The sequence below is a fragment of the Rhipicephalus microplus genome, chromosome 5 (assembly GCF_043290135.1).
Source record: "Rhipicephalus microplus isolate Deutch F79 chromosome 5, USDA_Rmic, whole genome shotgun sequence".
Taxonomy (NCBI): Eukaryota; Metazoa; Arthropoda; class Arachnida; order Ixodida; family Ixodidae; genus Rhipicephalus; species Rhipicephalus microplus.
The window spans coordinates 92,508,053-92,580,141 of NC_134704.1; the positions used below are offsets into that span (position 1 = coordinate 92,508,053).

The 72,089-nt window shown below is 45.4% G+C and overlaps 1 long non-coding RNA gene across 3 annotated transcripts; it reads left to right on the forward strand.

Annotated features, from left to right (window-relative positions):
* Positions 1–1,217: 1,217 nt before the first annotated feature.
* LOC142817318 (uncharacterized) lies at positions 1,218–58,264 on the forward strand. 3 transcript variants are annotated; one of them, XR_012895171.1, is made up of 5 exons: positions 22,324–22,527; positions 32,574–32,642; positions 48,055–48,121; positions 57,389–57,491; positions 57,966–58,264. It is a non-coding gene; the product is annotated as an uncharacterized LOC142817318 (long non-coding RNA). The 3 variants fall into 3 exon arrangements; XR_012895170.1 differs by lacking the exons at positions 57,389–57,491; positions 57,966–58,264 and having other exon boundaries at positions 48,055–49,251; XR_012895169.1 differs by lacking the exons at positions 22,324–22,527; positions 32,574–32,642; positions 57,389–57,491; positions 57,966–58,264 and adding an exon at positions 1,218–1,427 and having other exon boundaries at positions 48,055–49,251.
* Positions 58,265–72,089: the final 13,825 nt, after the last annotated feature.

Consider the following 72,089-nt stretch of genomic DNA (forward strand, 5'->3'; position numbering starts at 1 on the left):
AAAAAATGCTAAAAATGCGAGGCCATACCGTTATTCTAACCAAATAGTTGAAACGTGAATAATGAATGATAACTTTAGTTTTATTTGGAGCTTGCTGTGATTTCGCAGAAGTCGCTTAAGTTTGTTCATTGACAAAGGGCGGATTGTTCAGATTCATACGCCTACGAACCACGCTAGTTATTCCTGGTCATCGTCCAAAGCCGTTTTCGACGCTGTTTTAGATTTGCAGATGAGTTACTGTCCAAGCTGTTTCATTGTCAACAAAATATATGCCGTGACACTCAACGCGGAAACTGCGGGTTGTGTGTTTAGAAAAAGTTAACGATTTAGAGTTGTACGGATCAGTGATTGGTCTTTCCTTCAGCTGTGCTGGCGTTTCAAAGGGGCAGTTAGGGCGACCTCCATGTTGGGAAAGCGTACAATTGTGACACAGTAATACTTTTTTGCAACCTCATTTCTCTCTTTCTTATCCTCACTTTCGGGCCTTACCCTCCAACTCCTACTATCCCTTTTTCTGACAATTACTTCCTTTTATTGCCTCCTTGCCGTACAATACTATACATGGCCATGCTATGGATATACCATGTCCTCTTTTCTTTCCTCCTCCTTTTTCTGTCTTCTTTTACCCACCACATCGGTGAACTATATCATGCACGGCTGCCCTTATCCTCGTTTCCCTCGTCATCTTCCTGATACTACAGTTCCCCGCTTCTCTTTTCTACCTTTTTCTATGGTATACAACACATAACTAGGTTAGGCATTATCCACTTCCCTCCTCTTTGCCCTCCTCTATTACTTCATGCTCTACACTAAAGATGAATAACTATTGTTTTAAATAAACAAATTAAACAATCGTTGACACAAAGGGCAACGGTTACTTCGACCTGATTCTGTTTTGAAGTAAAGTCATAAGCTTCTGCACTCTGTTTCACCGGAAACAAAGGAAGCCGAATTCACACAGGGCACGCAGATATATTTTTTTTTCCTTTCCTAGAGAAGGCCTTGAGCTTAAATAATGGGACAATAGGAAGAAAACACAAAGCATCACTGTGTTATACGTTCGGATGCCGCGATCCGCTGAACTGCACAAAAACCAAATGTTTCGTTCTTACAGTTTTCCCCTACAGATGGCAGTGAAAGTTCACTAGAGAGTAAGAGATAAAGGACCACGTGTTTTGTCGGAGGTAAAGAAGAACATCCGTGCCTCCTTTCTACTTTCATGGTGTTGTGTGACTGTTATTTCTCTCTGATTGCTTTGCAGTTTTTGTTTTTTCGTTTATGGTGAATGTGGAATTATTTTAAGTCATTGCCCGAAATTTCAAGCAAACACACGCGCCAGTAAAATATTCTCATTTCTTCTCATCGTCATTCTTGCGAGGCACCTGTAGTTCCTGCCCGCCATAAGGGGCCACGCTTGGAAAACACTGGTTAGTACCGCTTCGCGCCACCACTGGCGCTACTTGCACTGTTCGCATCTGCAGGGCCCGGCACTGCTTGATATTTCACTTGAAGTCTTTGTGGCAATTCAGTATTAGTCAATGCATGCGCAACAGCCTCAATTCTAGAAAAAAAGTCCTCGTAACGCAAGGACCACTGGGCGAATATCAGAGAATAAGCAAAAGTGAAATGCCCATATTACTTGTGAAAAATTCTGGTACCGATTTTCATTCTGCTCACACCTACGCGTATACATGGGGTATATGTAAATATATATGTAAATCACTGCAAATCTGAACTTCAGAACTTAGATATGACGCGTCCTTTAACCAATGAGGCTCTCCGTAACTAAGAAAGTGTTCCTTTGTACCATCACAGTGTTTGGGCTATCTCATTGCAACGTTTTCTGTACTTTACCGTTGTAGCACTGTGTCGTCCACTTGTCGTTCCTTTCAATTGTAAAATAGTAAAAGAGCTCAATTTTTTCATTACGCAAATCCATAGAAAATACCTTGTGTGATCATTCTCGTACCACATGCATAATCTTTAATAACGCAGATTTTTCTACGAATGCTGAATGAACTAATTACTCAGTTTATTGCTGTAGTTTTTACTTTTAGGTGATGTGGTGCATGCCGTTGTTCTTTACGCAGGTCATATAAGGGATGTGAAGCGATTGTTTGCTTTTCGCACGGCCTCCTTCCCTTAAAAATGCCTCATTTCGAGCCTGTAAGGAATTGCTGAATAATAATGAAATAACTTAGGTATACTTATCTTCCGGTCATATGCTACCCATCTCATGCACTGTATTTCGTTGTCCTTTTGTTTCCACTGTCTAGGCACGTAAGGTTGGTACAAAAAATAACTGTTGGGATGTTTGATGTATTTTGTTAAAATTTACAGGAAAACATCCTAAATACAGCTTTTAAGCATAGAATCAACACTGCGTGTTGCGACAGAGTAAAAAATTCCCGCATATCCATGAAGTGAATGATGATGAAGAAGCTTGCTCAAGATGTTAAATGCGATAAGCCGTGAACCACTCTGTACATATGCTACATCATCATCATATAAATACGTGACACGAGAGTTGTTGTGGTGTATTGTATATGCACGTTTTATACACAATTTTTATTATTTACACATCAATGTACTATATACAAATAATTACATGCTGATGCGGTATACACATTTCATTCAAAAGCCTATTTACGCATCGCATAAGCTCGAAGGGACGTTGTCTTCTCAGTATAATGGCTTTGTGATCCGTAAAATATGAAGTCATAGGATATTAAATTATTGGATGTAGTGGAAAGTGCGAAAATGCTCCTAGCAGTGAGCCCATGCTGCAGCTGCATTGCGAGCCCTCCGCACTGCTACCTTGGCTTCTGTGGTGTTCATAGTGATTAGCGGTATTGACGAGCACTGAGTGATGTCCGGCGAAAGAGAAAAGAAGCGCGCCGAGAGTGAGCGCTATATATATGGACGCGGCCACCTAGCGATCTCCTACCAAACTATAAAGCACGCGCCGAGCGTGGAGCGAGCGTCGCCTGCGTGGCGGTGGCCGGAGCACAACTGCGCCTCTAGCGAAAGCAATGAGCACTAGCGTACACACCGGCCCAACGACGAAAGCCCATCTCCCAGAAAAAGAAACAAGCCCCTAAATGTAGACGTAATTAACGTTAACTATTGGCTCTGGTAATCAACAGGAACATAGGTACCATCTAGAAACCATTGAGGCTGTAAGCGTGGTTAGGAGTGATTGCTGGTTGTAGAAACTGGATTCTTAGCTCCAAATAAAAATATTCCAAACAGTGATTCCGCAGTACACGTTTCAGAAATAACGTAGAGAGACAACGAGAGAAAGTAAAAAAGCAACGTCGACAACTTTTTGTCTTAAAGGTTCAGTGCTTCGGCAATGGAGAGCGTTCTTAACATCCTGGTAATGTCGATGAAAACCTTTGACTTGAATCACTCGTGGTTAAAGCCATCTTGGTATGTCACGATCCGGACAGCGGTTACTGCTAGACTCTACGTCACTCTGTTGCATCCACTCTGGTGACCGAATCTCCCGCTTTGTGAATTTTTTTTTTGCTTCCTAGTGCTTAACTGTCACCAAAAAGATGCATCCAGAAGAGATAGTACCAATGCAGTTATATGCGCCTAACATGCGAGTGATCCCACATGAAGGTTTCAAAACATTTACTTGATTTTCAGCGAGACTAGATGCTACGCACGTATGTCATTGAGTTAGCGAATGTGACGAGACATAATAGTGTCAGCTGTTTGTAAGTATAGTAAACGTTTTGAGCATGGCAGCAGTGTAACTTTATTCGTGAATATTGTAAAACTATCTCAGTCTAGACATGACCACAGTGCGACTGGTTGTAAAATGAACAAAAAAGTTATGAAGGCTATCGGTTTGCATGAACTGAGTAACAAATTCACGATAACTGTTCTTGCCCTTGTATTTGATCTAGCGTAGTCTTCGCCTTCTAAGTGGTACGGAAATTAATTTTATTGTAGAATTTCGCAGCCTCGTTAAAGAAACATTTCTTAAAAGGATTGTTGAACCACTCTATTTGTGCTTACTTTTCCTTAAAACATCCTGAAACGTAAGATCTTCATTTACCACCTGAAGAATATTTTCGCGGTCATACTTTCAGAAGGGACCTAATACGTTCAGGAAGGTTTACGACATAATTTTTTTCAGTCCTTATTGCTTTTATTGACAAAATGATTCACTTCATCTACAGCAACGCGAAAAGTTCCTACTTGCATAGTGAACATTCTTTTTCTTTTACTTGATACACTGCTGAGAAAACTTAAAAAGCTGGCGTAGAATAAGAGTCGTGACACAAAAACCCTCATATAAGGATTGAAGGGCGCCAAGAAATGCTAGTTTTCTATGCGCTTAGAAAAGTCTGAGGCTCGTGCTAGCATGTGTGAGGCTACTGGAATCTGCGGGCACCTTATGTAGTACCAATGTTGACACGGTGTGGGACCCCTTTCCCCCCCCCCAAAAAACAAAAAAATAAAACAGACTTTTGAAAGCCAGAGGACACGACAGCAGGAGCAAAACAACTATTGTTCGAAGTTGTGTAGGATCAGTGGTGGGCGCAGCTAAGTATTACTTGGCTTGCGATTTCGCAGCAGCATTGTGTAGAAATTAAGAATGACCTCCTACCTTGTGAAAAGCAGTACTTCTTTTAAAGAGCAGAAAAGCCTGTGGAGACAGTAGGCTCCCGAAAACAGGGCAGAATGCTTGAGCTTGGTAGCTATATCCGAAAGCATCTAAACTTGCTTGTGAGTGATAACCTCTAACAAAGTAAACTTCAAAGCTAGTCAGTGTATTTTCGGACGAGCGACAGATGCTGCCGGGAAGGGCAGGTAAAATCGGACATTCAATGTCATTTGCTAGTTCTTGTTATTCTGAGTCACCTTTCTTTTTTACCTTCGAGTCACGCAAATGTCTTCCTGTGTTATGCAGAAGACGTAACACCATTGTAACACGCTGGTTTTCCAGTCAGTGAGAGGCAAAGACGAATGAAAGGAGTACTGACACGAATTTGTAAAATTTCCAGGTTGTTACTGTAAATAAAAATACTTGTTTCTAGAAACCTAAAATGAGTATTGTGATGCCTTGGAATTAATTGAACATATTTTATTTCCAGTACCTCAAAGGGACTCTTCAACCCTTTTTGAAGTGGCCATAGAATGATCTTACTGAAGAAGCTTACTGCCTCACTAACTCACCCCCACAAAAATTTTCAGAATCCGTTCAGTACGAGTGGATCAGCAAAGAGATATCACACGCTGCAATTGCATTCTCTTTTTTTCTCGTCCCGAAGAACGCACTGGAACCTAAGCACTCAGCCTCAGCCTTGTAGTGTTGCCAGGTTCAATTTTAAATAGCCAAATTGGGCTACAGAAAAAAGTTTTCGGCATCTTCTTGAGCGAGTTGGCTATGTGGCTATATTCGGGCTACTAAAAATTGGCCACCTGACTTTGTTTGAGCTATAAGTCAAGCCATAATAATTAACGCTCCAGGGACGACTCTCATCGAGCAGAAAGAAGTCTTCGGATGCATTCACAATTGGCCTTGAGGAGGACCGAAGATGGTGAAATTTTCTAGAAATTCACGCCCTTCCCATGAGCGGAAAACCAAGCACCAGTGGTATACATATAACCATCTCTGCCATGGCAACAATGGGATATTTTTCCATCTCTCCGGAAGCAGTGCTTTGTAGTTGGAGGGTAAGTCACGGCATAGAGGGAATCAAACTTCTGTACTGTGCCCAGCCGGTCACTTCCACAGCTGTTTTCTTCAAAAATATGCAAGGAGCAACACTGTAGTGATGCCTAACATAGTTATACCGCCTGTTAGGTCGTTGTGCTGTGAGTGAAGCAAGAATTGAAGCTGGTAGGTAACGTGGAGTATAGCAGCCGCAGATAACAGCGCCTCATTGCTCTTTAAGAAGTGAGATTCAACCTGTAGTATAGCGTATGTACTGCGTAACTTCAAACCACAATTGTTAGAGTGAAAACATAGTTGTTGGATGTGTATTCTTATAGGTACAAAGGCGTCTTCCTTGCCCCGCCACGGTGGTCTAGTGGCTAAGGCACTCGCTGCTGACCCGCAGGTCGCGGGTTCAAATCCCGGCTGCGGCAGCTGCATTACCGATGGAGGTGGAAATGTTGTAGGCCCGTGTGCTCAGATTTGGGTGCACGTTAAAGAACCCCAGGCTGTCGAAATTTCCGGAGCCCTCCACTGTGGCGTCTCTTATAATCATATGGTGGTTTTGAGACGTTAAACACCATATATTATTCAATCAATCAAGGCGTCTTCGTTTACACATTTTGACATTTCGCCTATTATCTTCTTGTGGTGGATCCTCTTTTTAAGCATATTGCAGGAACATACTTGTAGTGGTGTCTGCTTTAACACCTACACAAGTTAGAGAGCATACGCTGTAAAAAAAAATGAAGAGTCATGCACTTGATCGTGGTCATTCATGTATAAGGAGATTACGCTTTGCATGGAAGACTTGTTGTCTGAAGTAAGCGTACACAAAATAATTTAGTACTTTGCCAGTCACATTACCCACCGCGTTGGAATACTGTTTAGGGTTCTGAACTGCTTACTGAAGGTCTCTGGTTTGAATACTGGAGGTGGGGGTGGCAATGGGTGGCACATTTGGCCCGTATCCCCCCCCCCCTCAATATTTCTTGTGATGACATAGCGAGGGAAACTTGACATTTAAGTAAAGTGCCCCCCCCCCCTCCGAAAAAGTTTTCTGGCTACGCCACTGTCACCGAGTGCCCACCAATAGGTACTTTACACATTATACGCTTGCGTCTATAAGTGGGCATTTCTTTTTATTTGGTGGTGCTGAACTGCATGGAGGGTAGCAAAGGTGGATGGCCATGTTCAAAAAATATGTCTAGCAGGGTACAGAAATAATATTTGACCTCGTTCTGCTTCATGAGTAATATAATAGTGCAGAGTTGATGATAGTAGGAGCACCTCCCATCAGAACGCAACTTTCAAAAAGCAACGTACTGGTTGGGCCACTCAGCTAACAGAATCTTGCTTTTTCGTTTTTTTTTTTTCCTAAATGAAAGTGCGTTGCGCGATTTCATAAGAAAAGTCTTCGTATCAATATCCGCACGTTTGAACGGATGCAGTTTGATACAAATAACTGATTAAGAATGGCTATTTTTGGCTACATGTATTTTTGCTCTTTGTTGTCTTTGACTGCATTTGAGTTACAGCTTCTCTGACTTTTGGCTACGCCACCTCGCCCGACCTGGCAACACTGCCAAGCAGGGAACAATGGCGCGCGGGAAGCAAGTGCGTCAGCTAGGGGTCCAGCACAACATTACTTGAGGAACATCTCACAGGCCACCGGTTTGCCCTCCTGAGACCCCGGGCGAATTTAGGATCACGGATTTCTGTCAAACTTCCAGAACTGTTTTTTTTTCTAAGCTTAAAGGTGGCAAGTTTCCCGTGGTTTTTTGATATATGTTGTTATTTTGCCGCAGCACAGTGCCCTATATATTGGGCGTTGGGACCCTATAGGGGGAGTTTCATCGGACACAGCAAGTACATAGGACGTACTTGAGCCAATGACCGAAAAAAGACATATCTCAACACAAATGTACTTTTATTTGCTGCTTCCAAATCGAGAATACAATTATTAGTGGTATTATTTTCTCAACCAGGAAATCACTCACATGGGGCCTATTAATACAAGGTTGCCAAATTTGGCTACTTTACGGCAAGTTGGCTACTTTTAAAACGCCGCTGCGACAAAAAATATTGACGTTGGCTACTTCGCTAGTTTTCGGCTATTTTTCTGGAGCAGGCATCAACAGCTAATATACGCTATAACCAAGCGAAACTATAAAAAAAATTTGAAGTGTTCATTCACATTGCCAGCTGTGGCTCCCTCGGTGTAATCACAGTTTCTCACTCAGTAAATCAGAGGCAACTGTGTGCGCCCAAAACGCATCCTGGCAGCCATAGTTTTCACATTATTAATGGAACTCATATAAGTTAGCCAGCACTGTAACGTAGATATATAGTCGAGGACTTGTTCAGGCTTTCTATCCCTATCCGCCTCATGCAATATTCTTCTGGGCTGTATAGGTGGGGTGCCACCTTAGACGAATGTTGGCAAAAAGTGGATGCGAGGGGCACATGGAAGCCTTTGCCCAAAGGGCACGCATCTCGCCGTTTTTGCAGTCATTTTTCATTTGGGTTTAATATCTTCTCCGCTGCCACTGTTACACTTCTCAGCCATGACGCTTTGTTGAGTCGAGTGTTCAATTTTACTTTTTCAAAAATTACAGGCCCATTTTTTTTTCCATTGCGCGCACTATGCATTACACCCGTTTCTTACGTGAATGCGTCTAAGCTGTTTGCTGATGTGTTCAGTTGAGTTTAATAAACATTTTTGGCCCAACGGTTGTGCCCGGGACTAGGCTGCCAGAGATTCACAGTTCGAGAAGTATCTTTCGAGGTCCTCGGTGACGGCCCTGGCCCGCTGAGCGGCCCACTCCTGGTTTTAGGAATTGCCGCTGAGAAGGGCGGCTTCGCATCGCTCAGCAAGGCGCACCGCTTGAGAGTGTTCTTCAGTAGACGTCGTCCTTTCTCGTGGCCTCTTGATCTTTGCGCATTCCCAAAGCCCATGCGACATGTCAACCCATTCGTGCTCGCACCACGTGAACTCAGGCGATGAGTGCAGCGCGGGCCACAGGTAGTAGGGATTTGTGAAAGTGCCCGTCTGCAGCCGCCTCAGGTCTACCACTTGCCACCTGTTCATACGCACGTGAGGTTTCGGATATTTTTTTCTGCTTTTTTTATTGCATCGCACCTCATGGCACGTGCCCGGTACCTCTTCGGTACAGCAGTCAGCGCCCCTCTGTTGCCTTGATACAACACTCCCAACTTCGGTTACCGCAATAATGGAGGCGGATGTGTTCGCACAAGCAGCCGTGCCGGAGCCAGTGACTACTGGCGTTCATCCGCTGGAGTTCAGCCGAACAACGCTGGCGGCTGTTTTTGCGTGGTGGTGGGTAAGTTGTCTCACGACGAGGTGGGCGCACTCGTTGTGGTAACGCACATACGCAATAAAAAACATTTGCATCCGAAGAGCCCAGAAACTCTTGTTTATCCAGTGACTCTAGCTACAGAATGCACATCGCATAGTCTGTTATGGGTAAGAATACGATGAACGCTTTGAAAACCTTGCCACAATAATTATTTGGTTGCCCCTAGCACATATTCAGGAGCAAGTACAGCACCTCTGTCAAGTTGAGGATGTGAGCACTGCTTGGTCATCAATGAGATTCTGGGTCGAAATGAAACCTACCGGGATGCATCCAGTGCCAATCCATGCAATACGTTGCAAACAGGGCAATAAAATGTTTCTTTTCTCTAAATCTAATGCAGAAGCAGAACGAGTGTTTTTTTGTTGTGACTCTTACAAAAAGCGATTGAAGGAATCGAATGTCGCACGAACTTTTCGCGATCATCACGATCAAACTTGGACTACGCCTAAAAGGCGTTAGAAGCTCTATGCTAATCTGATAACAAGAAACTGCGCTACAGTTACTGTGAAATGCGACGCATTTTGCTGACTTTATAATAGCAGTGGCGCGGGGCACGCAGGATAAAGTGAACTCGATTATGTACACTTAACTATCATTGCAGTATAAACTGCCATTTCTCCAGTCTCAATGCTTCCTACAGAAAGTCACCTGATCTTTTTAAGATCGTGCTTCATAGAGCCCCCCTCACCTGATCTTTATTGCACTCGAATTTTATCTTATGTATATTTTTGTATTTTTAAGCGTCAGGTTGTGGGGATAACTTAACTTAATTGTAATCATATTTGGCTAATTTTCCCTTCTCTAAAATAAAATAATGGTGACCAGTTGGCTACTGTTATGGCTACTTTGGTTAATTGTTAGGCTCTTTTTTTCTTCATGGATCTGGCGACTCTGCCTATGACCTACAAAGAAAAAAATGGGGGATCATCTTTAAGCTTCGCCTTTAAGAGTTCAATGCGATTGCGATATCCACAGCATCGGGCATACTTCGACCACATAGCACATACTTCTCTTATTTTATGGTGTTACTCGAGAAGTTTAAATTGTGAATTACTACAGTGTAATCAAGAAATCTGAAAAAGACTCAGATTCATCAACCTTTCACATACGATTGCAGTCTGCGTAAAGGATAGCAAGCTTTAAACCGCAGGAACTTACACCCGTGAAACCACTTCGAACTTGCTATGTACCCACTACGGGTCATAAGGGAATACGAGCAGTAACGTGTGTGCCTTTTGTAATGAGTGGCTGGCTTTGAACCGCAAATTCATCGTGCTAATCACATAATCTGACACCAGATGACAATGCCCGCTTGTACCATGCAATATTATTATGATATTACATGTTGTAATGTGAAGAATATATACAGGATGCATGTGTTACTAAAGCATGAAAGTTTCATTCAGTGTATTTCCAAGCATGTGCGGTAATATTCGCTGTGTGTCCAAGCCTCGAAATGATTGTGTGTTAAAGCATCTGCTTGCGACCCCAACGTCCTGAATTTGATTCTCACTCGAGCCCTGAAATTTTTATTATTTATTTTATTCACATAATAATCAAGTTTTCGGTCATGCACAATATAATATGCTGCTTTTTCGCTCACAACCAACGACGCCGGCTCTGACACCGACACCAACAATGAAATTTCTGTGAAACGAGCTACTTAACACTATGAAATGTGAAATATATATATATATATATATATATATATCACCGAAAAAAACGTGACTCTCTGTGGAACGCTACTCCACTACGAAAGCGCTTGAGCATTCTACCCTGTTTTTGTCGCTATAGAGACACAAAGTCCATTACATTGCACATGATTCAAATACGCAACGCGTGCAAAAAGCAACTATTACATTGTTTGCTGAAATATGAATTTGACGGGGGTCTGTGCTTCTACCTCTTACGAACTGAAATCAATGCTTCAATACGCTTTAAAGCATATCATAATAAAAATAAATCCACTTACTTCGAAGGCGGCAGCTGTGAAAGTCCTTCGTGCTCAATCTCGCCATTTTGAGTGCTCCTGAGAGGCAGCAAACACACCGACTTTGACAATATCCACCAAATAGCAGCACGAAGTTGCACAAGCAGCCGAGAAAGGCTTTTTGGGTGGATGCAAGTACTTTGATTGATATGTGAGGTTTAACGTGCCAAAACAACCATATGATTACGAGAGACGCCGTAGTGGAGGGCTCCCGAAATTTTGAACACCTTGGGGTCTTAACGTACACCCTAATCTGAGCACACGGGCCTACACCATTTCAGCCTCCATCGGAAATGCAGCCGCCGCAGCCGGGATTCGATCCCATGACCTGCGGGTCAGCAGCCGAAGGCTGCAAGCACTTTCAAAGCCCTGGTGCGCGGTGTTACAATGTCCAATATATTTGACAAATTTCCCATTGCTGGGTCTCATGAAAATGCAGAGCTGCGTCGCATCACGTGCCACTTTCTAGGAGCACGCCTGCACTCTGCTTTAAGGACATTAGCTCAATACATCAGAAAAGAGGAAACTGGGCAGAGCAATCACCTGCGAATTTTGCAAGGCTAGATCCACCGGTACCCTACAATATCATAAATCTTAAACAATCAGGACCTTCAGCCCTTTTTATCTTAGTTTTTTCTTCGAATACATGGCTTGTGACCATGTGCGCACGCGTCAAAAAGTCGCCGTCTCACGCAGCAAGCCCCTGAAACGACCCAGTGTGCCATGCTCAAATCAGTCATTGGCTCATGAAACGCATGGGACGAGCAATTTTGAAGCTTTTTTGGTCATTGGTCGTGAGCAGGGAAAGCAGCTTTTCGCTTATTTTGAGATATAACTGATAAAACAGGCCAAGTGCAGCGCTGTATTTGGCTCGCGTGTTCTCGGGAGCCTGTATTACCGATCGGCAGCGTTTGCTGACCGTGTTTAAAAAGTGTTGCAGGGCCTTTTTTATGATTTATTTCATGTCATGATTTATTTCTTGTCATGATTTACTTCATCAAATCAGAAGTTCGTAAAATCAAGGCAGAGACTCTTCGGTTCTTCAAACCCTGAAATTTTAAGGTAGCAAAAGTGAAACGCTACCCGCTACTTTTTTGCCGCAACCTACGTTATTGCTTTTGTTACAAATAAAGAGGGGGGGGAAGGGGTCGTGGGCATGAGTTCGAGCCCCGGGCGCTGGCTCGTTCAGTTGTTCTGTTGACCTTGGATGTAGCCAGACGCTTGGGGCCGGGTCTCCTTTTTCGTGTCTCACACTTCATTCTGGTGCCGACACTCGGGATCAAATCAGGGAGCTTTAGATTGAGCTTTCACCGTTAAACCACGTTATCATGCGTGAGACGTCTGCGAGGGCTACCGGAAATTGGGCCTCATATGTCAAGTTCATACCGATCAGTTATAACGGAGATACCTGGCCAGTATTATCTGGACCGTATCATCTTAATGTGGAACTTATAGTATTATCAACCTCTACCACCGACTGCGAATATGCAAAGCCTGGCAGAATGAACCTGAATGCATTCATTTGTGTAAGCAGAACGAGAATAGAAATTTCGGAGAAGGCGGTCAGCGCCTTCTTTCCGCACAAAGCAGGTGATAACAAAAGCAATGACGATATATAGCCTCGTGTGGGAGTGTTTACAAGCACGATAATACTTCCACCCCCAGTGTGATCCGACTATTCAGTCCATCACTCTATGCGTGTACGTGGCATGCAGCCTCGCCAAATTAAACCAGACTACCGTTTTAAGGCAACAGTTGTCTGAAGGCAACAGTTGTTTCACTGCAACAACTGTTTGAAGGCAAGAGTTTAAGAGCACACGATCAAAGTTCGTATTTGTCAGTCCTAAAAAATAAATCACCGCTTTTTAACACATTGGCCTTTCATGTCTGGGTCTACCAAGACCTGAGCGACGCATTTTCGTCACGAAAGCGACACGAAGACATTGCAAATGATCAGAAAGGATACAATAGGCGTTTCGCTTGTTTCTAGTCGGGCAGTTGCGTTCAATATTTTGACATGCTGCCAGCTGACTGCCTTAGGCAAAGTTTGGCATCCATTCATTGGGCCCTATCCTGCCTGTCCCACCACTTTACCTTATTCCACTCTGATTGTTAACTTCTACAGCTTCCACGAGCATCTATGACCTTAAGCGTTTGTTTAATCATTCAGCAAGGCCATTCGTTGTCGGAATGGTATCACTAAGCGTCAGCGTAGGTGGGTTCTCATTAAACGATGCTATAGCTGTCAGACATCGAGAGACATTGTGCAAGGTCTTTTATACCAACGAGCAATAAACATTAAGCTGTGTCTGTTAGGACAACTTGCACTTAGGGGTTGCACCAATTCTTATCACGGGGGAATCAACCATGTTTTTAGGGGCGAAGCACCTTAGCATCGTCGCCTGTCTGTTTTCCGGTGTCCGGGACAGCAAATACAGGGTACCCACTATACGGCACTCATATTTTATGAAGAAGGGAAGCAGCCACTGGGCCACTATGGTCATATTACTGAGTGATAAGTTAGGTACAAGCTACACATCTGTAGGGTATTGTGTGCAATTTGTGCTGTGGCTGATGACAATGGAGAATAAAAGCGTGCGAAGCGACACATTGATTTTTTTTTTTGCAATGGATGAAAACAACGCGGACGCAGAAAACAAGCTAACACGCTGGCGAGAGCTCGGGAAACGCGGCAAAGGGGCAACGCCAACAACAAGCCGCTATTCCGGAGGCGAGAAACTGGTATGTCGCCGCTTAACCTCCTTGCAGGCAGCGAGTACTGCTGAAGACGAAAGTTCAAAAACAGGAGATCAATCACTCTGCGGCTCTTGTTGGCGAGCATCAGGCGTTTAACGCACGGTAACAGGCAATACAGAATCAAAAGGTCGAGTGGCCAACGTCCCGACAGATGTTCAATAAACACTGCAATGCTTTCCTGGAAACATATCCGAGAAGCAGCCGTAGACGGGCACATAAAGCGAACGCTGATAAGCAAGCCCTCGTACGAGTACGTCCTAGTGAAAAAAAGTAACATTCGCGCGTGGTTAAAGTACCTAGAAGAGTCATCCCTCTACAAACACCTACATATAAATAAAACGTGCATAGACTTCACCCTTGCCAACGTAAGGCGAGATACCCTCGAAGAGCTGTTCACTGTACATTGCACGGACCACAACGCAGTAACAATGAAGGGAAAACAGAATGCAGAACTAGACACGACATACGATATATGAGCAATATAACATCATATATGCTGTACACACGCATGGCCACTCATGCCAACGAGTGAGTGGGCAGGAGATTTAACTCCTCAGTGCATCGCCAACTCGTCATGATTCAATTCATGGAGATGCACGATTTTTTTTTCATTTCTTTCAGAAGAAGCTTCATTGAGGAGGTATATCGGTGTGTGTAGTGGCAGTTAATTACAACCTTCCAATAAATACAAGCTCCATCCCGAACTGTGGCGGGCTTGTCATTCATACTCGAAAGAGAGCCGTGCGAAATGATTCCTGTTGTAATCATAAGTACTTTTCTCCTGATTGTACAAATAATACATATGCGATAAAAAACGTTTGTCGTCTCTTTCAAATGATTACGTTGACTTTAGAAGTGAAGCCGGAATCTTTGCCGATTTCTGCACGAAATTTTAGGTTCTCTCTGCAAAACTACTGACACAATGATGTTTTGTATGGTGAAATAAACATCACCAAACACATGCCAGGTGTTTGAAGTTATGTAAACAGTTTAGCGGAAACTCTTTGACGCATCGTAAATTCTCGCAGTTTATCGTGTGATTTACCAGTTTGCAATGAACTTCGCTTACGGGACGACTTTATGCTCTCACATAGTAGACTACTTCGTACTCTAAATCGTGAACCACCTTTTCTAAACACATTGTCCATATTGTGATTAGTGTATCTATGTCTGTGATTAGTAGCATGTATTAGAGACACCCTACAGACTTGGACATTTCTGTTTAAAGGTGCCGCAGATTTTGTTCTTTGTCATGTGTTTGCTAATGTGCTTGTGGTATAGACACTGGTTTCCTGAGTTTGCTGCGTCCCTCGATTGAATATTTTTTTTTCTAAACACGTATGTGTCAAACGTTTCTTCGCGTAGTACTGAGATCTCCATGGACACCCGGGCACCGCGACTTACTTCGGAGCTTCGGCGGTAAAGAGTGTCGCTAGAGTATCAGTGCGCCCTATGGCTGGCGGGCACCCTCCATGGCAAGCCAGCCACCGAAGAATCCTTTAGCCTTCGACGTAGTCGTCCCTGAGGGAGCTAGTCCTGAAGACGTCGTTGACGGGACATCTTCAATAGTAGGAATTGAAGAAGTATACTGCATACAGCACTTTGAAAGCCGGACCTACCAAGTTACCATCCACAGTGAGGCCACACTATTCCAAACCATGGACGCATCGCACCTCATAACCCGAGGAGAGCGCGTTGTCATCGTATCTCTGGGAGTCTTAGCTTGGCGGGTTTACCCAAGTGACCCAAGTGACCGTCCTGTTCCTGCCATGCCCCGTCCCTAGCGAAGTTCTCGCACAAGCACTGTCCCCTTACGGGAAGGTGGTGCACATCAGCAGAGGACTGATGGAGTCGCACCTGACCGTGACGACTGGAAAGGGATACGTTCGTATGGAATTGAAGATCTCGTCACATGTGCCGAACTACCTCAAAGTCACAGGCCACTATGTTACCTGTGACTGCAAAGGAATACAATAGGAGTGCCGCCGATATGGTGACAGTGGGCACTTCCGCATGAACTGCACAGTCATCTCTTGTCGAGAGCGTGGCGTCTATCATCATGACGGGAAGGGCTGTTCGCTGCTGTGCCACCACTCCGGCGACCGACATGCCACCTTCACCAGAACCATCGAACAGTCGTACTCTAAGGTGGCATCCAAACACTTCCCGCCACTTCAGCCGGTAACGCTGTGTAAGAACAAGGGCGAGGATTCGTCAATGCCAGGTCGATTGCAAAAACAAAATAAAGAGGTGGGAACTGCAACGCTTCACCAGACGCCTACTGTGTCCTCGGCCAGACCGAACCCGGCTGTTCCTCGAAGTGTTGTGGATTTGTCCAGTGCCCCGCATCTAGTAATCAAGGCCTCATAACAGGCTGAGTCTTCGCCAGGCAAGGAACCTTTTGATGATGATATGTGGGGTTGAACGTCACAAAACCACCATATGAATATGAAAGATGCCGTATTGGAGGGCTCCGGAAATTTCGACCACCTGGGGTTCTTTAACGTGCACCCAATTCTGAGAACACAGGCCTACAACATTTCCGCTTCATCGGAAATGCAGCCAGCATTCGATCCCGCGACCCGCGGGTCAGCATCCGAGTACCTCAGTACTAGACCACCGCGGCAGGGTGACCAGGACCCTTTTGAGGATTTTGTCGCGGAAGAAAATTTTACATCTGCCGCTCATCCTATAGGTGCGGAATCAAGCGGAGGTCAACACGTCATAGACGAGACTCCATCCCAAGGCGACGACGTCTCCACCTAGACGGAGACGAGCAGCAACGCAGGGGATACGCCCCTGCAAATCAATGAACACACGACCCTCAGCGACGTCAGCCAGGACAGTTCAGACGCCTTTGTTCCATCCTCCTTCAAGAGCCATGGCGCCAAACACCGCCGGATATAGCACTGATTCTATAGCCCCCTGCAGAGACAGAAGTCCCCTGTGGACTTCACCTTAGGCCCGGAATCCCCGTGCCTCCGGTGGGTCACCTGGCCGCAAAAAATCACAGCATATCCCCGGAGTGCATGATAATGAGTGGGGCGAAGCATCCGTCAGTCCGTCTGCGCTGCCATCCATCCGCTAATTCTTGCTTCCGTCTGTCCATGCGTCCACCCCTCTGTGCATCCATCCGCCCGCCCATTCACCCTTCCGCGTGTTCATCACTCTGTCCGTCCTTCCGTGCGTCCGTTAATTCATGCATCCACCAGTCCGTTCGTACGTCCACCCGTCGTACGCGACAAGCAACCGTCGGCACGGCCCGATAGCAACCGGTGCGAAATACGACATGCTGCATTTCTCGCCAATGCGATACCCACGCAGCAAACTCCCGAAAGCACAAGAAATCACATGGCGTCGCATCCAAATGAACTCGTTTCCGTGCCCGCGGGTATACGCACACATTTACCCCGATCTGTTCAGTCCGCATCGCTCAAAATGTGGCTCTGTCGCCTCCCTCTCTCATATACTATGGGCCTGCATCGAGGATCATCCCCGCCTGATCTCCTGACCACTCCCTCGTCCAAGGCATGGGAAAGAGCACTCCGATATACATTACTAGAAGTACAGCTCTGGGCCATACAGCAAGCTGAGGCGATGGCGGCCAGGCACGGCCTGATTGCCATTCCTCTGTGATGTTTTTATCATTTAAATAAAGTTTTTTTTTGTTTTCTCTACCCATACAGCACTGCATCCGCCTAAATTACGGACGGAGGGACGCCGCACGCACTGAAACGCGCATGTGTGAAAGCAATGCAGCGCGGCGTGTGCCTGCGAGTATATGGCAGCAGGACCTGCGCCTGGTGGTGCAACGCCGGCGTGACGCGACGAAATGAACGCCGGCGTGTGCACGCGCAGCGGGACACGTCGAAATTTGTTGGCGCCTTGACTGTGGCATGCAGTCTTGTTATCACATGACACGCATCTTATGATTATCATGTTTGCACCAGTCGTATACCTTCGTCATCCATCAACGTCACGTAGTACCAAATTCGGCATATGGGAAGCTAGCGAAACAGCTGCGAGCACATCATGAGTGTGGCATGTAGTCATGTTACATTACACGCATGTCGTAATCATCATGTTTGGATGTGTGTTTTACCTATGTCGTCCGTTCGCGTCACGTAATGCCATATTTGCTACACGTGAAGCTAGCGAAACGGCCGCGAGCGCATCATGAGCGTAGCATGTAGTCATGTTTTTACAGGACACGCATCTCATGTGTATTATGTTTGTACTAGTCCCATACCTTCGTCATCAACTCACGTCCCGTAATACCAAATTTGCTATGAGTGAAGCTAGCGGAACGACAATCAGCGCATCATGAGGGTGGCATGTAGTCATGTTCTTGCATAATACACATCTCATAATTATCATGTTATCATGTTTGCACCTGTCACATACCTTTGTCATTCATTGACGTACCGTAATACCAAATTTGGTATATGTGACGCTAGCGAAAGAGCCGCGATTGCATCATGAGCGTGGCATGTGGTCATGTTGTTACAATACACGCGTCATGATTTTTATGTTAGGGTATGTCACTTGCGTTCTCCATGCAATCATGACATAGCATAACAGTTTTGCAACATGTCATGTGAACGAAAGCACTGCAAGAGGAGCAGGACCATGAAATATAAATCATGACATTCATGACATACTTGTCATAATTTTCATGTGATTACTAGTCATATATGGTCGTCCTACAGCCATGTTATGCCATACCGATTTTGGTATTGATGCCGTTATCGAAATGGCCAGGAGAGCGGAAATTCATAGGCAGATAGATAGATAGATAGATAGATAGATAGATAGATAGATAGATAGATAGATAGATAGATAGATAGATAGATAAATAGATAAATAGATAAATAGATAAATAGATAGATAGATAGATAGATAGATAGATAGATAGATAGATAGATAGATAGATAGATAGATAGATAGATAGATAGATAGATAGATAGATAGATAGATAGATAGATAGATAGATACGCTCAAAGTCGCCGAAGTTCGCAAAGAAATGCTTCTCATTTAATATGCATTGCTCCCCGTGACTCCAGTCCTTCCCCCGTTAAGCGGGCATCACCAGAGGAGCTCGATGAATGGTACCTAAGTACTATGCGTGCTTCTTCGCTGTCTTGCATCTTGGCGCTGTAGACCTGCTCCGTGTGCGCACCCTAAGGTACTAAGGTATGCACGCAGAGATCTGCTTCGTCCGCCAGGCTTGCCTGCCCTCTCGCAAAACCCTACCGGACCACCTGCTGTGGGTGCACGCGACTTTCAGGCATTCACTCAACATTTTCAGCCAATGGTTTAATCTCTTGGTATAGTGCCAGTTACTCAGCATCCCTTTCTCAGCATCCCCTGCTGAAAGATTTACAACATGATTCCAACATGCCATATGACGTTCTGCTATCATCGTCATCCGATGACGAAATAAAGGGTGCATAGACGCAATGAAAAAGAGTTCAGCCCCCGGGCCTGACGGACTCTTGCAGAGTTTTATGTACAGTTCTGGCCTATATTTGCTCCATTTATGTCATTCGTCATTTGTGAATGTTTCCGAGATATTACCCTTCCAACCTTTTTCCACAGAGGCCATATAACACTATAATGTTATAACACTACAGTTCCCAAGAAAGACCAAATGTCCATACGACGAGGATATTGGCGTCCTATTACCCTGCTCAATGTAAATTACGAGCTCTTGGACAACATCTTAGTGCGCCGAATCTTTTATCTCTTGCATCATTAATCACTCCTTACCAGGTCTCTTCCGTTCAGGGCCGAGAAAGAGACACCCATACATACGTGGTTAACGCTTGACATCATTCAGTACACCACCAGCCGATGTCCGCAAGGACTGTTGGTTTCCTTATATCAACAGAAGGCTTTTGATTTCATAGACCATGGCTACTTAGTAAATGTTTTACATGCATTTGAATTCCCGGATAAGTCCATTCATTTCACTCACACGATCTACACTAATTCAGAAAGTACCCTCTACATAGATTCCCGCGAGAGTCACCCCTATCAAGTCACGCGTGTGGTCGGTCAAGGGTGTCCCCTCTCCCCAGTTCTATTGATCCTTGCATTAGAACCCTTCTTCCGGGACCGTTGAACGTGACCCGCCGTTTCGAGGCTTGCGCCTACCTGATAACACTCAAGTAAAGCTCACTGCATATGCAGATGCTATTACTCTATATGTAGAAAATGAACGGTTACTGCAGCATGCTCTTGATAATTTCTATCATTTCGTCATTATCACCGGTGCAAGATTAAACTTTTTTAAAAGCCAGTATTTCTTTAGTGGCAACCCCAACGGTCGTATCAGCATTACCTCGCATTTACAGTGGTCTCCTAACAATACAATACTGGGCGATACTTTCACTGCATTGGGTATACAGGACAGCATCTGGTAATTCGTTGTACCAACTTTTCCACGTGATATAAAAACATTCAGGCACTTCAACTTTCCCCTGTTGGAACGCCGATTCTTATCTCAAATGGTGTACCTCGAAAATTTTGGTACTTTTGCCATTCTGTTAAACCATCGCTCCACGTCTCCAAGAAAGTGCTAAGCTGCATCAGTTCCTTTTCTCTTTCTTTTTTTTTTTTTGACTGGTGGCACAGAATTGTTATTTCATCCGGCGTTAGCTCAACCACGAGATTAAGGTAGTTTCGCATTCCCGACACGGCTTCCACCTGGTGCCTCCGCACTTTATTGCGAATAATAAGCAGTGACGGCACGCCCACTCAGACACTGGCACGCTACCATCTGGGGCCATCACTGCGTGTCTTCCTACCGGATAGCAAAATTAACCAAGGCCCCAATCAACTGAATTATCATCTTTGTATCGAGCCCTTCTGGCATTTCACCGACGTTTGGAGGCCATGCACCTAGAAATAGAGGTGGCCGAATCCAAAGGGCTCGACACAATGGCCGCCATTATTGGGCCCTTGGTGCCCCAGAATTGTCAATCTATAATGAACCACACTTGGAAACTAATAGCTTCAACAGTATTTCCAGGGCATCTTCGGGACTTTGTCTAGTTGTTGGGCTGGGGCTTGCTCCCCACTCGAGATTAGTTGCAGCGATGGCAGGTGGTTCGCACTTCCACTTGCCCCAACTGCGTCATGGTGGATACCAATTGACATGCCATGATTGAATGCGTGGTCTTCCATCTTTTTTGGCGTACGGTCTATGTGGTTTTTCGTGGAAAGGGAGTACGGACATTCGTGTCCAACAGCCAATTTCCTCGCGGGTGCCTCTCGGCTCTAATAATAGTTGCGGGCCCGCGGCTGCGAATCCGCGGCTGTGAGACCGCGGCGGCGAATCGCCGCCGGCGGGCTTTGTGGCCGATACGGATGCGAATGAGACGAGAGATCCTCGCGCTCCTCTCTGAGGAGTGGTTCTTCCTCGGCGAACCCGACTTTATGCGGCATTCGTCGTGCCCTTTCGTCAATGTTGAACACGAAAAAGGACAACTCATTTTTCGACCCTACGTGTTGCTTAGCAACGCCCTTTGAGTCGTTAATAATGATTTTTTTTAACCAATTGTGTTTCATTGCATCTGTTGTATCGTTATTTGTTCTTGTGTGCATGTGTGCCAGCATTGTCGTGTATATTAGAGATATGATGTCTCTATTGCACCGTAGTGATGTTTGTCGGGATACATAGATGTGCCGAAGTATATGTGCCCGTAATACTGGAATGTTATGAAGCTTTTATTTACTGTACATAGTGTAAATAAAGTTTTTTATAAACAGAGGTGTACTTCCATGGCAAATTGCTTATTGGTAAGAGCTTGGTGCTCTCCCAAAGTAGAGTAAATAATGCTCAAAATGAACCATTTTTAGATGCGAAGCAGCTATTTGACTGACGTGTGTAACACCGTACGTACGTGCTACTGCACGAAGGCGCCGCAACGCGTCCTCCTTGCCGTGGTACAGTAGCTAGAATAGGAAAGTGTTGTGAGCGGCATGAGGCGCCTGCGGAGCTCACAGAAGCCTCTGAGAAGGATCCGCGTGGGGACGCGCGCAGTCGTTTATAGACAAATTACACCGTACTTACGTCACGAAAATGCGGTGGTGCTGTCTTGGTAGGCAAAACACGCTCTGCCAACCGCAGTTTCTGCTGGATTTTCAATGGTGCATGCAGTGTTCTCAGTCAAGAAACGAAGGAAGAAAACACGATATGCCGACGAGCTGCATCGAGGTTGCATGTGAGTCGCGTCTCACAACTTAGTTTTGTTTGTTGGCGCACATCGTAGCCCTCAGCGCTAATGGCAGAAGTTACGTGCGGGCGTCGCTATGATTTTACCCATAATCTCGACATCGGCCTACCTGTGTTTACAAACATGGAATGGGTCTTGCACGTTTCCGACAGTTTGGTCGGACGCGTTCGTTCTCGTTTTTTTTTTTTTTATCACTGCGGTGGCACTCTGACACCAATGCTTCTGTATGCACTCTCATGACGCGAAAACAAAGTTATTTCTTCGTCCCAGGGTGTACTACAGGCTACAAGTCAGCTAAAAAGAAGCATGCGTTGTTCGGTGTTCCAGAGGATGAAGCTCTGTTTGCGCAGTGGCGGAGAGCGATGCCGCGTCCTGACAAGCTGCTTCAAGAAAACTCGGCTGTGTGCGAGCTGCACTCCGACGAGAGGTACATCTCCCGGCACTTCCAGCACACTGTGAATGGAGAAATTGTCCGCATTGAAAGGGGTAAGCCCAAAAGCATGCTTGCCTTTTAGGGAGGGGGGGGGGCAAAGGTTTATTGCAGGGCGCCTCCTCCCTATCAAGTCAGTGTATGAGGCAGATTTTGCGCCTCCCTTTTAGATGACTAAAAGAGTGCCCCGCTGCCAACTCAATGTATACAGCAGATTTAGCGCCGCCCTCCCAGGTGGCTATAGCGAGGGGGGCGGGGGCCCGCCCCCTTTGCCCCCCTCGTGCGGACACCTATGGTTAGGCCTTTCGGAGAAGCTCTTCGCATTTTTAGACGCTCTTAAAATCACTTTTTGAAAGTGGCTTGGCTGCAATGAGCTTCACAGTGAAAGCTTGGAAGAGCTTGTTTCCTGCTTGAAAAACAAAGTAAAAGATGTCACGCTGAGCTGCGCACATGGCCCGAGCCTCACCAATCAAGTGACCAAGTTTTTTCTGCTCACCCATTTGCATTTTTACGCAAAGGCACTCCACAAGAATGCGAGCATCTTCCCATGAAAAGAGGAAATACCTGAAGCTCAGACGCGTCACCTAGGCTTGCAGCCCAATGTTCTGTGAAGTGCTTGTGAGGTATAGAGCTTTTTAGAAGCGAAGCTCCTTAAGGCGTGGACTGTGCGTCTCCTGTATGCAGCCACCTCTCGTTAAATTCTTGCTGTGGTCACTAAATGGCGGTACTTGTAGGTGATGATTAAAAGATGCAAGGTGTTCTAAACTAGACGGCGGTACTTGTAGTTGATGATGAAAGATGCGAGATGTTATAAAATGGCTATGATGTCACATATGGCGCGTGTCATTGGTGGAAGGCAATCGTTCAATTTAGTGCGGTGACGTACGCTAGGAAAAGCGTTGTAATAAAATCGAGTGGGCAAAATGTACGGAGGATTCATGGTTTACCAGGTTTACTTCCGGAGCATCGCCCACACATCATCATTCACTTCGTGGATATGGTGGCACTCTTTTTTTCTTAGAGATAAGAAAAGACACGCGACCAATTATTAAGAATGCATTGTTGTAAACAGAGAGTAAGTTACTACTCAGAAATTTGTTGTATGACCTGTGTGCAGAAAATGAATGGGTTTCATTCATACCGCTCGTGATTCTTGCCTCTGAGTTTGGCGTTACAAAGGATCGGGGCTTTATTTACAGATTATGGCTTGATTTAATCATGGGTCACCGTGGCATGTGTTGCATGGAATGGCACAAAACTAAGTTCATCGTTCCATTCTTCTGCCACTTCACATCGATAAATTTTCAGTGCCATTACGCGCTCACTTTCGGCACCCTGTCGATAGTTCAGTTCAGTTGCGCACCCGCGTAAGCATACCGTTATTCCAAAAGCTAACATATTTTCTCAGTCGCCATTTGAGGCCATGCACGAGCCACAAAATATATTTTAAATGTTTCATATTGCCCGTGCGCACGGTTGATACCCGTCTCGGCGCAGCGCAACGCCGCCTTGGGTGACGTTGGGTGGGTGGATGGATGGATGGAGGGATTGATATGGCTGTACCATTTAGATCAGGCGGTGGCTCATGCCACCAAGCAGTAATACTTAGTGAACGAAAAACTAGATTATTTTCCTTTGAATAGTGAGGTTGAGGACACGTACTTTGCAGCGAAGAGTTTAATTTTCACTCGTGCCTTGACTTTAGCCACCATTCAGATAACCTCCCTCTTCTTAATTCTACCCGCTTAAAGTCTATTTTGCCCTCCCTGTCCCTAAACCCAGTCACCCTTTTCTGTCACCCTTGTGCTTTGAAAAACTCTGCGCCATCATCCTCAACTATGGGGTGAAGCCCTTTACAGAACATTATCAAGTGTTCGGCAGTTTCTTCTTCCTCTCCACACGCACTGCATACTGTGTCTACCCCTCCGTATTTGGCCCGATATGTCTTGGTTCGCAGTACTCCCGTGCTGGCCTCAAACAGTAGAGAACTACTCCGAGTATTATCATAGATCATTTTCTTGGGAATTGCCTGCTTAAATGTTCGATAGATCTCTAGTGCGGACTTCTTAATTATGCCCCTTCTCCACATGTCAGTCTCCGTTTCCTTCACTTTCTTCTTAACCGATAGTTCTTTCTCGTTTGGCCACCTGCTGTTTTCTAAGTATTTACCAGTCGATTTCCTGGTTCGCTTCCTCCATTTTGTATCGACATTCTTCATGTACAAGTAGCTGAAAACCTTCCTAGCCCAACGCTCCTCCTTCATTTCTCTCAATCGCTTCTCAAATTTTATCTTGCGGCTCGCTTCCCTGCCCTCAAATGATGTCCATCCCATATAACCTCGTACTCCTTGATTTCGTGTATTCCCGTGAGCTCCTAAAGCAAGCCTACCTATTCCACGTTGCTTAATTTCTAATATTGCTTGAACTTCTAATCTCATGCACAAGACCGCATTGCCGAACGTCAGCCCAGGAACCATGACGCCTTTTTATATTACTCTCACATCATACCTATTGTAATTCCACAGTGCCCTATTTTTCATCACTGCTGCATTCCTGTTACCTTTAGTCGTCACGTATATTTCGTGTTCCCTCAGGAACTCAGTTCCATTGCTTATCCATACGCCCAGATATTTGTATTTATCTGTTATCTCTAGCGTGACCTCCTGTATTCTAAGCTCCCTACCTTCGTTGTCATTGAAAATCATGACTGCTAATTTTTCCTTATTGAATCTGAAATCTAACCTATCTCCTTCATTACCGCAGATGCCCATCAATCTCTGCAAATCTTCCTTGTTGTTGGCCATTAGCACTATATCATCTGCGTACATTAAAGCTGGTAGTGCCTGATCAATAAGTTTTCCTTGTTTGACTAAAGAGAGGTTGAAGCCCAGTCCACTTCCCTCTAATTTGGCCTCTAATCCTTGTAGGTACATCATGAATAATAAGGGTGACAGGGGACACCCCTGCCAAGGCTACTGTTTTACCTCTACAGGCTTGGATACCTGTTTTTCCCACTTTATAACTACCTTGTTACATATATAGATGTCCTTTAAAAGAATAATGACTACATGTTCCACACCTAGTGTGTCCAGTATTCCCCACAATTTCTCTTGAACCACGCTATCGTACGCTCCCTTGATATACAAAAATGCGAGCCACAGGGGCCTGTGTTCCTTTTCTGCTATTTCGATGCACTGCGTCAGTGAGAACAGATTGTCTTCCAACCTCCTGAGTTTCCGAAACCCATTCTGCAGTTCCCCCAGCACTCCCTCATCCTCTATCCATGCCTGCAGTCTTTCCTTTATAATCTGCATCACCAGCCTGTAGACCACTGATGTCACTGTTATAGGACGGTAGTTGTTTATGTCAGCTTGTCCCCCTTTCCTTTATAGATCATGCTCATCCTGCTAAGTTTCCATCCATCGGGAACTTCACCAACGATTATTATTTTGCTCACTTCCTCTCTCAAGGCCTGCTTAGACTTCGGACCTAATGTCTTTATCAGCATAATTGCAATGGCATCTGGGCCTGTTGATGTACCACTAGGAAGCCTTTTCTCAGCCCTTTCCCACTCTCGTTGTGAAAATGGAGCCATTGCACCACTTGATTCATCCTTGTCTATTGTGGTGCATAAAGTAATTTGTTGAAATTTTTATGTCACCCTTGTTCTTATATATTCAATAGCTTCGTCCCCTTCTAGCCTAGCACCTTGGGCTGTAGTTATAAAACTCTGCTCAAGGCTCGTCTCATTTCTTATGGAGTTTAGATGGTTCCAAAATTTCGTAGCTGCCTTTCTATGTTTTTTATGTACTTCTGCAAGCCACTGAGTTCCCTTTCTTCTAATATTTTCATTGATCAGAAGGGATGCATCCCTTCTACAGCTTAGAAAGGTTTACCATATTCTTTCAACATCATCTGTCGGTTCACCCCGCTGCTTAGCATGTCTGTGTTCCCTAGAGGCTTGCTGACGTTTTGCTATGGCTCTCCTTCCTCATCCCACAAACTTTTGGGTTTGTGTCTTCTTTTCCGGGTTGACTTGTCGCGCGTCTTAGCAAGCTCTAGCTCAAAGAGTCTAATTAGATTAGTGTATGTCCACACTGTATTATTATCCTCCGTGATTACTTTCTCAATTTGTTTAGTGGCTATTTCAATTTGCCTTTCTGGATAAAAATTTTCCTGTAGTTGCTCATCTTGTCTCCTTCCCACTTTCACTGCTCTTCCAAAACTTAGCTTGATACGTTTGTGATCACTACCCAGAATTCTGGAACCACCTTCATCTATGTGCATTCCCCTCAGCTTATCATACATCCTATGTATCAGTGCATAATCTATCGTCGACTGCAGCCTTGCTACCTCCCATGTTATTTGCCCTTCACACTTCTCGGTACTGTTGCAAATGATCAAATCAAGCCTTTCACACATATCCAAAATCATTTTGCCTGTCGGGTCGGTATACCCATCTGTATCTTCTATTTGCGCATTCATGCCTCCTAGTAAAATTATCTCGCACTCTCTTCCTAACTCCTGAATGTCCTTTCATATACACTCTACTAATGCCTGGTTTTCCTCTCTGGTCTTTGCTCCCGTCCACAAGTACACGAAACCAAGGAGTGTCATTTGACCTGCCACTTTCCCTTTCAGTCATAAATGTTCCTTGCACTCCTGCTTGACCCTTTGCCAGTCTGTACTTTTATGAATGAATGCCCCAACACGACCCTCCTTTCTGCTGCCTTCTGTTCCATTACAATATTCCCACGCGTAGTCCGGATTGTTCGGAGGTTGTTCCATGTCCCCAAGATGTGTTTCTACAAAACCGTATACCATCGGCCTCTCTTCCCTTAGCTGTCCTTTTATCTCTTCCCACTTCAGCATGTTCCTACCACCCTGCATGTTAATATACCCTATGTCTGAATTGGCTCGGCGCTCGTGGCTATGTCTATTTATGCCCCGGACTCTACCTATCGTAGATATTGGTGCCACTTTGGAATCGTATCTGTCCATACCACCTGTCGAAGACTCTCCCTGGTTGTTTTCCTCGTTATTAGCTATCCTGCACCCCGAAGGGCTCGCTTGCCCCCCCCCCCCAAAAAAAAAGATACTGCGCGTCCTGCAATTCGCCAACCCACCTCATGACCTAGCCGCCCATCGAAGTGAATTCTGTCTCGTTGAAAACCACCCCACCTATACACCTCTCTGTTTATTTCCACCACCTCAAAGGCTTTCTCTCGACTCATCCGCCATATCTCTTTGTTTGCGTTGACAACCGCAGGTGGCGCTGGCACACATTGATGGATGGATATGGCTGTACCCTTTAGATCGGGCGGTGGCTAGCGCCACCAAGCCGTAATACTTAAGGAACCAAAAACTAGATTTGTTTTTTTTCTTTAAAAAGTGAGTTTGAGGATTCGTACTTTGCAGTGAGGAGTTTAATTTTCACTCGTGCTTTGACTTTAGCCACCAATCAGATAACCTCCTTCTAGTTAAGTCTACTTGCTTAAAGTCTATTTTGCCCTCCCGGTCCCTAAACCCCAGTGCTTTGAAAAACCCTGCGCCATCATCCTGAACTATAGGGTGAAGCCCTTTACAGAACTTTATCAAGTGTTCGGCAGTTTCTTCTTCCTCTCCACACGCACTGCATACTGTGTCTACCCCTTCGTATTTGGCCCGATATGTCTTGGTTCGCAGTACTCCCGTCCTGGCCTCAAACAGTAGAGAACTACCCCGAGTATTATCATAGATCCTTTCCTTGGCAATTTCCGGCTTAAAAGTTCGGTAGATCTCTAGTGCGGACTTCTTAATCATGCCCATTCTCCACATGTCAGTCTCCGTTTCCTTCACTTTCTTCTTAATCGATAGTTCTTTTTGGTTTGGCCACCTGCTGTTTTCCAAGTATTTACCAGTCAACTTACTGGTTCGCTTCCTCCATTTCGTATAGACATTCTTCATGTACAAGTAGCTGAAAACCTTCCTAGCCCAACGCTCTTCCCCCATTTCTCTCAATCGCTTCTCAAATTTGCAAATGTGTGCCAATGCAATGTGTGCCAATGCAATTTGCACACATGCAAATGTGTGCCAGCGCCCCCTGGCGGTTTCCACACAAGGCGTTACGTACTAGACGGCACGTTCATTACGCTGTCCTATTCTAGCCACTGTAGCGGCGGGTCACGCCACAGCTGCCGTTGACGTCACGCTTTTCTCACAAGTGTGTGCTGACGTCAATTTCTCCCTCACCCGCAAAACGTTCACCGCAGCGCCCGCACCTACCGGCTCCCCCACCCGCTCGCAACACTTATCTCACTCGCTTCAGCCTCTCCGCCGCCCGCAACGTTCGACTATACGTGGAGTGCAAAAACTCTATCGACTCGTTTATCTGCGATGAAGCTTACACGAAACCCAACCCACCTCCCTTGTCATTTGGTTTTCAAACAAACGTTCACTCGAGTAAACACTACACCGAGTTTCACTTCCAACCGCTTTTCCAGCACCCATGTCGACGCCCGTTTCAGCCGGCTCAACGCCGTGCGCGCCACTTCTTCTTTGTAATTGATTGATTGATATGTGGGGTTTAACGTCCCAAAACCACTATATGATTATGAGAGACGCCGTAGTGGAGGGCTCCGGAAATTTAGACCACCTGGGGTTCTTTAACGTGCACCCAAATCTGAGCACACGGGCCTACAACATTTCCGACCCCATCGGAAATGCAGCCGCCGCAGCCGGGATCTGAACCCGCGACCTGCGGGTCAGCAGCCGAGTACCTTAGCCACTAGACCACCGCGGCGGGGCACTTCTTCTTTGTATCCCATCAGGGTTACTTTCCGGGACATGATCCATCAATTTTTTTCTAAACCAAACTGTTTTGTTATTTTCGTAAACGTATGCATGTAATTTGGTCCTGTAGGATTCACAGCTATGTCGTGAAAAGTTGCCGCCAGGCAACACAAAATTTCAACCAAGCAGGCTACGTGTGAAACATCCACTGTGGCTGCAAAACATGAAAAAATGAGTAGCTATGGCTCTACGCGTTACCTTCAAAGCCCGTATGCATTTTTGACGGGGCTCCACGGCAAACAAGCCTTGTCTCTCCCTAATAGATGATTATCTATGGTCTCCAAACAAAGTGGTTTCGCTCAAAGTTTTAAATGCGAAGTATTTCTTAGCGAATTTTGGCGACTTTGAGCGTATCTATCTATCTATCTATCTATCTATCTATCTATCTATCTATCTATCTATCTATCTATCTATCTATCTATCTTTCTATCTATCTAGCCGCCTATGACTTTTAGCTCTCCTGCCCGTTTAAATAACGGTATCAATACCAAACTTGGTATAATATAACATGACTGACTGTATGAAGAAGTTATTTGACTAGTCATAACATATATGATGACATGTATGTAATGAAGGTCATGATTTTTGTTTTATGGTCCTACACCTCTTGCGGGGGTTATGGCATGTTGCAAAGCTAGTATGGCATGGCATCATTGCATGGCGAACAGAAGCGACAGACTCTAACCTGAAAATCTTGACATGCGTGTCGTGTAACAACATTACTACATGCCACGCTCATGATGCGCTCGCGGCCGTTTCGCTAGCGTCACATATACGAAATTCGGTATTAGAGTACGTGAATGGATGAAGAAGGTATGCAACTGGTGCAAACATGATAATCATGAGTTGCGTGTCATGTAACAACATGAAGGAAGGAAGGAAGTTTAAGCGGAAAGACAGGGAGGTTAGCCAGTTATTAGACCGGCTGGCTACCCTGTGCAGGGCAAAGAGGTGAGGGGAATAAAAGATGTAAAAAAGAAATGTTGCGAAGAGAGAGAGAAATTACTTTAAAAAATGACAGAGGAAGGACAACATCAAAGAGTATAAGGCACTAAAGATGTCTCTGAGGCCAGTTGTCCGCAAAAAGTGCAGCAAAGCTTCCAAAGCCTTCTGGGCTGAAGATGGGCTCGGCCAATGACCCAGAATCCTTTGTTCCGACGAAGGCCGATCGTCCAGTCTAGACACGAACTCAGATGCAGTGAGTTCGTGTCTTTGCGCGTCGAAATGGGTGCACTCACAGAGAAGGTGCGCGATGGTTTCTTCGCAGCTGCAGTAAGTGCATGTAGAAGAGCTGGCCATTCCAATGAGATAAAATTATGCGTTCGTGAAGGCCACTCCAAGCCACAGGTGGCATAGAAGAGTCTCCTCAACTCGAGATATCCTTGGGGGAAGACATGACTACAATCTACGCTAATGATGCGCTCGTGGCTGTTTCGCTAGCTTCACGTGTACCAAACTCGGTATTACGTCACGCGCACAGGCGACAGAGGTAAATGTCACATCCAAACATGATAATCACGACATGCGTGTCATGTAACAACATGACTACGTGCCACACTGATGATGCGCTCGCGGCCGTTTCACTAGATTTACATATGCCAAATTTCGTATTAGGTGACTCCAGTAGATGACGAAGGTATGTGACTGGTGCAAACATGATAATCATAAGATGCGTGTCATGTGAGAGCGTGACTACATGCCACAGTAAAGGCACGAATACATTTCGACCTAACGCAGTGCACGTGCTCACCGGCGTTCCTTTCGTCACGTCACGCTGGCGTTGCCACGCTGGGCACCAGTCCTGCCATATACTCGCAGGCACGTGCCGCGCTGCGTCGCTTTGACGCATGCGCGTTTCAGCACACCCGGCATCCCTTCGTAACGAAAAAAATTGCCCGCAGCTTCCCTCGGGGGAACACTGAGGAGGATGCGGAGCATATAATTGGTTAACGGGGTGTTAAAGTGCGACTTACTTGGGTCGATGGCTAAATTGGTTAACGTGGTTGTGAAATGGGGTGTTAAATTGCGACTTACTTGGGTCGATGGCTAAATTGGTTAACGTGGTTGTAGGAGGGGGTGTTAAATGAGTGAACACGTACACACGTATGCGAAAGGGCGGCGCTGGTCGAAGGGGCGTCGATCATTGTGTTTGTGGATTCGTTGGAATTCATTTCACCGCGACCTTGGACGTCGACGCGCCGTACAAACCAATTGACGAGCGGCAACTGAGCGAGCGAGCGCCGACCTTGAGTATATATACAGCTCGACGGCGCATGCACTGTCAGCTGTTGAATGTTCTCGAAGCGCGACGCCACATGCGCGTCCACTGGAGAATCAGGAGAATTGTAGATGTCGAACGCGGTGTGTAGAGGAGGAAGGGTGCACAGATGGTGGAGGAGTGAAGCACGCGCGGTGTGTAGAGGAGGAAGGGATGCACAGATGGTGGAAGAGTGGGCGACGGCGCGACGGCGCATGCGCGCGCGTCAGCTGTCGAATGTTCGAGAAGCGGTGCGGACGGCGCGGACGGCGCACTACAAGGCGCGAGTATAAGATGCTTCCGCATCTAAAAAGGGAGACGCAGTGTTCTCTGGGTAACGCATCGGCGCGAAATGCAGAATGTCGCATTTCGCGCCGGTTGCCGTCGGGCCACACCGACGGACGCTGGTCGCGCCTGGCGTCAGTCTATAGAGTGCTCGCGTTTTGCTAACGTAGTGTAGCTGTGCCCAGCGTGCGCGCGCGTCAACGCTACATCGAAGTATGTTGGGCGCTTCATGATGCGCTCGTGACCGTTTTGTTAGTTCCACATATACCGAATTTCATGTTACGTGACGTCAATGGGTGAAGAAAGTATATGACTGGTACAAACATGATAATGCTGAGAAGCGTTTCATGTAAGAACATGACAACATACCACGCTCATAGCGTGCTCACGGCCGTTTCACTAGCTCCACATATACTGAATTTGGTGTAACGTCCCGTGAATAGATGACGAATGTGAACGACACATCCAAACATATTATACATGACACGTAAGTCATGTATGGCATCATTTACTTCAACCTTGTAACATTGTGCTGATCTTAAAGTGATATATCAACCTTTCTCATTCGTGCTTCGCATATCATCTATTCGTACTGTATGTGGTATTTGCCATTATTATTATTATTATTATTATTATTATTATTATTATTATTATTATTATTATTATTATTATTATTATTATTGGTTACTACATGTTTTAATAATACTTGTCAATCATTCATTGGTCACAGGTTACAGACTAACCTAATGTGTTAATGGCCAAGTTCAACAATTTATGGACCTTGTATTAACCAGCATACGTAAGTGTACTCCCCAATACACACGTAGTCATCGTAAGTATCCCCACTGATTCTCTCTTGAAGTTTTAAGTGCACTGAAACATAAAAATCGGGTGCACAAGAAGGCTAACTGTTCTCTTTTCAGTGAGTAGAAGTGAGAGTTGAGCTTTTACATGCTTGCTCCTAAAGCTCCCGCCCTGTCCAGCGGCTGCTGGCGTGTACACCAGTGTTGCCAGTAGAAACTTCTTGCATCGCCGCTCAAGGTCGCCGCTCTGGTCGCCTCTCTAATGATTCCAGCAATGTTTACAAGATGGCAGGCCACCACCCAAGGCGACGGCATTCGATGGCCCGCACGCTCGCCTCCTCGCGAATACGTCCACTTCGTTTTCGTCGCTTCGAGGGCGGCAGCACGTGACAAGTTCCCATGATGAGTGTTACGCATGGGTACCGATATCCTCGCATGCCTCATCATCAGCCTGCTCTCCACCACGTTGAAGAATGTCTGATACTTCTACGTCTGCCATTCATGAGCATTAGGAATTTGGTTCACGCCAGCGGTCAGTATGGTAGAAAGGGGCAGGTATTTAACGTGCCGATCGACGTGGTCATAACTGTGCAGTGGCGGCTGCGAAACGTTCTAGTAGCCGTTCTCAGCATAACATCCAAGTTTTTGCTATTCGTTTTTTCGCCCTTGCGGCAAAACTGACTTTTTTTTTCTCGAACTCTCTCAAAACGCCTATTTATATGGGACCGTAGTTCATATACTGAATTATTATAAAAAGACGCTTCTGACAGGCCATCTGCATAATTAGAGTATGTACGAAAACGGTCAAGCAAAAGAGGGGAGTCCTTCTGATTACATTGACTCGGGTTGGGCTGTAGTGCATACCGTCGCCGACTGTTTTGACACGCATTTTTGATCCGTTTAAAAGGCCTCATATAGCCAGGCATTCAGATCGGACAACAGCATAAGGTAGTTAGCACGGCTAGTGGTCTGTCGTTGGATGAAAAGCTCATCTGCTGATGGATTAGGCGCTTCAAACCATTCCTTATTGTGTTGCCCAGATGGCAATTCTTTCACCATGCTTATTGCCTATGGTAGTATATTCACCCCAGTACTGACTAGAATACTTATTAAGAACTGTCTGAACGCTCGTGATTTCCCAATATTAACGCGACAGCGTTAAAGAGCTTGTTTCGCAGCAACGCCGGTATCGGCGTCGGCTTGGTTGGTTTCCGAGCAGAAAATCAACATCTTATGCATGACCGAAAAATTTAGAACGAGAAAAATAATGCAAAATAAATGATTAAAAAACCATGGAGCAGAGTGGGGACCGAACCAGGGTTATTTGGGTCCACGTGAGGATCAAGCCCGGGTCCAATGAATGGCAAGCGGATGTTCTACCACACGGCCATGCCTCGGAGCAAAAGAACTGGCTCTGCTTTGAAAAGCAGTGGAAATAACTTTCATGCTCCGCAAGCACACGTGTCATGTATACACGCTTCACTAGGCAACATGAAATATTCAAGTAGTAATTCGTGGTACAAGCGTCCATTGCGGAAAGGCGGTAGACTATGTGATTATCATATTAGCTCCCCGGTTGAAACCGGAAACCCACTACAAAAGGCACACACGCTACTGAGCCTATTCCTTTAAGGCCATGTATAGTGGGTGCATAACGAATTTGAAAAGGTTTCATGCGCTAAGTGTTGGAAATACGCACTAGGACAGGATAGTAGGAGGTCGCTATCACCTTCAACTCCTAAAGCCGACGCTAATTTTTTTCAGCTCAGGCTCCAGAAGTGATGCTTTTTATTTACTTATCGCACAATTTTTCTGGTGTGTGCGACATTGAGTATCTCTGAACCGGCTCTTCATAGCATAATATATGTCAGCGTGAAAAATTAATTGATTCCTAATCAACACGTCTTTCTCGCTGGTTGCTCAACTACCACGTATAATTCTAGTTTCCTGACACTAGTCTCCCCACCTATTTTTCACAGAGGACTAGTAGTTCTAGTGTACTATGGCCTGAACAAGGTTTTTGACGCGCTTAGCTACTCCCCTATTCTGGTTATTTCTGCAAACTTTGAAGTTGACTCGTCTGTTGTGAATCTCCTGCATGGCTATCAACTTAATAGATCATGCTATGTCCCCAAAAATGCCCAAAGGTCTTCTTCTAGGTACAAATTCACTAATGCAGTCCCGCAAGGGCTGGTATTAGGCCCACGTTTATTTTTACTTTATGTTAGCAATGATTATTTTGCTATTCGCTATTTCTCTTTTTTCTTGTATGCCGATATTATCAAGATATCCAGGAAATTCATTCAGTTAACGACCTTCGCATGATGCAGTCAGGTTTGTGTTCTTTCTACGAATTGTGTAACAGCAATAACCTTTCCTTAAATACCCGAAGACCAATTTCACAAATGTATCTCGCAAAACATCATGTCCTTTCCAAGCTTTGTCAATACCGTGTCGTAATGCAAGGTTTATGAGCACAGTGGTCTTGGTGTTTCTTTTTTTTTTTTTTGGTAGCACGCTAAATTTCTCTGCTCACACTAAACGTACTGCCATGCGTAACTTTCGTTATATCGGCTGAGTTTGTAGAATCTCTCGTAAGTTCAGTTCTCCTACAGCCTTCCACAAATTGTATACAGCAACATGTATTCCTCAACTTAAGTATGCATATGTGATGTAGAACGGCACTGGCAGTAACACCCCTGAGACAGTCCAGAAAAAAAATCATAAGCATTTACAACCATCATTTCGCTAGAAATGACTCTGCATCTAGTTTTGACACTGCCAGATAATTATCATTACCACCATTTCACTTCCGATTGAATCGCACTGACATGTTTTTTTTTCTTCACAATTAGGGTGGTTTACAATATGCATGGTGTCCTGCCCTTTACTTCTCAGTTGTATAAACTTTCGAATTAGGCGTCGGTTAACCAAAAAAAATCAATCGTTTCACGTAACTGTCAGCTTCTTCTACCACCCCATCGCTCACAGAATACAAAGTATCTATGATGTTATCTTTCTTGATCTTGATGTTTTTCGTAGTTCATGGTGATTGTTTTTATCTGAGCTTTGCACTGTCTTAACATAGTTTTTCACAATGTACAGATTCTTCTATCTTCCATCTCCCAGGAAGCATTCCGGCCGGTTTTGTGCATTCAGCATTATTTTTTACTCCCATACATGATTCTCGTCTTGTGATTGTATTCTTCTCATTTGCTTTGAAATGTTTTTGTCTTTGTACTATCGCTCTTTTGATTTGAGTTCTTTTTTAATTTGTGAAGACTGTTGGTGTTGTATTAGTTATTTTTATTGACTTATTTTTGCGTACCCCTGAACGAAGAGCTTATGGTAGCCTTTAGGCACGAGAAATAAATAATTTAGTATTTCATTGATTGATACTATTAATATTATATTATGATAATAATAATAATACTATTATCAAAATCATCTCTTCACAGGTTCAGATGAGCGCAGAAATGAGATAGATGAAGATAGACACGTGCGTCATGGCCTTGAAACCACTTTATAAACATTGTTGACATTCTCTCGGTGCATTTCACTCAAGCGCGGTTGGAGCTATACAGTGAGTGTTAAAAGATTTTAAAATACTGCGCCTGCACGTGGTGACCCCCAGAGGCGATAAGTACAACTGATCCGAATGCAGCTCCTCAATTATATGAACCTTCATCCAATAGCGTCCTTCTGTTCGCGTACGTCAGAGCACAGGTGCCAGCAGCTCCTAAGCGAGTGAGGAGCAATTGTTACTCGGTATTAAGACAAGGCGCTTGAGAAAGTGGCAAGAATGTGGTTCGCTTGTAAACTTTACGTCCCGCACACAACCGGAAAATTCGACAGAACCGCTCACATCCCTGTTTGCTGTTCCCATGTTTTGATATTTCACAAAGCCCTACGGGTGGTTCATTACTCCTTTAAATGTCAAAGAAAACAATCACGGAGCGTGTCATGTAAGTTTGCACGAAAATTCGGATCTGTCATTCCAGAACGCCCTATACAACGTTCTGTACACATTGCAGAACGCCCTATACACATTCAACTCCTAACGTCACGAATAAAGGCGTTCGTAATTCAATTCATTTATTAACTAGCTAGGCATAACGTACAAAAATCATTAAGTAACGTCACATCATGGAATGTTATGTATGGTTGGTTTAATTCAGTCGTGAATGGTTGCGTGCAGGGCTGGTCACTGCTAAATGCTCTTAAAGCGCTTTAGTTCTCGCAACGTGAAACGCGCTGCATATTTCTCTAGAGAGACAATGCGAGCGTGCGTGCGTGCGTGCGTGCGTATGTATGTATGTATGTATGTATGTATGTATGTATGTATGTATGTATGTATGTATGTATGTATGTATGTATGTATGTATGTATGTATGTATGTACGTACTTACGTATGTAAGTATGTATCTATGTATGTAAGTATGTATGTATGTATGTATGTATGTATGATTGTATGTATGTATGTACGTATGATCGTACGTATGTGTGTGTGTTTGCGTGTGTGTGTGCGTGTGCGCGTGTGCGTGTGTGTTTGTGTGTGTGTGTGTGTGTGTGCTTGCAGTGTAAGCCTAGGCGTTAAAGCAAAATACTTTATCAGAGAATCAGTAAATATTTCACTTCTCTGCAAACGCAAGCGTTTCGCCTCCAGAGCTATGGAGCATATGTTATGGGAACGCCGAAAGACTAGTGCCCATAACGAGTACAAGGCCTTTGTTGACAGCCTTCGCGTGCGCTGGGAAACCACACTGCTTAGCCCCGCCCTCTGAGATGAGATGTAGGCCGTTCAGGGGGCCGAGGAAGCCGCCAGACTTCAAGGACGCCTAGCCGTACCCTATGCGGGACCATTGGCCCGCCCCTCCAACTCGCAATAAAGTCATTTCCTCCTACAGGACCAATGTTCTTCTTTAGGTACTGGAGCGATTTTTCTTGCTCCAGTTCAGAACCAGGATGTGCAAGTAGCACATGTTTTCCAGTGGCCCAATTCGCAAGTGGCACGTTCAGCAGCAATTCCTGCAGCTGCAGCTCTCTCACAGCTGCAAACGACCGCACCACCTCAGCACCACGCTCACAAATAGCTCATAAGGCAAATCAGGCTATCATTATTTGTGCGCACAACTTTCAGTCACATTTTTACAGTTCCCTTCTGCAGAAGACCGCATTGTGTGCTGGCCCAAAAAGAATTTAAAAATTGAATCAGGGAAACAGGTAACCTTTCTAATAAAGCTACAGCCAGTACGAGATCATTTTTTTTTCCTATGAGCTTGGTTTGGTTATACTTCGCAGCAACTTCGTATCATCCTGAAATACTTAAGGCACTTGCTTTTACTCGACTCTTTGTTCTCTTCCGTCTTGAAAAGCTAACGTTAACCTTTACGCACAACTAAGAAGAAACAGAGTGAGGTGGTACACGTGTAAAAAATATCTAATAACAACAAAAGAGAAATTCGCAGGACATTTTGTAACACGGTCACAGTACCTGCTGCAGAAAATTCATGTAGAGAACATGTGTAAATTCTCTATTCATCCCGGAAAAAGAAACGAAAAAGTATTGGAGGGGTAGAGGTCCTTCCCTAGCACAATGAGGCATTGTGGAAAAGCCTCCAACACACTTAGGTTAAGCATTTTTTTGTTTTGTTTTCTATTTTAATGCCCATTGAGCACCCAAAGCATTTGTGCAGGAAACTTTTAGCACTAACGACGTTTTGATTTTTAACACAACATTCCATTAAAAAGAAATGCGGCTGATCCCCCCCTTTTTTTTAGGAATCGGTATAACGCGGAAGTGAAACCCACCCTCACAGAGGTAGTTGAGTGTTTATTGTGCGTCGTTTCGCCAGAACAGCGAAGGAAATATTGCTACGGGCAACTAAAAATTTCGGAGGGTATCGTAGGAGTTAGAAGGCTAAGTTACTATTCAGATTGTTCTTCTACTCTCTCAAAAAATCTGATAAAGTGAAATAATTTTCACTTTGTATCAAATGATAGAGGGAAACTGCTTTCTACTCCACCTCTCTTTGAGAGAGTAGAATGCCCATGCACTCCTTGGGCATAAGAGAGTAAAACGCAGTTATACTGCTGCTATGGATTACATTTGTGTACGTCGGCACACCGCGAGTGATTATCACTACTTAATAACCACGCTATATGCAGTAAAGCATACTGAATTTGTTCGTTGAGGTGTTACAGATGATTAACAAAAAGAACAGCGTTTCCAGCACGCGACATTGGATGTCAGCGCACCGGAAGGCACTTGGAGCTCTTAAATCCGGGTTTTAGCTTCAGATCTGTGTAGTGAAATAAGCGAATAATATCTTGTTAAATCGGCCACGATCTAAACTTTACGCAAATGGCAATGACATTCTTCCTATAATAATATTCACGTTTTTCGCAACGACCATGGCACATGGGCGGAGACGCTGCCGTAAGCCTAACGTCGTTATACGCACGGTATGGCTACGGTGAAGTATTGTGGTTTTTGTCGTAGAACACGAACAAGAATGGGAACAAGAATGACCAAAAATATGTCCAAAGGAGTGAAAAAACACTGAATTGTTTAGTGTACATCCTAGAAGCGCGATGTTTCGTATGCAGAAATGAGTATAACCACTTAGCCAGTATGGGCAAATGTAATTCATTTATTCAGTTGCGCTAATGTTCTTTTTTCTACTGTAAAAAACGTGTCGAATATAGACACGTTCTCATCTCACGAAGCACAAAACAAACACATAAAACGCGTTAGCTACACTCCGGCTGGTTTTGAAAAGCGCGAAGACGCTGAAATCTGCACTTCTAAACAAGAAAATGACGACAGATCACAAGCATTACTACTTATGACATGAAGATATTTTCCCATTTTCAACTTATGACATTTTTTAATGTGTTGTTGTTCTTTCTGTCTTGGGCTAGCAATGTGCCGTGCCTTTGAGGTTGGAGGTTCAAGACTCACTCGGCATTTTTAAATGCGAAGCATTTCTTAGCGAACATCGGCGACTTTGAGCGTATTTATCTATCAATGCATCAATCTACCTAGCCGCCTACGACTTCTAGTTCTCCTGGCCGTTTCGATAAAGGCATCAATACCAAACTTGGTATGGCATAACATGGCTATACAAAGAACATATTTGACTACTCATAACATGACAATTATGAGATGTATGTCAAGAATGTCATGATTTACATTTCATGGTCCTGCAGCTCTTGCGGTGGTTTCGTTCACAAGGCATGTTGAAAAACTGGAATGATATGGCATGATTGCATGGCGAACACAAGCGACCGACCCTAACATGAATATCACGACACTCCCGTCATGTAACAACATGATTACATGCCACGCTCATGATGCGCTCGCGGCCGTTTCGCTAGCGTCAGATATACCAAATTTAGCATTACGGAACGTGAATTAACGACAAAGGTATGTAATTGGTGCAAACATGATATACATGAGATGCATGTCATGTAACAACATGACTACGTTCTGCGCTCATGATGTGCTCGCGGCTGTTTCCCTACCTTCACATATGCCAAATTTTGTATTACTTGACGCCAATGGATGACGAAGGTATGTGACTGGTGCAAACATGATAATCATGAGATGTGTGTCATATGAGAACATGACTACATAACACAGTCCCGGCGCCAATACATTTCGACGTGACGCGGTGCGCGTGCTCGCCGGCGTTCATTTCGCCGCGTCACGCCGGCCTTTCCACGCCAGGCGCTGGTCATGCCATACACTCGCAGGCGCACGCCACGCTGCGTTGCTTTGACGCATGCGCATTTCAGTTCGTCCAGCATCCATCCGTCACGAAAAGAGCGAGACGCAGTGTTGTCTGGATAACGCACCGGCGGGAAATCCGGCATGTCGGATTTCGCGCCGGTTGCCGTCGAGCCGCGCTGACGGACGCTGGTCACGCCTGGCGTAAGACCATAGAGTGCTCGCGTTTTTGCTAACGTTGCTTCGCTGTGCCCTTTGTGGGCATGCGTAAACGCTACGTTGGAGTGTATTGAGCCCTTCGTGATGCGCTCGCGACCATTTCGCTAGCTCCACATACACCAAATTTGGTGTTACTTGACGTCAATGGATGACGAAATATATGACTGGTGCAAACATGATAATTCTGACACGCGTGTCATGTAAGGACATGAAAACATACCATGCTCATAGAGTGCTCGCGGCCATTTCGTTAGCTTCACATATACTAAATTTGGTATCACGTGACGTGAATAGACGACGATGGTAATCGAGACATCCAAACATGATAATCATGACATGGAAGTCATGTAGGGCGTCATTTACCTCTACCTCGTAACATTGGGCTGACTTTAAAGTGACATATCAACATTGTTCATTTGTGCTTCGAGTTTTAGTCTTTGTGAGTTCGTGTGGAAGTCAGTGTCTTTTCAGCAAACTGGCTTGCCCCGCCGCGGTGGTCTAGTGGCCAAGGTACTCGGCTGCTGACCCGCAGGTCGCGGGATCGAATCCCGGCTGCAGCGGCTGCATTTCCGATGGAGGCGGAAATGTTGTTGGCCCGTGTGCTCAGATTTGGGTGCACGTTAAAGAACCCCAGGTGGTCGAAATTTCCGGAGCCCTCAACTACGGCGTCTCTCATAATCTTATGGTGGTTTTGGGACGTTAAACCCCACATAACAACATAACAACATCAGCAAATTGGCTTAAAGTGGTGGGCCTGGCCGTACGGATTGATGTTTTCAGAATGGCGTGAATGATCACGTTGATAATAGAGGTACTGTTTTCGATCCATTGGTTTGCGGTAGAGGTTTGTGGAAAGTGCCATCTTCTATTGTTATAATAACGCCAAGAAAATTTATGGTTATTTTTGAGTAAGTATGTGTGAAGTGTATGTTTGGATGCACAGTGTTGTGAGTACCAATAAATCTTTGCCGTTCGTCCTTGCTGTGAGTTCACATAAGAAAAATGTCACCAATGTACCTCCTGCATAGAAGTCGTTTCAAGGGATTTTGGGACAAAAATCCGGTGTCTTGTTTTCCCAGGAAAATGTTAGTATAGTTTGGTGCGAGCTTGGTACTCATGGTGATTTCGCTGATTTGGGAAAAGTACCTTTGGTTGAACTCAAATGACTTCAATTCCAAAACTACCCTCGTGAGGCTTGTGATGACAGGGAAATCTGAGTTGTCATGTTGTCTATGGTGTGTGTATGTACTCTTTTATGCCACTATTCCATCATCGTGGCGAATATTTGCATACAATTAGGACACATCAAGAGTAACTAAGTACGAATGTTTTGGAACGCGCAGGTCTGTAATATCTCGAAGAAAATGTGTGGTGTCTTTTACATACGACGCGAGAGTGTGAGGAATCTGGTCTATTAATTTGTCTTCGTGTATATACTCGGTGACAACTTTTCTTGACATTGAAGCAAAGGCTGCGAAGCGAAATAGCGAACATCCTACCACCATTAAATGGAGTTTTACCATAGCGCCCGTATTTTATACGTGAAATATAAAAGCTCCTTCTTTAAATTCTACGTGGAGCTTTTTGAGACAGGACGCAGCTCACATCAGTAAGGTATCTTACAGCGAAAACAGGGTACGGCTATAGGAGAGACGAAAATCTGTTTCGCAGTGGTGTCTTAAACGGTCTCCACTGACAGTTTTACCAGTTACGTCACTCCCAAGCACACGCCATTGACTTTGTTGTGAGTGACGTCAAGGCAACCATGGCACAGAGCCCGCGCGGAAGTTTCTCCTGCGACTTCCCCGCCGAGTTGGATCGCGACGTCATACGCTTGCAACAATGCGGTGTTGCGACGTTAATAGGCACATTTAGTTGGGCATACGTAACAAGCCGACGTACGCAGCACTGCCACGGGAGAGAACTGCGCATGTGCAGTACGTAACGCCCACCCCCCACAAAAAAAAAAAAGACATGGCGTGCGTAAGCGTGACGAGACGAAGCGTACGTGGCGTGACGCTCTTGCGATATTAGAGGCAAAGCTTCTTATAGCGGCACCCGTTCGTCCCTCGTAGTCGTAGTAGTAGTGTGTAACAAGTCTTACATTTTGACCTCCAAGGTGGTGCCAGTGAGAGATTTCTTCTGTGCGTTGTTGCAGCGTGCGCGTTAACTAAAAGCCTAATTCTCCTGTCTCCCATTCCCCCTTAGCAGCCATTGGCATGAGCACTGAGCACTATCTGACAAGAAAGGGTTGCTACGTTATACTCGCTGGGCGTGAACTCCTTGCTTTTAGAAAGGTTTAGCGAGTGTTGGGCCGCAGTGCCATGACTACAGTGATCTAGTATATACCATGAACTCGAGGTGGTTAAAGGTGGGAAGTAGACACGAAGCGCAAGCCGTAAGAAAGTGTGCGTGTGCCTCCTCTCGTTTAGTCCTTGGAATGTCCGCTAGATGGGGGTGCTTTTATATGCGCAATATACGATGAAAAGATGTGACATAGTGGTACTTGGAGTGTTGAATAGGTGGACGAATGGACACACAGACAGATGCATGGACGGACGCACAGATGGCTGCACGGACGGATGGACGCGTGGACGGACGCAGGGACGAATGCACAGATGTACGTGCGGACGCACGAACAGACGCACACACACGGACGGGTGGATGGACGCGCGGATGGTCACACAGACGGACGCATGGATGGACGGAAGCAAGAACGAATGAACGGACGGATGCTCCGCCCCACTCTCCATCATTCGTTCAGTGGACATGCTGCCATTTTTTTATTGATATAGGAACCAGATAGCAAAACGGCAGCGACGGTGTCGAACGCAGAGAGCAACAAAGCCGCCCCAAACCGAGTATATTTTCCTCTGAGGGACGATGTTGCGCTGCTACCGCACGAGGACGCTGAAAAGCACCCAAAAGCTGTTTTATTTCCTGGAACATACGTCTAGTTGAACCAAACGTATCTCGGTACGGTCAATACGGTGAACTAAAAGTGTCGTTGAGCGCTTCGCATGCAGCGTACGCAACGTATCGTGCCACGTACGTAGGCTCGTTGCGCACGCCCAACTAAAAGTGTCTAATGTTATGATTGCGGGAGCGCTTTCCCCGGGTGACCACTGCCTTCGGCAGAAGCTTCTCCAGCGGCACATTCACTTCAGTCGCTACGTCTGTGACCACCTATGGTTCGATTACAACCACTGTGATTAACGCATTGCGAAACTCATTTAACAGCTCATTGCATTTCTCTATGAACGTGATCACAGAGACACAATGTATGGCTTGTTAATTAAACTGTTATAAACCCGAGTGAAAAGTGCGTCTACTCTCGTTAAGAGAGAGAGAGATAAAGATGCAAGGAAAGGCAGGGAGGTTAACCAGACGCACATCCGGTTTGCTACCCTGCACTGGGGAAGGGATAAAGGGGAGAAAAGAGGTTGCAGAAAGATGAGAAGGTACACACAATCACGAGCACACCCGGGGAGCACACACAGTCTACAGGCGGTCGCTCAGGTTTGTTGACTTTAGGTAAAGTAGCAGTGCTTTAGTTGCTTTCTGCGCAACTGAGGCAGATGCCCAAGGTCCTAGTATCTTCTGCACACAAAATGGTCCGGGGTCAAGTTGATTCAAAACCATCCGGAGCTGGCATCGCTGTGTGTCGTAGCAAGCGCAGCTGCACAGGACGTGTTCGATGGTCTCTTCAGCTCCGCAGTAGTCGCACGTAGGAGTGTCTGCCATACCAATGCGAAAGGAGTACACCTTTGTAAATGCAGCACCCTACCAATGGCGGCATAACAGTGTCGCATCGGAGTGGGAAGAAGCACGTACCAGTAAGTGCGAAACGTTACCAGTAAGTGCGAAACGGTTCAGTGCCACGTCGGATTTAACCCACTGTTAAAGGGGTCGTGAAACGGTACAAGGACGATGCGGCACCATCGGCAGCCATATGCGCTAACTGTATCATCAGCCCGAGTGTACCTGCATGAAAGCTTTGCCTATCGAGAAACGCACAACTCTACGGCATATCGGGCACGCGCGAGAGGCGCTCATCGGCGTGTCCCTTACGCGATCTGCGTCCCACAAGGACGCTGCCTAATATGACGTCAGAGTTCAAGTTAGCGCTGATTGCGAGTGACAAAGACGCTGTCGAGTGTTTCAGTTGCACGCACGCAAGTACCGAAAGTTTCCGCGTTCCTCGATAAACGAAGAATTACTTATGATGACGTCGCCTAGTTAGTGCGTGTTGACGCCGGCGGCTTCGCATTGTCGCTGTAGAACGAGCGTTTCACGACCCCTTTAAACACGGCGGCCAATATCGCTCGCTGGTTACGGGGTGCTTGGGCGGTGACTTTCCATGTTTCTTGTAATTTATCCGAAGTGACTTCGCAATTTTTGAGCCCACGCGAAATCCCCACCATTTTACGTGTACCTCAAACACTAAGCGACGTCTGCGTCTGCATAGTGCCACGTTGCTGGTCTACATGAAACGCTGATGGTGCACACCCGTCACCTTTTACAGCGTTATGAGACGCGTGACAAAATGGACTACTACGCGTTGTGCTACGCGTGGAAAAGATCCACCCGCGAAGCTTTCCCTACAGCGCCAAGAAATGTTGCCGCCGAGCATGGCTAAACCACCTTGGTTGCTACTCACCGTGTTATGCAAACACAAACGTTTAGCTTTCGCGCAAGCACTATTCGACGTTAGCCTAAAACTACTTTGCTATTTCATTCAGTTTGCTATAAGTTTCAGTGCCCATCATCAAAATGAGTCTCGAAACTTCTTGTAGTTGCCGAACATTAGAGGTTTAGGTAAGCAGGTTTTAAAAAGTTGCCAAATAACCTTGTCTCTCTGATGTTGCCGAGGCGATGAAAGTATGCCGTTAAAAACTTGTTAAACGTTGCTGCTGACGCAAAACAATGAATATGGATTACCTCACGCGTTCCATACTGGGTGCAGGGACGGCTTTCAGCTCTTCCATAGTAGAGTACCGAGTACTCTAAATTGTTAACCATATTATCTAAACACACGATTTGTCCGCTTCGGAGCCCTCTTTAAGTGTGAGCGCCACGGTACGGCTTGCAGCTTTCCCCTAGTAGAGTACCTATATACTCTAAATAACTACCGACTTTTGTAAACACACGGTGCCCTTTTTCTTTACCGTATGACCACATCGGCGCTTTCTTTAACTACGAAAAAAAAAGGTTACCAGTCTAAAACAAGTTATGATACATCGCGTGTCTCTAGCATAGCTTTCAACATCTGTAAAAAGGACAGGAGGAAAAGCAACCGAGCTTTAGTTACGCACAACCATGTGAAGTATGCCAATGAAAAGGCCAAGGAAACTTTCTTAACTCACTGTCTCGAGAGTCGTTGAAGTGGCCTTTTTAGACACTAATGTTCACAAGAAACATTTGCAATTTTGACGTTAAGCTAGTTAGGCTGCATTTCTACATGCATTTGATATGACCTTCGTTGCATGATAATAATTTTGTGCATAGCGCTTACAACTTTTGAGGTCTATCTGCATGTTCTGTAGACAGATATATGGCATGAAGGGATCATCATAAATTTCCGGTATTCTGTGAGCCCTAACCCAGGAAATAAATATGAAGCACACGGGAGTACGTTCCTCCGGAATAAATAAGTTTCACGATAACATAACATAACAAGTCATGACATGTCACGTGTCGCAACCACAATATTATGATGCGCGCCATATTGAAAGGCTCCATAAATTATGACCCCCTGGATTCCTGTTACGTGCACCTCTAGCAATTCGTCTCCAACAAAAGTAAGGCTGCAGTGGCCTTGATCAAACTTGCGCCTTTCGGGTCAGCGGCGTAGCACCCTAGCATTGGTACAACCACGGCCACAAATGTTACGAGTTTTAGAACCTGCGGTGTATTCCCGTGTTTATATATATAAATATCTGATGATGTGTTTTTTTAGTTATTTCGAGAACGGCCAAGTATGGCAGGGGAATCGAACACATGACCTTGAGCCAAGCAGCGCAACACGTTAGCCAAAACACCTACACAATAGGCATCAACATGTTTTTTTTTATTATTCAGGGTGTAAAATTTTATTTACGTACTTAGTACTAGCTGCCACAGCCACTGGACATTTTCTTTTCAGCGGCCATGGTACTGCAAAGTCTGCAGGTTCAATTAGATTTGGTGGAGTAAGGCAAAGCATTATTTTGGTGATTCTTTGTTACAGTATATATAAACTCGACTCAGTAGATTGATTGATTGATTTGTGGTTTTTAACGTCCAAAAACCCCCATATGATTATGAGAGACGCCGTAGTGGAGGGCTCCGGAAATTTTGACCACCTGGGGTTCTTTAACGTGCACCCAAATCTGAGAACACGGGCCTACGACATGTCCGCCTCCATCGGAAATGCAGCCGCCGTAGCCGGGCTTTGAACCCGCGACCTGCGGGTCAGCAGCCGAGTACCTTAGCCACTAGACCACCACTGCGGGGCGAACTCGACTCAGTAAAGACACGGCGAGATTAATTCCTTGTCTCTCCGGTTGAGCCTAATTTCGAGGAGCTTGTCTGAGTGATCCAGGAGTGAGAAATAAATTTTGTGAATTGATCTGAGTCAATTACATAAAGTTTGTTTATTGAAGTAGATATCTGATCATGCTTTAGGAAAATAACTCTTGGCGCTTGTAATGAATTACATGAGATGATGTTTTGCTCAAGTTCATTTTTGTAGGCACTCGATATTTGTCTGAAAACTGCAGGAATGTCGATAATGAGCTGTTGGCAGCAGAAACCCCACTTCGGTTAGCTAATTCTTACGCCAGGAAAGATTCATATTTGGGCAGGCTTTAGTTATATATTGTTAGCTTAATGTCGTGCATGAAAGAAATATGTAGCTGCTAACGCCGGCTTGCTGAATCACGAAAGAATTCGAACCATTATGGTGCCATAACTATTACTGAAGTTTCTCGTGCCACAACCAAGATATGATTATTAGTAATGGAGCAGTCTGATTTACTTTTTTGACTCTACGGGTTTCTCTAACGTACGCTTAAACCGAAGTACACAGGTCTATTATAGCTTTTCTTTTGCGTCGAAGTTCGACTTCCGCGGCAAGGTTCCAACGCGTAACTAACTCCCGGGACAGCAGCTGAGCAAAGTAACGACTGCACTACGTTTACAACAACGCGTTTGACGTTGTTTTAAACGTGCGAAGTGCCGAAGAAATCAGCTTTTATACGCTTCCATTTTAAAAACTTATTGAAAACCAACACGTAAGAAGCATAAATATGAAAATGAATGCAGAGCAAGTTCACTCGCGGTATTCAGCCATGTAGAGCCTGTGTACATCAAAGTTTTGCTTTCCCGATCGCCGCAACCCTTTAAAATGAAAGAAACGCGCTTGTGAGCGAATATAAAAAAATATGTAACGTTCACCCTTTGTTTCTTTCTTTCAGTTTGCAGGAGTAACAGCCCTCGCAAGTAGTAGGCCATCTGCTCGCCATTAGGACGTGACGTCACATGGTGAGGCCAGCAACGGTGCGCAGTTTTTCAATGGAATGACGTCAGAGTTCCAGTGCGCAGTGAGAGATGGTCTCGTTTTCAAGGACGTCATCGATTGTCGCCGACGTTCATTGTCAGCCAGTCTTCTAACACTGAAATACCTCACGACAGATGGCGACTCGGGCTCACCGGGCAAAAGAAACGAGGGTTGATTGATGATTTGATTGGTGTGTGGCGTTTAACGCCCCAAAACTACCATATGCATACGCGAGACGCCTTAGTGGAGGGCTCCTGAAATTAAGACCACCGGGAGTTCCTTAACGTGCACCCAAATCTGCGTCACACGGGCCAACAGCATTTTCGCTTCTATCGGAAATGCCGCCGTGTAGCTTGGATTTGATTCCTAGAGTGGCGGGTCAGCAGCCGATTACCTTAGCCACTAGACCACCTCGGCAGGGCAAGAAGCGAGGGTTCCGAAACGCAAACAATAGACACTGTTTGACGCTAAAAATGAAGGAAACCTCTTCTCCGCCTACTTTATGAAAGAACTAGCTACGCATTTTGGTCTAGCGCCCGCCACGTAGCTTAAAATACTCCATAAAATGAGCTTCCGTCCCAGGCTGCGTTTTCGCCTAATGTTAAGGCCGAAGCAAGAATGTCCAAATCAGCGTTACAAAAACACACGTGCACTGACATAAAAAAACAGGAAACACCTGAGCAAGGTCCATTAACAAAGCTGCAGAAAAAATAAGGGTATAGTTGCATCGCAATGTGGGAGCACCTTTAACCAGTGTTCCCTTAGCGGGAAAAGTAGGGTTTACAGGTTATTTACTTTTAAGGGGTTATCGTAACCCCCCCCCCTTAAGTTTTTTGATTTAGCATGTGTATATAGTTAATCCATGCGCTTCGAATTGAGTGCTAAAATATACAAACACAGTAGTTGAACACCCCACCCCCCCTAACATAAAAAGAGCTCATGTTGTTAGATCACACAGGAGTTCCATAAAATTATTTACGCCAAACAATAAAGGCTAACGAAGCTTGTCCTCCCAGGCAATAAACTATTGTTACAGTTATGATGTGTTTACTTCGGGGCTGAACGTGAATGAATAAATTTTCTCCGGAGAAGTCTTGCTTCGGAGTGCACTTTACGAACTTCGTATTAAATCATGTGTTAGTCAGCGGATGCGGAAATTGGTAAAAGTGAGGTCCTTGCATATATATATATATATATATATATATATATATATATATATATATATATATATATATATATATATATATATATATATTTCAGATACAACTATGGACGGCTTCAACTTTAATCCGAACTTCGAAAGGAGCTAATGGCATGGCAGGTGATCAACTATGGAAATGTACTTTGATGGTACTTGTGACGTCATGCTTAATCTTGGCGTCTTTACGTACGATCAGTCGTGAGATGAAAGGGTTAAAGGGGTGGTGAAAAGTTTTCAAAAAATTTTACCTACGTGTGTACTCACAGTCCTGGCCATCCATTTAATACTGTGCCTGGACTCGTTTAATTGTCTGGGCTCACTGAATTGCTAAAAAAGTGCAATTTCGGTTTCCCAGCTCACGTTCCCCTCAACTGTGCAGCTGACGTTACTTTAAGACAGCCAATGAAAAGCCTCGGTCGTCGACAAAACATGGTGACGCAGCAATGTTTTTGTGCCTTAGTTGAACATGGTTCAGGGCATCATGCTGTTTAGATTAGGGTGTAATCACCACCATAAAATATCATGACGTCACTCACCAACAGCGCAGGATGGCCGACTTTCCCGAGCTACAGCGTCGTCTGCTAGAGTGTATTGGGGGTTTGGGCTTCGAGACGTACACCGGCGCACCCATGCGAGTGCGATATCGGCCATCGTCAGAGCAAGACAGTAACAGCGGTGACGATGGTGAAGAAGCCTGCGCCCTGGAAGCACTCGTATCCACGCCACGTGATACAACCTCCGTTTGCAGAATCTCCGACCGCGAGTGTCCACTCTGTTTGCCCATACCATCGGGACCATCGCGGTTAACAGTTTGTAGCCACACTGCTGTGCGCTGTGGCTCGCTGGGCAGCTTGTGAAGGTGAACGTTATTTGGGCTTTTATAAGTTGTGCGGCACTGGCGGACGACGCACAGGTTTGCCACGACGATGTGTAAGGAATGCAGGACAGGCAGTAGAACAAAACCCGACGCTACAAGAAAAAAAAAACTGGTACGCTGCACTGGCTGCCCCGACCGAGCCAAGGCAACCAGTGGGAAGGCAAGGATACACACGTCACGGAGCCCGGATGTACTTGGAAACGAAACCGAGCTGATCACTCGCTGTTATTTCACAGCATACAACTCAGAGCGCAAGAACTGCTCTTTTATATATTTTTTTTCTTTTTTTGCTTTTCTGGGTTGTTATAACACTATCACTTTGTAGAAAAATAAAGACGATACTCTGTAACTTCTCCTATTCTGACATTTTGCTGACGTCACAATTTAGAGCATATAGCTGTTATGGTACCACATGGTCGGCAGCGAGCCCAAAAAATACTGCGATTTCGAATGGGCACCAATAATTACAGACCGAATATCGCGCCGAAATACTTGGAAATTGGTCTGTCTAATCCTTACTTGAGCAGAGAAAATCTCAACAGGGAAGTGTCATTTTTGTTTTAGGGCCCCTTTCAAAAGAGATGAAATGCCGTAAATCTGCAAAAAGTCGGACAATATCACAAATTAATTGACAGATAAAACTTAAAATATGTGCACTAATATTTGCAAAGTACTTCCTTGTTCGTTTGTTTTTTCGGCAAAGCAAACCTGTTGCATCTCGCTGAGCAGCACAAATTCGGAAGAATTGGAATAAGAAAAATAACCAACATGGCCAAAAGAAAGAGCCACTTCTTCATGCCTTATTGTTGATGCAATTCATTTCGTTTTTATTTCAGTCGACTATCAGATTTGAAATAACTTGAAAACTCAGGTGGTGAAAATTGCTGGTAGTAGAGTAATTGGTGTTCGATTGTCTTAAGAACAAAATGAATTTTAAAGTGGGAAGGGACTTCGTACGTTTCTTTCTACTCTTGATAGCAGCAACGGCATGGAAAGATGAATTACATATAACAAAACCTGATATCTTACAGGCAACACCAAGCCGACACTTGGCTTAACCAAAGTTCAAAGTGCTATTATAGATATCATGTTGATCTGGTCATTGAATTCAATATTACGCTTGTTTTAGACAGAGCTATGGAAACGCATATATACCGGTGAAGACTATAGGCTCTGCATACAAAAAACATTTTAAATGCGAAGTCACTTGAGTGACTTTGAGCGTATCTATCTATCTATCTATCTATCTATCTATCTATCTATCTATCTACCTATCTATCTATCTATCTAGCCGCTTACGTTTGGGTGCTCTCATGGTCACCCCCTTAACTGGGCGTGAACCAAAATTAGCCTGGGAGGGTAAGATGGCTTGACGAGTATGACGTGCTGGTCAGAACATGAATAATGTCACCTTCGCGTCGCGTACGTCGTCAAAAACTTCCCGCCAGATTGATTGATATGTGGGCTTTAACGTCCCAAAACCACCATATGATTATGAGAGACGCCGTAGTGGAGAGCTCCGGAAATTTTCACCACCTGGGGTTCTTTAACGTGCACCCAAATTTGAGCAAACGGGCCTACAACATTTCCGCCTCCCGAAGTTGCACTTGTTCCTTGTTGATCACGAAGTAATCTTATTTGTTGACGCGCTGAAAATGTTTGCATACATGGGGCACATATTCGTCTGAGCTACGGCTAAAAAACGAAGTGGTCGTCCATACATTCGATGAATAATCCATAAACGTGTTTACAGCTGCAATTGAAAGTGAATTTCTTGCCTCGCAAATCGCACTAATGACATCACATCATCAATAAACCAAATAAACGATGAGTCAGTGTCATGTTACTAATACAAAAGTGTTGTTTTTATGATCGTTATATTTCAAGTGACATGTTTTTCGATTAGTTTATTGTTCATAAAATTGTTTGAATAAGTTGTTCAATGAAAATGTCTAGTTGTCTGTAGCCCATATTACAAATGCATGCATTATCTTTTTGCAGTCGTTTTTAACGATAACATAGTTCATGATTTTGCTATTACTAAAATTGTTTGATTGTGTGTTCTTATAATGGCAATGTATAATCTATAATATGTATGTCATTTTGTAATTCCGGCTTTTTCTTATGTTTTCCATCATTATGGCTTTGTGTATAGAAATATTCGCTTTCATATGCCCTCCCTGCTATAATCTCTGATGAGAATGGTAGTATTGTTAAATAAATGAAAATAAATAATTTTAGTAAGTTAGAAACAATTGTATCGACGACGCTATGCCACATTTTCAAACGTTTTTAAAACGTTGTCATTCATTGCTCTTGCCATTAAAAAAAACGTAACGGTACAGAACAGTTGCTGCCGCAGCAATGTGACGCTGCGGGTGACACCTCTGCCTTAACTCTACAAATCTCATAACGTGTTTATCCTATGTTGTTTTCGGCCACTTGAATGACCACAAGACATACTACAACAATTTCAATAGCAGGTCAGACTTTACCACTACAGCTTCCATGAAGTTTAATCGTGAGGAATATTGAGGCTGCCATTCTACAATATTGTCATCTTATGTTTGTTGTAGTACGTGGCATATACCCCAAAGATTTTTTTTTTATGTTGCGGTATAAACATAAGCGTCTCCTTAGGCGTGGTGGAACAAACATAAAATAAAGAGATGGTGGCCACTATTTCATTTTGTTCCACTGCACTTGTTAGTATGCTCAAGTTATACATCCACCAACTAGCCCAAATTTCTGCGTTGAATAGTTGTTGCAAAGCCTGAATTCAGGCCTTTCTTACAATGTCACATCAACATCAAGTCACGATAAAGAAGTAAAGCTTGGGGTGCATTTTAGCTGAAAAAGGAAATCATTGATTACCGTTTCGCTCAACCTATAATTTGGAATCACATTTGTGGGTTCAAAAAGTCCCCGAGATGATTTTTACAAAGGTGGCTTCGCCGCAATTACGCTGTTCTAACGGAGAAGCCAACTTAAAATACTTCAAAGTGTTGCTAGAGTTTAACAAGTTGGGTGAAAGCTCCCATGTACGACTTCAACTGAAATGGATATTTTACAGCAATAAATTAGCATGACTAGTGATTGATTGATTTGTGGGGTTTAACATCCCAAAACCACCATATGATTGTGAGAGACGCCGTAGTGGAGGGCTCCGGAAATTTTGACAACCTGGGGTTCTTTAACGTGCACCCAAATCTGAGCACACGGGCCTACGACATTTCCGCCTCCATCGGAAATGCAGCCGCCGCAGCCGGGATAGCATGACTAGTTCTAACTAAATATCACAAATAGTTTTATTCAGAACGCCCTTGCCGAGGTATCACTTTCAAACATTTTTCTGTTCAGGCAGGTACACGAGACAAACTATGTACAGTGCTCTCGAGTGGAAGATGTCGTATATTGTGTATGGCTTTTAGTAGCACAAGATACAGGCACACCGTCGTGTGCACATACGCTATTTATTAACGATGTAAGGGCACAATGACAATTTATCCTATAATAGAAATCACGAGTTCATTTTGGTGGAGCAGAACAATAGTCTCAAGGCACAATAACTTTATCGGTCTGTGCAAGCCGAAAGGTCAAGTCCATGAACATAGCGAAATCTTTTTTTTTTCGTTTATAGTGTATGGCATCTTAAGGGCACGGCTAGTCCTGCATCCGCACATTCGTGTCTCGTGGTCAGGTAGGGGTGAATTCACGCACAAAATAAGAAAGCAATGCTCAAAAGTTGTTCAAAACAAACAAACCATGCCTCAAATATTCTAAACTACGGAAATAAAAATAAAGAACTATTCACGACACTTTACCTAATATAAAAAAAAAACAGTTCTTACACATCTAACTGATACCCGCGCCGCGCAAGAAAGGGCGCCTTGACCTCGGAACGCGCGTGATTGCCGAAGTAATCACTGTGCTGCCCGTGCTACGCACTTCCTCAAGTTTCTCAGCAGTGGCTTGGCATTATGCGCAGAATTCATAACTACAGCAACACCTACTTAAGAACTATATTAGAGCTTAACTAAATACAGCTCTAGCGTAGAATCGAGCGCTCCTATATTTAAAGCCTCGTTTTGTCCTTACGAAACTTAGGGATTTTGTGTAAAATTACTGCCTTTCGTAACTTTACTTTTTTTACATGTTTAACAGCGGCAAGTATCGCAAAATCTTCTGCCGTGAAGATGCTTCTGTCAGGATGCAGAGCTCCGTCATTCGAAAAGGATAGGCCGACCACTGCGTACGACACAGAAGTGTAAGACTTTGAAGCATCAGTAAAGAATTCAGGACAAGTGTATTTATGTTGCAGTTCCATCAAGTATGTGTGGATGTGTACAATGGGCACGTGTTTTGTAACCTCTAAGAAAGACACATCACATTCTATCATCTGCCACTGCCATAGTGGCAGGTACGCTGCAGGAGCCATCAAAAAGAGTTCAAGTGGCACACCAGTTTCCTGAGCAAGGCCCCTCACACGAAGCGAGTGGGGTTTTCGCAACAAAGGCCGGTTGTAAAACAGTGTTGAGCTCGGTATATCAATGATAGTCGAATGTGTAGGGTGCTCTTAGTCTGCATTCTCTTTAAAATATTACAGGAAGGACATGTAAGATCTCTGAAGTTACAACGACCACTCGTTTGATTCTACGTTAAGGCTGTCTACATGACTAGTGCGAAAGGCACCAGTAGAGAGCGGGATGCCTAAATGATGAACCGGTCCACCATTTTCGAAGCGCTTGGTGTGGCAGACTGATAGACAATCGCCCCATAATCTAAGCGCGTGCGCATGAGTCTTCTATAGAGATTCATGAGACATTTTCTATCACTGCCCCCCGATGTCCGCGACAAAACCTTCAGTACATTCATGACTTTCAGGCATTTGTTTCTGAGATTTTTATTGTGGGGTACGAATGTCCGCTTCATGTCTAAAATTATGCCTAAAAACTTGTGTTCCGTTTTAACAGCTAGTCGATGGCCATGAAAGTCAATGATCAGATCGGGAAGGAGACATCTCCTTCTTGAAAATAAAATGCATGTGCTTTTTGCGGGTTGAGGCTAAAACCATTTTCTTCTGCCCATTAGGTAACTTTATTCAACAAAGCTGAAGCTGCCACTCGCAGATTGCAAGATTATAGTATTTAAAACCGATCGGAACGTTGTCTATCTATGTGGAATAAAACATATTGCGTGGAATGTAGGAATGCAGTGTATTCACTTTTACAATAAAAAGTGTGCAACTCGACACACCACTTTGCGGCACTCCAGCCTCCTGGACAAATTCCCCATTCGGACACAGAAAGTGTGGTTTGACATATAACTTTCGATTATGGTCTGCATTTTACCTCGGACACCAAAGTGTGAGAGGTCTCGCAGTATGCCAAAACTGCCTTGTCATGTCCTATGCATTTTCTATATCTAGGAATACTGAAAGAAAACTGTTTATGAACGAAAGCGTCGCGGATTGTGCCTCAATTCGTAGCGGGTGGTCAGTGGGGGATCTACCCTCACGAAATCCGCACTGGTGAGGATCGAGTGAATTTTTCGCTTCCAGATAATGTAAACGCCAGCTCTAAATCATCTTTTTGAAAAGTTTGCAAAGACAAATTGTTAGTGCGATTGGTCTGTAGATGGTAACGGAGGATCGATCCTTGCCTTGCTTTAGAATCAGAATAACAATGACTTCTTTTCAGGCTGATGGGATTCGTATGCCCCGCCGCGGTGGTCTAGTAGCTAAGGTACTCGGCTGCTGACCCGCAGGTCGCGGGTTCAAATCCCGGCTGCGGCGGCTCCATTTCCGATGGAGGCGGAAATGCTGTAGGCCCGTGTACTCACATTTGGGTGCACGTTAAAAAACCCCAGGTGGTCGAAATTTCCGGAGCCCTCCACTACAGCGTCTCTCATAATCATATGGTGGTTTTGGGACGTTAAACCCCACAAATCTATCAATGATGGGATTCGTCAAGAAAACCAAATAGCATCATACAAAGAGACCTGTTTTTTTTTTAAGTTTGAGAGGGCAAGTGTTTTAACATTTCATATACTACATGGTCCGGGCCTGGGGATGAGTTGTTACAGCAGTTTATCGACGCCTCTAACTCAGCTAACACGAATGGTTTGTTGTATTCTTCTTATTTTGCAGATGTGCACTATAGCCTCTGTTTTTCGATTATTTTTTTTGTATCGCTGGAACGATGTGGTGTAGTGGGACGAGCGGGGGATCTGTTTGAAGTGTGCGCCGAGGGTGTTCACCTGGTCTTCCAAGCTGCCGCCTTCTGTGTTTACTAGGGCAAGTGGATAAGATTGGCGTCCTGCTACTTTTCCTACGATGTTCCATTGATTGATTTGTGAGGTTTAACTTCTCAAAGCCACCATATGATTATGAGAGACGCCGTAGTTGAGGGCTCCGGAAATTTCGACCACCTAGGGTTCTTTAACTTGCACCCAAATCTGAGCACACGGGCCTACAACATTTCCGCCTCCATTGGAAATGCAGCCGCCGCAGCCGGGATTCAAACCCGCGACCTGCGGGTCAGCTGCCGAGTACCTCAGCCACTAGACCACCGTGGCGGGGCTTTCTACCATGTTCCGGACTCTGGCCTCTTGTGTATATGAATTTATTCCGGATAAAAACTTATGCCAGCTTTTCTTTCTCACCTGTTTACGCGTTCTTCTACCTTGGGATTTTATGTTCTTAAAATTGTCAAGGTTCTCGGCTGTCGGTGAGTTCCGAAGCAACCTCCATGCTTTATTTTCCTTTTTTCTAGCATTTCGACAATCATATTTTCACCAAGGCACGCGCCGTTTGGCGGACAGTCCACTTTGTGGAATAAATTTTGTGGCAGCATCAATGAAAAACTTTGTTAAGTAGTCGACAGCTGCATTTAAGCTTGAGGCACACAAGTCGCTCAAATTTAAAAGTGTATCTTTTTTAAACCGTTTCCAATCTGCTTTCTCAATCTGCCACTTAGGAACCTGTATAGAACATTCATTTTCTTTTGGTACGCACAGAACTATTGAAAAATGGTCTCTTCCATAGGGACTCGCAATAACTTTCCAATTAAGTAGGTGAGTAAGAGTTGGGGATGCAATGCTGATGCCTATAACCGAGTACGTATGGTTTGCGAGGGAATAGTACTTTGGTGTTCTTTTTTTCCTATTCAACAGACATGCACCGGAAGACAACAAAAACCGTTCGACTAGGCGACCTCGCGCATCACTGCGATAGAACTCCATAGACTGCTATGTGCGCTCAGGCACCAAGAACCAGGTAAGGCTCTGGCAGTTCATCTATTAAGGACTGTAATTCATGTTTATCAAGGTGGTACTGAGAAGGTATGTAAAGGGAGCAGATGGGGACGAGTTTGTTCAAAAGAACTGCTCGAAGAGCCACTGCTTTAAGGAATGTTTGTAGTAGTAGGTGTGTACATGCTATGCTTTGATATGGCCACGCCACCTGATGATGCCATTGCATCATCTCGATTCCTTTGAAAAATGATGTAACTCCGTATAAAGCCTTTGTGTTTTGCTTTCAAGTGGGTTTCATGTACACACAAGACTTGTGGATTGAGCTTGTGGAGCAGTTTTTGTAGATAATCTGGGTTTCCAAGAAGGCTTCGGATGTTCCACTGCAGTATTTGTGCCTGCATGATGAGCATAGGCTGGTGTTTTGTGTATTTTAAAGGGTTCAAGAGGCAGGACCATTGTCAGGCCCCGTTATTGGCTTTTTTTGTTTTCTTGGCAGGGACCAGAGAAGCGCACTGGTGTTGCGGCCGCAGAGGTGCTGGTGTTGTTTCTATTGCCTACTGAGAGGCACTGGAAGACCGCACGTCTGCGTCTTTAGTTCGAGTTTGTGGCCTTGCCTGGTGTAACAAGGCCTTGGGAAACGACGGCCCTGGAGTCGCTGGTTCCTGTTTATGAGCTAGCGGAGTAGTATCAACTACTGCCGCTTTGGAGGCAACCGCCACAGTCATCGGCTCCCTCTGCGTGGGCAGGGCAAGTGAAGGAGGCTGGTGTGGCACTGCCCCCTGACGCGCCACATTAGCGTAAGTTGGTCCCCAGAACGGTGAGCACCTCCACCTAGCTTTCCTGCAGGAGGTGTTTTCCATCACTTTCATTATAATTATGTCTTTTTCCTGGATTCTCTTACAGAACGCTTGTGCCCGTGTCTCAGTATTTTCAATCTGTTTTCCTGGAAATCCTGGGAGCTACCGCTCCCTCTTTTGCGGTGATGCTTCAGGACACACCTGAGAATGTTCCAGGCGTTCAACCGTCGCGCCGGGCTTCGTCGTCCAGGAAGCGTAGCAACGGGTCGAGCGACACGGACAGCGAGGCAATCGATTTGTACTCGGACGGCTTTCAGTCATTGGATAATGACTTCACGGTCGTCAAGAATCGATCTACAAAACGAAGACTGCTGCGGACGGCATCGTCGGCAAATGTTTCCACCGTTAAAACTACACCACAGCGGTGGCCGCACACCATGCTGTTTATGCCCGAAGACCCTGCATCTAACTTGCGACTCCTCAACAGGCAAGTTCTTTCTGTGCTTCTCGAGGAAACCGCACCTTATTAGATCAAGAACGTGAGTATCAATGCACGGAAGAATGTCCTTGCTGTAGACATTATGAACCGTAGCGCACTGCAAAGCCTTCGGCACATAACAGAAATCGGCAACGTGAAAGTTCGGCCAATGGTCGCTACAGGTTGTAATGGCACTGTAGGCGTCATTTATGATGTGGATCTTTCCATCCCAGATAATTACCTGCCAATACTAATAAAGCCAGCGACAGAAGGCACCCGCATCACGCACATTACCAGACTCGGCAACTCACGCTGTTTGAGGCTTGTGTTCGAGGGAGACAGCCTTCCCTCGTATGTCAAAGTTGGCCATGTTCGCCACTCAGTGCGTCCATACATACCGAAGCCACTGCTATGCTACAAGTTCTTCAAGATTGGACACGTAAAAGGTGTCTGTGAGAACAAAGTTGTGTGTCCGCGGTGCGCTGAGTCTCACTCAAAAAACGCCTGTGGTACCACTATGTTACGATGTCCAAACTGCCATGGTGCTCATGAGGCCTCATCCAAAGATTGCCCGCGGGTGCAAAATGAGCACGTGGTACTCAGGCGTATGGTGCGGGACAATTCAACGCACAAGGAAGCTACCGCTACACTACGCCGACGACGGCGTCGTGGGCGAAGACCATCACGGGAAAACGGCTCTACCGATAGAGAGATGTCATCCTCTATCAAAGAGGCTGACTCACAAACACCGAGCTCACTGAAGACGGATGCTGCCAAACAGAAGAAAGGTACAGCAGTCGCACCTTCCGAACAGTGGCCCTCACTTCCACGAAGTCAACCTACGTCGGAGCTGCATCAAATGCCGCCGCCCTCGACGACCCCTCAAACCAGCGATACGATGAATGAAGATCAAGTGGTAAGCTTCCTGCAATCGCTGATGGGTACCATGCGTGTCTTACTGAGCAATATCAAGACTTCAGCTGCGCAGACCGCACTGCATGTGCTGGACACCCTGAGTCCGGTGCTTGCAGCTCTAAGGTAAAACCATGGCCAGCGAGGCACCGTCGTTCCGAGCGAAAGTCAAGAATGCATCTGTCTTTCAGTGGAACGCCCGAGGACTGAAGGCACGCATGTCTGACTTTAGACAGTTTGTATTTGTGAACCGCTTCCCCATTATCGTGATTTGTGAACCCAACCTGTCTGCTTCAATCAAGCTGTCAGGATATGAGTGCTTTATGTCCTCCACTCACAGATTGCAGCAAAGTTATTGTATTCATGCGCCATTACCTCACTTACGTTCAACACAGAGTCTCGTCTGATGAAGGGAATCAGTATGTGTGCCTTACTGTGAAGAAGGATAAGGTTGCTTTCACGATTATCGTAGCTTACTTATCTCCATCAAGCCGCCTTGACTGCGAGTGCTTACGCGGTATTCTGACATCGACTCCAAGGCCATGGGTGATCACTGGCGACTTCAATGCCCACCAATTCCTATGGTGAAGCTCCAGGGTCAACTCTAGAGGAAGAAAATTGGTATCCTTAGCCTCGGAGTATGAACTCTGTGTTTGTAACGATGGATACCCTACATATTTACGCGGAACAGCCTTTAGCAGCTATCTGGACCTTACATTGGTTTCTCGCTCACTTGCCAGGAAAGTTACTGGTTTTCGGATCTGAAAACGCGGGGCAGCGACCATATACCAACTTACATTTGTATAGAAGGTTTCACCAGCTCCAACTCCTCAAGAGGCCTCAAATTATTGGAAGACGGCTGTACCGACGGCTCATCATATAACCTAGAGGACTCGATAAAAGATGCCCTGCAGAATACCACGCATTCACTGTTGACTAGTCACAAGCGCACTGATTTCAACATCGAGCTTGAGAAACTTCGCACTATACGCCGTCGTGCAGAACGAAGGTACCGAAGACAAAGTGCATGGATGATTTGAGGCTGGCTAGACGCATTCAAAAGAAAATGCAGCGGCACATGGATGAACTGGCTAGGCGACGTTGGACGTCCTTTTGCGAGTCGTTGAATCCACGAAAGCCCCTATCACTGATATGGCGCACTGTCCGGGGTCTTAGTACAACCTTGGGTCAGCGACACCCGTTTTCATCTCTGGCACTTCACCTTCGATGCAGAGAGATTGACGTCGCAGAATTTTGTAGAAGAATTGCCGGTGATTCCAATTTCACAATATCAAGAATGGGAACATTTGACAACCCACCGCCCTCGCGTGATCACCGTATGGAATGCCAGTTTTTATGGACGAGCTAGAGGCGGCACTGGCACTGTACAGACGTTCTTCACCAGGACCTGACGGCATTACCTATCATGCCCTTTGTAATCTTGGAGACGAAGCTCGGAAGGCACTCTTACGCCTATACAACGACTCCTGGCAGACTGGTATGGTTCCCCAGACACGGAATTCAAGACGCCTCATTCCACTTCTAAAGGCTGGTAAATCTCCTGTGGATATTGCCTCATACCGTCCTATCGCGCTTGCCAGTTGTGTGGGAAAAACGATGGAACGAATGATTCTAACACGAATGAAGTGGTATTTAGAGCACTACAAAATCTATCCAGTATCCATGACCGAATTCAGACGTGGCCATTCGTCAATCGACAACGTTGTTGATCTGGTGACATATGTTCAACACCAGAAAACCTGTAAGAGACTGTGCGCCGCCCTGTTTCTAGACGTTAAGGGGGCTTTCGACAATGTCACCCATGAAGCCATCCTTAGTGCTTTGGAAACAGTCGGTCTTGGTGGCAAGATATATATGTGGGTGTACAGCTACTTACAGCTGAGATCATTTCACGTGATGACAGCGAATGGCCCAACACCTGATTATTACAGCAGCCGAGGAGTTCCTCAGGGAGGAGTGCTAAGCCCTACACTTTTCAACCTAACTCTCATTGGTCTAGTCGAGCAGCTACGTGGCTCTGTAGAACTTTCTGTCTACGCTGAAGACATCTGCATTTGTGCATTAGGTGTGACAAGGCCTCAGTTTCGCACCCGCCTTCAGAAGGCTGCTACAACGACGTCATGCTACCTTCGTAACAAGGCCTCGAGGTGCCCTGCGGAAGATGTGCAGCGTTCACGCGGAAACCAATGTCTGCTTACAGCATATCGATTAATGAAAAATACATATCGTTCAGCAGAAGCCACATGTTCTTAGGAGTCATAATAGACAGAAACCTATCGTGGACTCCACACGTGAACTATGTGAAGAAGCGGCTGATCGCAACATGCCACATGTTCAAATTCCTTGCAGGAAAGAATTGGGGGGTGCCCATACCATCCATGCTACAACTGTACAGCGTGCTGTTTATCGGATTCTTACGGTACAGCTTACCTTCAATATCTAACACCGGCAAGACCAACCTGCGCGCAATTCAGAGCATTGAAGCCCAAGCACTTAAGATATGCCTTGGATTACCCCACAGTGCTTCAACGGCTGAAACCATTGCCATCGCTCAAGATCACTCGATAAAGACGCATATTATTACCGATACTATGCGCATGCACCTCAGGCATTCTGCCAGGACCCCTTCTCACCACCTGGCGAGCCTAGCTGTTGAAAGGCCCCGCACGACTTACGGCACTATTGTCTACAAGCATCGTTCATCGTTTACTGAGACGTACGCAACTGCATCAAAGCCACTGCTTCTTCCTTGGAACTTGAGCCGGCCGCGAGTTCACTTAAGGATTCCAGGAATGAGGAGAAAATCAGACTTACCGACAGATGCCCAGAAACAACTGAGTCTATTCCTACTGGAATAGATTCAGTTGTTTCAAAACTACAGTAACCACGTGCACATTTACAAGGATGGCTCTACTACGCCGTCTAGTTCAGGTGGAGCAGTGGTTACACCATCACAAGGGGTAACTCGGTGTTTTAAGGCTTCACATGTGACAACGTCAACGACGGCAGAACTGGAGGCTCTGCGCAATGCACTGGAACTCATCAATTCAGAAGAAAGACTAGGTAAATGAGCTGTGTTTTCTGACTCAAAACCAGCGTTACAGTGCCTGATATCAGTTCTCCGACGCGGATTCCACGGCCAGTTGACCTACCAAACCGTGAAACTTCCCCACCTTTTAATACAAAAAGGCCACGACATCGTCTTTCAGTGGTTACCTGGGTATTGTGGTATCATCATCATCATCATCAGCCTGACTACGTCCACTGCAGGACAAAGGCCTCTCCCATGTTCCGCCAGTTAACCCGGTCCTGTGCTTGCTGCTGCCAATTTATACCCGCAAACTTCTTAATCTCATCTGCCCATCTAACCTTCTGTCTCCCCCTAACCCGCTTGCCTTCTCTGCGAATCCAGTTAGTGACCCTTAACGACCAGCGGTTATCCCGTCTACGAGCTACATGCCCGGCCCATGTCCATTTCTTCTTCTTAATTTCAGCTATGGTATCCTTAAACCCCCTTTGTTCTCTAATCCACTCTGCTCTCTTCTTGTCTCTTAAGGTTACACCTACCATTTTTCTTTCCATTGCTCACTGCGTCGTCCTCAATTTAAGCTGAACCCTCTTTGTAAGTCTCCAGGTTTCTGCTCCGTAGCTAAGTACCGGCAAGATACAGCTGTTATGTACCTTCCTCTTGAGGGATAGTGGCAATGTACCTGTCATAATTTGAGAGTGCTTGCCAAATGTGCTCAACCCCATTCTTATTCTTCTAGTTACTTCAATCTCATGGTTCGGCTCTGCGGTTATTGCCTGGCCTAAGTAGACATAGTCTTTTACAACTTGAAGTGTACTATTACCTATCTCGAAGCGCTGCTCCTTTCCGAGGTTGTTGTACATTACTTTCGTTTCCTGCAGATTCATTTTAAGATCCACCTTTCTGCTCTCCTTGTCTAACTCCGTAATCATGAGTTGCAATTCGTCCCCTGAGTTACTCAGCAATGCAATGTCATCGGCAAAGCGCAGGTTACTAAGGTACTCTCCATTAACTCTTATCCCTAACTGTTCCCATTCTAGGCTTCTGAAAACCTCCTGTAAGCACGCGGTAAATAGGAATGGGGAGATTGTGTCCCCCTGCCTTACACCCTTCTTCATTGGTATTCTGTTGCTTTCTTTATGAAGCACTATGGTAGCAGTTGATCCCCGGTAGATTTCTTCCAGAATGTTTATATACACTTCATCGATGCCCTGATTCCGCAGTGTCTGCATGACGGCTGATATTTCTACTAAATCAAACGCCTTCTCGTAATCTATGAAGGTTATGTATAGTGGTTGGTTATATTCTGAGTATTTCTCTATTACCTGATTGATAGTATGAATGTGGTTGATTGTTGAGTAGCCTATTCGAAATCCTGCTTGTTCCTTTGGTTGATTGAATTCTAATGTTTTCTTTACTCTGTTAGCAATTACCTTTGTAAATAGCTTGTATACTACAGAGAGCAAGCTAATCAGCCTGTAATTCTTCAAGTCCTTGTCATCTCATTTCTTGTGTATTAAGATGATGTAGCGTTCTTCCAAGACTCTGATACCCTTCCCGTCAGGAGACACCTCGTAAACAGGGTGGCTAGTTTTTCTAACACAATTTGTTCTCCATCTTTCAGCAGATCGGATGTTACCTGATCCTGACCAGCAGCTTTGCCTCTTTGCATGCTCTCCAAAGCTTTTCTGACTTCTATTATTACTGGTGGGGTGTCATCTGGGTTACTGCTAGTTCTTATAGTATTAAAGTCGAGGTCGTCCGGGCTACTGTACAGATCTCTGTAAAACTCCTCCGCTATTTTAACTATCCTATCCATATTGGTAGTTATTTTGCCTTCTTTGTCCCTTAGTGCATACATCCGATTTTTGTCTATCCCAAGTTTCCTCTTCACTGCTTTGACGCTTCCTCCGTTTTTCAGAGCGTGTTCAATTTTCTCCATGTTATACTTTCTTACATCGAATACCTTACGCCTATTAATCAACTTCGAAAGCTCTGCCAGTTCTATTTTGTCTGCTGTACTTGACACTTTCATGATTTGACGCTTCTTAATGAGATTCTTCGTTTCCTGGGAAAGCTTGCCAGTGTCCTGTCTAACTACCCTGCCTCCAACTTTCACTGCACACTCCGTAATGATACTCGTCAGATTATCATTTATTGTATCTATGCTAAGGTTGGTTTCCTCATTAAGAGCCGAGTACCTGTTCTGAAGCGAGACTCTGAATTCCTGTACTTTCTCTCTCAGTGCTAGCTCATTATTTGGCTTCTTGCGTATCAGTTTCTGTCGTTCCTTCCTAAAATCTAGGCAAATTCAAGACCGCACCATTCTAAGGTCACTGCATCATACCTTGCCAACCAATTCCACATCCTGCACGATGCCTGGGTGTGCACTCATTATAAAGTCTATTTCGTTCTTAATTTCGTCATTAGGGCTCCTCCATGTCCACTTGCGGTTTCCTCGTTTTCGGTAGAAGGTATTCAAAATCCGTAAATTATTGCGTTCTGCGAATTCTACTCGTAGCTCTCCTCTGGCGTTTCTAGTACCGATGCCATAATCTCCTACTGCATTGTGGTATAGGCGGCAATGATTCTACAGATCATGCTGCTCGCACGTCACATAAAGAAGCGAACAGCGTTCCGATTCCGCTTTCAAGAGCGGATACGGCGATGCAGATTCGTCAACTGGCCCGCAGTCTCACACTGACTGAGTGGAACACACCAAGCACACGACGTACAAGACTGCACGAGCTCGACCATTCACTACAACTCCAGCCTCCACCCGGCCTACATCGACGTGCAGCTTCGCTTCTCTATCGCCTTTAGCTGGGAGTTGCTTCCACGAAAGCTTATACCACGTTAATCGGAATTACTGACAGTGCGGCGTGCGATGTTTGCGGCACCGACGAAAATATCGAACACCTGCTGTGCCATTGTCCTCGATTTGCCTCAGATAGACAAGTACTTGCCAACGCAATGCGGCGACTGGGTGATCGGCCTCTTTCTGTGCAGGTGCTATTGCAGCAACGTTCACATGCCTCGACAGCCCACAAGGCAGCGAAAGCCCTGCGGTGTTTCCTGAGAAAGACAGGCTTGTGTGAACGCCTCTGACATGCGGCAGAGTTCTACACGCTGCAGTGAAATTACTGTCAGTCTCTCCCCCACCCTTTTTTTCTTTTCCCTCTCTTCCCTCTTTCTCGTCTTTCTTGTACCCTTCCCTAATCCCCCAGTGTAGGGTAGCCAACCAGATGTCTTTCGGGTTAACCTCCCTGCCTTCTCTCTTTTGTGTCTTGCTCCATGTCTTTTTCCTTCTTCCACGCTAGACATGATCGGCAGTTCGCTTGGTGGTTTCCACCGCAGTTTGCACAGTGAGATGGAAAATCGCATTTTTCGGGGATGTGCTCTTTTGATGCACATTTGGCCTATGTGGACTGCCCTCGGCAAGCAAGGGAGCCATGACCGTACTGTTGACATTTGAAGCACCTTAACGGGTTTGGTACGTATGGCCACACTCCGAGTTTAGTGCAGCCAGTTTCAATGTGTTCTTGCAATTCACTAGAATCAAATGTAAGTATAATGTGTTTTGTTGACTTTTCTGAGTTGTCTCGTCTGATCTTTATTCTTTGGACGTTTACAACACATTGTTCTTTCCATTCGTCGATGAGCTCCGCTTCAGTAAGACGCAGGAGGTCGTTATCAGAGACAACACCTCTTAACAGTATTCATAGTCTTATGTGGACTGACTGTGATAGGGATATTTCCAATAAATGTCAGATTCGGGAGGGCTTCATATTGCTTCCTGTATCGCAGTTCAAGCAGAAGATCGCTGCTAGCCATCTTAGAGGCCTTATAGCCAGGTCCTAGTTTTTTTTTTTTTAAGTTTCTTGTCACTAAATATGGAGAGATAGCTCTGGCTTTTACAACAGACTTTACTATGTATCACATGGTACTTTGGAAAGCGTTAGTTGGCCCTTGAAAAGAATGTGGTGATTGCTTCGGTGCGCAAGCTTTTCAGGTTACGATCAGCTTTGGAAGAGGATGCACTTAACACAAGAGGTTGTTTAGGTTCGGCAGTGGTGCCAGCCGCCCACCACAGAGCCCAACAAGGGGATGTGCCAGGTGATGCTGGGCAAATCCTGTCAACGCCAACTGTACAGCGCTGCTATAACCTGTTATGGAATGGCCAAGACTGGGCATCCACACAAGCTTAACCCTTGCCACCAAGAAATATCGCAACTAAACAGAAGAGAGGAGATGGCAGGACAGATAAAAAGGCAGATAAAGACGAATATGTAGCGAGAGAGAGATAGGAAAAGGCGACTGCTGATTTCCCCCTGGGTGGGTCAGCCCAGGGGTGCCGTTTACGTGAAGCCGGAGTCAAAGGGGTGTGTTGCCTCTGCCGGGAGACCTTAAAGGTCTAAACACCCAGCATCGGCTCAACCCCCAGGATCCGCTTTTCCCCGCACATGGCTCCGCCACGCACGGCCAGGCGTGGGAGGAGATCAAAATCCCCCCATTCTGATGCCACTGCAAAACATTTCAGCACCACCTAATGTGTGGGAAAGGGTATTGCTCTTTCCCACACATAAATTCTGCCACAATGAATTGTTGATGTGCAGGTTGTTTGTGCTGTTTCCCATGTTTCTGGTTCAACACGAAAGCATTTTATGGCAGCGTACTTCAAGACCTCACTGGCATCAATTTTTCCGTCACTGGCATGCCGTCGGTAAAATCTCCACAAACAAACGGCAAAGAAAAGACAAAAGAAAAATACTCATTGATCTAATTACATGGTTATTTAACCCATGACCTACCGGTCCAGGACGATAGGAGCCTAGCGCTCTACCCACTGCACTACCGCCACTCATTAATGAGGGTTAACTAACGCGCTTTGCATCTCTCGCACCTTTTACCTTTCACAATAACCCTAGTTGCCTGGTTGGAGAGGAGGAGGATTGGGGGGGGGGGTCACTGTACTGCATCATCACACTAATGCGTGTCGACAGGGAATAATTTGGTAGTTCCTGCCTTCGCTGCATCGCAAGCGGGTAACGAAACGCCCTTACGCATTCACGGCTCAGGCTACAGGCTAGCCTTTCGCGTTCTTGGAGCGCTGTGTGGTTACACATCAGCACAGGCGTAGGTTACCCTGTGTTCCTGCTGAGCGCCCGCATTGGCAATTCACTCATCAAATGACTATGCTTTCAATGAGTTAATAACGACTACGAGTGTTATGTGCTTCGTGAAGTCATTGTTGCATGGCATTCAAAATTTACTCTGCCCCGATGTAAGTTGCATATTTTAGCGACGGCGGTTTAACAATTATTTTCGGCGTTAGTCATCAGAATAAATATATGCCATTTGGTGTCAAGGTGGGTGCATCAATGCCAAATGATGGCTTAGCTGCCAAGCATGACTACACACTGCTCAAGCTTTCACGGTTCACTTTCGTGTCATACTGATTCCTATGATGGAGGCAAAGAATTCGGCAGATCCCACGTACCTAGAAATCAACGTTATGCGTAGCATGCGGAGAGAAGGTGTTCATGATGCCGTTTTTTATTGTGTGACACGTCACGAATTGACGCTAAATATACGTACAAACGTTGCACGCACACACATACGTTGAAGAGTTGCAGATGTTTATATAACCAGTTATTTGCACTTGCGCAACGATGCCAACTGGAACATACGTATTAGCAGCCCCAGAAGCTGATATGAGGCGCTGATGCTCGCGAGGATGCTGGCCCTGAACACTGCCACATAAATGAACTTTAGCGCATGGTAACTAACCACAATTGACGTTAACTCGACGTGACGGATGCATGAGAGAGGCACATGTGTGATGGTAATAAAATTATGTAGACAGCACAGCAACCACTATTGACGTTTCACGAAGATTAATATCTATTTGAAATGTAGTACTGAGACCTGGCGTAGCTCTGGGGTAAAATGCTTCATTACCACGCAGAATTCTCGGGTTTGATTCCAGCTGGGACCCTGACATTTATTCGTTGCATTCATTGGGTTGACGCTACCGCTTTCGAATAATTCTTAACGCTCGCACATTATTATTGCCCATGTGTGATCTCGTCATTCCTGGGTGGATACTAAGTGTCAATCACCTTTGGAACACACCCGTATACCGGTGGCACACACCTGCCCGTGGGTATAAGCCACTGTCTGGCGGGGCGTGTTTGACGATGTACGTGACGGTATTCTGACATTATTGAGGTCTTGAGCATCGCGTCATATTCCTCAAACCATCTTACCCTCCGATGCTGATTTTGGTTCACGCCAAGTTAAGGGGGTGACCACGAGAGCACCCAAACGTAAGCGGCTAGATAGATAGATAGATAGATAGATAGATAGATAGATAGATAGATAGATAGATAGATAGATAGATAGATAGATAGATAGATAGATAGATAGATAGATAGATAGATAGATAGATAGATAGATAGATAGATAGATAGATAGATAGATAGATAGATAGATAGATAGATAGATAGATAGATAGATAGATAGATAGATAGATAGATAGATAGATAGATAGATAGATAGATAGATAGATAGATAGATAGATAGATAGATAGGTAGATAGATAGATAGATAGATAGATAGATAGATAGATAGATAGATAGATAGATAGATAGATAGATAGATAGATAGATAGATAGATAGATAGATAGATAGATAGATAGATAGATAGATAGATAGATAGATAGATAGATAGATAGATAGATAGATAGATAGATAGATAGATAGATAGATAGATAGATAGATAGATAGATAGATAGATAGATAGATAGATAGATAGATAGATAGATACGCTCAAAGTCACTGAAGTTCGCTAAGAAATGCTTCACATTTAAAAACGCCCAGCCTGTGCGGAAGGTGCAGCAAAGTCACAGCGAAAGCTTAAAGAGCAGCCTTTTATAGTCTTTTCTAAACATTAATTGGGTAATTGCAGCAAGCACACTTGTTTGATTCCCACTACAGCATTAATAATAAATATTTTAGGGTAGTAGCCAGGCATTCGCTATGCTATTTTTCGTCATTTTTCTGAGAAGCGTGGTATCCGCTAAGCTATTGCGAAAAAATTCGTGCCAATTGCTGGTGCAGTGGCTGAGGATGACGAGGAATTATGCCTGAAGTGGGTATGCGCCAAAGTTTATAGCTGAATAAAAACAAGCTTTTGTAATGGGTTGGAGAATTGAACGACGCACTCATTGCGCTGTTCGCATTGTACGATAAATGCTTGTTCTTTTCATGTTTTCAAACGCTTTATAAGTCGCATTAACGTGATTGCTTTCTCGACATCGAGCCTGCTTAAGGAAAGTTTGAGAACAGTTCCCAAGCACCGGCATGGCTCGGTGGTAGAATACTGGGCTGGCACCCAGCGGACCTGGATTCGAGCCCTATTGAGCCATTGGTACTATTTTTTTTTCCGTGTGACATTGGTTATGGACACCGGTGGTGGCGGCGGCAGCGGTGGTGGCGGCGGGCAACTACGGCGCTGTGCAAGACCCGAGTTGTGATTTCTTAACAACTTTCACTGTAAAAATAAAACAGGCTTAAAAATAAATATAGCTATGGTATGAGCCGGGCTGTAGTATGTGCCGGGTAGGTAGAAGAGGAAGACGACGTTGTCTGGTTGCCAACCTTCGTGGCTGCCATGATGTCTTCTACCACTGTCCTCGACCCCTGGCACCACCTCGTCCTCGACCACGACCTCTGTCTTCCACGGCCACGGCCCTTAGTGGCAGCCTCCTTGCTAAGGTATGAGCCGAGCTATAGTATGTGCCGGGTAGGTAGACCAGGAAGACGACGTTGTCTGGTGCGGCCTGAGGGCTCCATCTTTACCGCGACTGCCAAACTTCATCCTCACCCTGTAAATAAATTCACATATCCTTTAATTTAACCGTAACAGTTTTGTGGTGGAGGTGCTGGGTAACCGACCAAGCAACACGATGCTTCAAGCACCTGATCTACGACGAAGCCGCCGCCTTGCTGGACTGCCCCCGTCACCACTGGCTGCTGAGATGTCTCACGGCGAAAAAGGAAACCGGATCCCCGCTGCTGCAGACCTTCTATAAGTCCCAGCAGCACCGCTAGTGCCAGGTTCGCGTGCGGCTGGTCCCTGGTTGCGTCAGGATCTGATAGTGCCTCGCACATTCGGTGGCAAATCTGGCGAGGACGTGGACGCCTGGCTCACACACTACAAACGGGTGAGCAAATACTACCAGTGGGACGCGGCGACCCAGCTGACCAATGTAGTAGTTTTCTTAACGGACACAGCACTCCTGTGGTACGAGAACCACGAAGATGCCCTCACGTCATGGGATCGCTTCGTTTCCGAAATAAGAGCGTGCTTCGGAGACTCCGTAGCTAAGAGAAAGCAGGCCGAACAAATGTTACTGCAGAGAGCTCAGATCGCAGAAGAGACGTGCACGACCTATGTCGAGGCAATCTTGAAGCTCTGCAAGATTGTCAGCCCTTCTATGTCAGAGGAAGACAAAGTTGGCCACCTGTTGAAGGGCATTGCCGAGGACGTGTATCAGTTCCTCATCAGCAAAGACAGCCTTGCTACGGTAACCAACGTCCTAAACCACTGTCGCACATTCGAGACCCTGAAGAGGCGACGTATCACCCCCAAGTTCGGTCGCCTGCCGAATGTAACCACTATGGCGATCGTTGACGAATACACGCCACTTGATCTCGCGTCGACAATACGCCAGATCGTTCAAAAAGAGCTCACTCGACACGCTCGCCCGACGCCGTACGAAGCTACACCCACACCGCCTCCCTCTCGCCCTCCCGTGTCAATTGCCGCAGCAGGCATCGATGACTGGAACTACAGACCACCCTCACCACCGAGGCCACAGCGCAATAACTACCCGCTGCCGAGGTACGAAGACCGCTTCAGTTACCGCCATCAGCCAGCCAACACCTATCACGACCCGAAGGAAGATGTACCTGTACCACCACCACGTCAGCGCAATGACTTCCAGGAGTACAATGCATACCGCCAAGCCCCTGTGTGCTACCGTTGCGGTATTGTCGGGCATATAGCTCGGTTTTGTCGACGACAGAGAGAGCCGACATCCCGATATCATTCCTCATCAGAATTTCCGCCAGCGGGCACTGGTCACGACAACGGTCATTGGTCCGCCTATTCCAGGAGTACCTCATGGCGGGGAAATCACCGTGGCAGTTCTCCCGCTTCTGACCGTAGTTTGACGCCTCCATCTGGCCGACTGCATCGTTCCCCTTCGCCGGGACGACGCCTGTCATCACCGCCGCCGCCGGGAAACTAGCCAGCGCGACCGATGGAGGGGAGGTCGCACAACAGGATTTGCCTCAGATGCCTCCGCCAGTTATAAT